Source organism: Vicia villosa, unplaced genomic scaffold, assembly GCF_029867415.1.
Source record: "Vicia villosa cultivar HV-30 ecotype Madison, WI unplaced genomic scaffold, Vvil1.0 ctg.001812F_1_1, whole genome shotgun sequence".
Classification (NCBI taxonomy): Eukaryota; Viridiplantae; Streptophyta; class Magnoliopsida; order Fabales; family Fabaceae; genus Vicia; species Vicia villosa.
The window spans coordinates 139,969-212,057 of NW_026705738.1; the positions used below are offsets into that span (position 1 = coordinate 139,969).

General features: G+C 35.1%; 4 protein-coding genes across 6 annotated transcripts; 2 read left to right on the plus strand and 2 right to left on the minus strand.

The window, feature by feature from the left end:
- Positions 1 to 23,022: 23,022 nt before the first annotated feature.
- LOC131636710 (uncharacterized) lies at positions 23,023 to 23,445 on the plus strand. Its single transcript, XM_058907319.1, has one exon. It carries the CDS (start codon positions 23,023 to 23,025, stop codon positions 23,443 to 23,445), a length of 423 nt encoding a protein of 140 aa, XP_058763302.1.
- A 3,511-nt stretch (positions 23,446 to 26,956) lies between these two features.
- Positions 26,957 to 28,806, minus strand: LOC131636717 (uncharacterized). Its single transcript, XM_058907325.1, has one exon. The coding sequence runs from the start codon at positions 28,782 to 28,784 to the stop codon at positions 27,459 to 27,461; it is 1,326 nt and encodes a 441-aa protein (XP_058763308.1). The 5' UTR covers positions 28,785 to 28,806; the 3' UTR covers positions 26,957 to 27,458.
- Positions 28,807 to 35,487: 6,681 nt separating this feature from the next.
- On the plus strand, positions 35,488 to 38,913 carry LOC131636720 (putative receptor-like protein kinase At3g47110). Its single transcript, XM_058907330.1, has 2 exons — positions 35,488 to 38,258; positions 38,386 to 38,913. The coding sequence occupies exons 1-2, from the start codon at positions 35,645 to 35,647 to the stop codon at positions 38,802 to 38,804; spliced, it is 3,033 nt and encodes a 1,010-aa protein (XP_058763313.1). The 5' UTR covers positions 35,488 to 35,644; the 3' UTR covers positions 38,805 to 38,913.
- Positions 38,914 to 42,021: 3,108 nt separating this feature from the next.
- Positions 42,022 to 51,644, minus strand: LOC131636718 (RNA polymerase II C-terminal domain phosphatase-like 2). Of its 3 annotated transcripts, none has more exons than XR_009294146.1 (16): positions 51,103 to 51,644; positions 50,534 to 51,001; positions 48,862 to 49,072; positions 48,477 to 48,634; positions 48,311 to 48,381; positions 48,127 to 48,232; positions 47,906 to 47,992; positions 47,355 to 47,496; positions 46,913 to 47,259; positions 46,761 to 46,818; positions 45,962 to 46,092; positions 45,826 to 45,879; positions 45,191 to 45,287; positions 43,543 to 43,923; positions 42,940 to 43,016; positions 42,022 to 42,495 (listed from the first exon to the last, which is right to left on the minus strand). XR_009294146.1 is itself a non-coding variant. In XM_058907327.1 (16 exons), the coding sequence occupies exons 1-16, from the start codon at positions 51,373 to 51,375 to the stop codon at positions 42,456 to 42,458; spliced, it is 2,481 nt and encodes an 826-aa protein (XP_058763310.1). In that variant the 5' UTR covers positions 51,376 to 51,644; the 3' UTR covers positions 42,022 to 42,455. The 3 variants fall into 3 exon arrangements, 2 of the variants coding, with proteins under 2 accessions (XP_058763310.1, XP_058763309.1); XM_058907327.1 differs by having other exon boundaries at positions 43,763 to 43,923; XM_058907326.1 differs by having other exon boundaries at positions 42,022 to 42,507; positions 43,763 to 43,923.
- Between the last annotated feature and the right edge of the window lie 20,445 nt (positions 51,645 to 72,089).

Consider the following 72,089-nt stretch of genomic DNA (forward strand, 5'->3'; position numbering starts at 1 on the left):
AGAGTCGCCAGTTGTAGCAACCTGCTTAAAAATTTACGTTTAAATTAGCCGTCACCCACTTTGTTTGGGCAAGTGAGAAACCCTTAAAAAAAAAGAGATTTGGGTAAGTAGGTTAATTAGGCAAAGGGAAGGTGTTAGGCACCTTTGCCTCCCTTGTACTCAAGGGACCCATTTAACCTTTAGGTTTTAGGTTTTTATAATTGTTGATTAATAAACTTTAAAAAAAAGTTAGCCTTTGCCCAAAAGGGTAAATCTCAGTTTGATAAAGCCATTGTCCGATCGAGACAACAATAGCCGAATACCAAAAGACATATAAACAAAATTGTAATAAAAATAATAGGCTCAAAGCATCATCATTGGCCAAAACAAGGTTTTTTAAAAAGGAGCCTCATAGAAATCATTGGCCAAAATAAACATTTTAAAAAGAAGTAGGCCTCATAGAAATCATTAGCTAAAACATTAAACGAAGAAAACAATATTTTTAAGAAATCATTAGCTAAAACATGTATTAAACGAAGAAAACAACATTTTTTTTAAAAAGGGAGGCCTCAGTTATCATCATTGGCCAAAAAGGTAAACCTAAGGGTTTTGACAGAGTCATTGTCAGATCGAGACAACAATGGTCATTGTCAGATCGAGACAACAATGACCAAAGGCCAAAAGCCATGATAGTGAAAATAAAAATAGGTCATTGTCAGATCGAGACAACAATGGCCAGAAACCCCTTTTTTATGGGAGGCCGGCCATGGCCAGAAACCCTTTTTTAGGGGAGCCGGCCATTGTCAGATCGAGACAACAATGGCCAGAAACCCTTTTTTTTTGGGAGGTCTCATAGGTAATCATCGGCCGAAAATGTTTGAGTTTGTGATTGAGTTTGAATGATTTGAAATCGCGTTTGAGTGGTTTGAAAATTGCGTTTGAAAGGGGGAAAGGGTTTGTCGGCCGTTGTCAATTAATCGACAACAGCGGATTAGGGATGTTCAAGACAAACCCTCAAAGGGAGAAGAGAAAAAGCGTAGAAAACGTAGTTGTGTGAAAAGCGTAATTTTTGGGTGTGTGAATTTTGTGAAAAAAAGTACATGAAATTGAAAGAAGGTCCCCAAATAGGATTGCCAATGGTCCTATTTATAGCGTTAGAAAATTAGGTTAAAACCCACAAAAGAAAAAAGTCCAAACTTTGTCATTTTAGAAATTAGTAATAATAAAATAATAATAATAATTAGTGTAATAATAATAATATTAGTTAAATAATAATAGTAATTAGATAATAATATTGAATTAGTAAAATAATATTGAATAATAATAATTAGAATAATATTTAAGTTAATAAATGATAAATTAGACTAAGTTAGTTTAATTAAAAGAAAGAATTAATTAAATAATCAATTAAATTGATATATTAAACTAATAATTTATCAAGAAGAGTTTTAATTTAACAATTTATAATGAATCCAAATAAACCCCTATATTTTGAAAGAATATGTATATAAAATGCTAAAATACGAATTAATTTGTTAGTTGTATTTTACACAAAATAATAAAAATCTATTAAAAATAAAAAATAATGTGTGCATAAATGATAGAAATGATTTTAGTGGGCCAATATTAAATTGGGTCCACACAAATGTTCTACACCCCTCAATTTGAGAATAGACCCCGTGTAAAAATAAATTTGATAAGATGAAGACCGGGTAAATTTTGGGGTATGACACAGGCCAACTTAGATGTCCAAATTCAAAAGCCAAGCCCGTCCCGTTTACTTACAAGTTGGTGGGTTGGCGGACCGGCCCGTCAAGTTTTTTTTTATAATTTAATTTGCTACATAATTTACAAATGTTTTAATTATTACCAAAGAGGTTGATAAAATATATTTTTTAACAATGTACAATAGAAGTTCAACATGTCTTAAAGATCAATTACAACAAAAGAATGAAATAAACTCAAACACAATAAAAAAAGGTATCAAAATAAAGAAACAATACATATCATCCTAATATTATTTAAAAACTAATTACTAAAAGACCATAATTAAGAATTTTCACAAGACAAAAAATGATAACAATTACATTGCATAGTACATCACAATGAATAAAATAGTAGTGCATAAAATATCAACACATGATTTTCTCATTGTTTACATCATATAGACTCTTATATTAACCGATTTTTTAATAGTTAAATCTTAAATTTGTCACACGTTTACACTAATCAAATTCTTCATTTTCTTAAAATCAACATCTACTTCTTAAGAAAACATGTGAGCTAATGCCTTGAGAGCTTAATAATTATGCATGTCATACAATTGTTCTTTTATTTCAAGCTTTTCCAACCAACACGTGTATTAGAAAGTTATAGAAAGAACGTTACAATTATAATTAAATTTGTACGTATAATAATTTAGAATACAACTCAATCAAAATAATCTTAAGAGAAGAGTGTTGTATATACAATTATAGTTGTTTTAATTCTAAGTAAAAAATAAAAAGTTTTAACAAAAAACCCGCGGGCAAAACCCGCCCCGCCCCGCCTCGGCCCGTTTCTTTAAGCGGGTTAGGCGGGGCAGACCAACTTAAGGTACCGATCCGAAAACCTCAGCTCAGACCGCCCAAAATGGCGGGTCAAACAGGTCGGTATGACGAGTCTGACCCGTTTTATCACCCCTATATATGTGTATAACTGTAAGTAAACATATAAATTTTGATAATAAAAAAACATACAAATTAATACACTAAATAAAATTAAAAACAACGGTCGAAATGCGTAGGTCTCTATTTAGTAGAGAATTTTTTTAGCCCATCCCATACATCTCTCAGTCCCCATCAAATTGGCAAAAATGCCCTTTAGCTTCCGTAGATGCATTTTCGGAAGCACTTTTTTTTTAGTGTTGATTTGTTCCACAGATGCACATACGTAAGTTTCCGTAGATGCATTTACGGAACCATTTGATGTTATAATTCGCACCAGACCATTCCCCTCCCTCATTCTTCACATTTCAAACACTCAAACTCTCAAATTCTCTCAATCCCAAATATCAAACTTCCCCAATAGTACATTTCTTTCTCTCGAGTTCGACCGTAATTGTCAACATCAAGTATCAACATATTTCATCAAGTTCAAAACTCTATTAATCGGTAAGTTTTTGACTTTTCGAGTTGTTTTAGAGTATTTGTATAATCAAGTTAGAATTCGATATTTAGATGTAGAAATGATTCGATAGGCTTAGAAATATAGTTTAGAGACAATGTAGGTGCTGTTTGATGTTTAAAACGTATGATCAAGCCACAAAAATCAAGTTTTTGAGTGATTGAACAGTGGACTTCCACCATTGTTGAGTTTCAGAGCCTTCAGTAGATGCATCTACGGAAGAGATGAACGTTAGGAAATTCCGTAGAAACAAAGGTACAATTTTTTGAAACTAAGGTACTTCCGTAGATACATCTACAAAAGAGTAATTTTTTGTTTTTCTTTTCTTGTTTATTTATAAATACACAGTATCTAACTCGAGGTTATTTGTATCACAATGCAGACATTATGGCCCATGCTCCAGATAGGGATATACATGGGAGGACTACACAACACACATCCATGCGGCGTGAACGCATGCGTGTAGTATCTCAGGTCACTAATGGAGCTGCCGTTGCAGCAAATTCACCTAATACACCCGCTCAAGCCGGGCCTTCTCTATCTGATACACCTGCTCTAGTTGAGCCATCTCCATATGATACACTCTCTCCAATCGGGCCTTCTCCATCCGTTACACTCGCTCCAACCGAGCCTTCTCCATTTGTTCCACTTGACTTTCCTTCCCCATCTACTACTACACCAGAGGCCTCAGAATGATGTTGATGCTGAGAGTTCCTCACAGATGCCACTCCCGTAGATGTCGTTGGGGCAGTTCCTCTACTTCTACTTCTTTGCCACCTTTGGAGCTGCACGAGGATCAGTCGGTGCCGGAGCCGGTTTGGTACTTGGGGGCCTGTAGACGCATCCCTGTTGACTGGGCATGCAGATCATGCAGCCAAGCCTATTTGGGAGGGAGATGTAAGTTTTCTTCGGTAATTACTTATTAATTTATTTCTTTAGTTTCTGACTTTGCTTATTAATAACCGTTTTTATTTTCTAAAAATTTCAAGAGAGGGATCCCTAGAGCTTCTACAACCACGCCCAGAAGATTGCTAGTCTCGCGCAGTCATATAAGCTGTGGTTTCAGGATATACGATAAACTTCTGGCCTGAGGGACCTCGGTCAGGTCGGCTACGTGACGATACATAACGGGATGTTGATGGCATTTGTTGAGAGATGACATCCAGAGACTTCCTCATTTCATCTTTCTCACGGTGAGATTACCATCACACTTGATGATTTGGCATGCCTCATGAATTTACATATTAGGGGTATCCTCCTTGATCACGGTAGGATGATGAAGGAGGAAGCGATGGAGATGCTGATTGTGGAGCTGGGGGCTGATCCTGCTGACGCGCTTGATAAGGTGGAGAGGACTCGCAGGGTGCACATGAGGTTTTCCTTCCTGTAGCGGAGATATGATGAGGTGTTGAGTGCGGCACATGAGGCTTCTGGAGATAAGGTAGAGGCAGATATACACAGAGAGCAGACGCTGAAATGTTACTTCCTTTAGTTGATAGGCACTCAGCTCTTTGTGGACACGAGCTCGACGTATACAAACATCGTCTACCTCAGGTACTTATCAGATATAACACGTATCCGAGAGTACAAATGGGGAGCGGTTGTACTAGCGTACAACTACTACAGACTCGGAGAGGGTAACAATCTTATACCTTCTACTTATTATATATTTGTGATAGTACATTAAAATAATTGGTTATTTTCAGGCTTGGATACTACAACACTTCCCAGACATTATTGGCTGGGGAGAGGTGCCTACCTACACTGAGCACATGCCCCATGCCAGTGCATCCAGCCCCCTCAGAGGGAACCAGGTGCCAGATCCTTACAGGCGCGAACTTGACTGCATAGCTGTCGAGAACGTCTGATATGATTGTTATGCTAATCACCGTGAGACGGTTCCGTTTGATGAGATATCACTATACTCTGGATGGTTAGGCGCCAGCTCGACCATTATTGTATGTTTTCTTCTGGAGCGCGTCATGCGTCAGTTTGGCTACACATAGACGATACCTCGCGACCCTATTGTCTCTGCTCCTATCACCATGACCCGTCGACAGTTAGATGAGGTCTTTGCAGACTGGGAGAATCATATGGTTCTTGAGAAGGCTCGGGCCACGATAGCATATCACGACTGGAGTAGGGAAGGCAAAATTATCCATACCCGCGGATATCCGTAGATAAAATCCGTCACGGGTACGGGCGGATAGTTTAAAAAATATCTGCGGATAAAATAAATGGACATTTAAATACCTGTTTATTAATGAATATGGATACGGGTTTAATGTCATCCATACCCACAGATATCCATATCCGTTAACAAATTATAAAAATTATTTAAATATTATTATTTTTTTATACTTTATCTTTTCATCTTCTAAAAAACTAGTCTCTTTTATATTCTATACAAATTTTATTGGCCATTTCATATTTAAGATTCTTCTATACTCCATATCTCACTTCAACAATTTCATTGTCCAACTAATCAGTACCACTCTTTTCCCGTCCAACCAGTGCCATCCTTTCTACTTCTCCGTCGTCCGTTCTTCCACCATAACTCACAATCACAATATCATTGTTTTTTTTTGTTAAAAATAAAATTTATGGATATTATGCTTTGGTGGCGCTCTACAAAGTCATGACAGACTTCAGCCGTTTATTCAATCTAGATTGCTATGGATGATATTTCTTAAAAAAGTTATAAGGTTAATACCTATTTTCACCCCTGCCATATGAGGTTGGTTCGAAAAATCCCCCTGCCAAAAAAAAAGTTCCAAGAATTTCTCTAACATTTGAAGATTCTCTCGTTTTAAACCTTGTAAAAAATTTATTATTGAAACCAACCTTGCCATTTGAAAGACTCTATCATTTTGAACCCTGTAAATTATTATTTTTAATAAAACCAACCTTGCCCGTCATATTCTAGAGAGTTTAAAATGACATAATCTACAAGATTATAGGGTTCAAAATGACCGAATCTTCAAATGGCAAGGTTAGTTTTAAAAACAAATATTTTACAAGGTTTAAAATGAGAGAATCTTCAAATGTTAGGGGAATTCTTACAACTTTTTTTTGACAGGGGAATTTTCAAACCAACCCCATATGGCAGAGGTGAAAATAGGTATTAACTCAAAATTATATAATGGGTTAATACCTATTTTCACCCCTGCCATATGGGGTTGGTTCGAAAAATCCCCCTGTAAAAAAAGTTGCAAGAATTCTCCTAACATTTGAGGATCCTCTCATTTTAAACCTTGTAAAATTTTTATTTTTGAAACCAACCTTGCCACTTAAAGGATTATATCATTTTGAACCTTGTAAGTTATTTTTTTTTAGTAAAACCAACCTTGCCCGTCATATTCCAGAGGGTTTAAAATGACATAATCTACAAGATTATAGGGTTTAAAATGAACGAATCTTCAAATGGCAAGGTTGGTTTTAAAAACAAAAATTTTACAAGGTTTAAATCGAGAGAATCTTCAAATGTTAAGGGAATTCTTGCAACTTTTTTTTTGGTAGGGGATTTTTCAAACCAACCCCATATGGCAGGGGTGAAAATGGGTATTAACACTTATATAATTATCTACAATTCATAGTGTTATTTTAGTTTGTGATTTGTCGATGTATATATTTTTAAATAATAGTAACACCTATTTATTTTCTTTTGTCGTTTAACATATACTTTCTCTTATATTTATGATTTATAGACTTATTTTTATTTGTTATGTATTCTTGCAATATTCTTGGCTCATCAATATATACTTGGGTAATTAGCTTTTTCGCCCCCTGCCATATGGGCGAGATTTGAAAACCCCCCGTAAAATAAAAAATTGCATGGAATGCCTTAACTTTTTCAAATTTTTTTATTTTTAACCTTTAGCAGGACACATCATCAAAAATGCTTATGTGACTTAGTTTTTTATTATTTTTAATTCAAACAAAATGCCACATGTGTTTAATTTTTTTGAACAAACCAAAATACCCTCTTTATTAAGGATAAAGCACATCTCAGTACTCTCATTTCAGACCCTAACTATTTGGTTTCTACATTGTGCATGACATTTGTTGGTGCTCTGTCTGTCTTGTATTATTGTCTAATGTTTGCCTAAAACATATAATAGCAGCAAATGGTCAAAATATGAATCTTGCAAGTTTATAAAGAACAAAACAGGTATAAGCAAGATGTTAGATGGAATGTCATGACATCAACTCATGACATCGCGCCTGCAGAACTGGAAGGAAGATTCAGTTTGTATTTAACAGATACAGAATATTCTATGTGAATATTATGTAATCCTGTGTGGCGCATATTTAAAGGTCAAAAGAATAATTGAAGAATCAGATCAGAAGATTGAAGATTCAGGAAGAATCAGATCAGAAGATTGAAGATTCAGCAGTTTCTAATTTAGGAGATAAATTAGGAAACCCATGATTGAAAGACCTTATTTGTAGCAGAATATTTTCTGCATATTTGTAACAGCATAAGTGCTGCGATTTGTAAGCCCAAATCCAATTTGGGATCAAGTTATAAATAGGAAACTTTGTAACCTAGTTTGAGATAGAAAACCTGGTTTTAACGATGTAGTCATTAGGGTTTCTATAGGTCGACCACCTAGGTTGTGGGATGGCTGCCTTGTCCTTCTCGAAACCTGTAGGTTAGAGAAGTGATTGTCCTCACTCGAAACCTGTTGGTAAGAGTTGAGTATTGTAAGCTTGATTGAAGCTGTGAAGCAAGATCAAGTATGTGTTCATTGTTAATTGTGTAAATAGTTGTTGCAGGGTTGTAACAGTTAGGTATCACCAGGGAGTGAGCAGAGGTTTTCTTGTCTTGGATGGAGTTCTGAGATAAAGATTGCATTGGGTAGTGACTAGGTAAACCAGAGGTTGTTTATTTGTAAACCAGAGGTTGTTTATATAAAATAGTACTACTGATAGTGGAATATTCTTCCTGGCTTGGTAGCCCCCAGAGTAGGTAGTTAGACCGAACTAGGTTAACAATTAACTGTGTTATTTATCTTCTGCATTATTTGTTCAGTTTTGAATGTTATGACTTTGTTTATAACATCAGGTTCAGAAGTGTTAGCTGTTCCCGAACAGAACCATGAAAAAATATAAAGGTTAATGAACTTTTTGGTCCCTCTAAATATTGCGGATTTCATTTTTAGTCCCTCCAAAATTTTCCTTTAAGAAATCGTCCCTTTAATATTTTTCGTCTAAACTATTGGTCCCTAACGTCAAATTTGCTAGAGATTAGCTACGACTTTAGCCACCGATTAGCTACGAAATTTGACGTTAGGGACCAATAGTTCGGAAAAAAAAATTTGAAGGGACGATTTCTTGAAGGAAAATCTTGGAGGGACTAAAAACGAAATTTGAAATATTTAAAGGGACGAAAAAGTTCATTAACCCAAAACATAATCTGGTTATGTCTACTGAACATGTGTGATCCCAAATCTCATTGACTCTTTTCTAAGAGTAATTAAATAATGGGGGATCCTTCTATTCTGATTGTGCTACATTAATAACAGATCAAATGTCTTGACATCGTGATTGACATCTGAGTCTGTCATACAAGAATTTTCAATTGGTATCAGAGCAGGCATCCTGTCTGTTTCTGGATTAGATCCATAAGGGATAAATTCTGGTTGTGGTAAAATTAGTGTAGCAACCTGCTCTAAAAAATAAAGAATTTAGAGTCGCCACCTATTCTACCAGGGCGAATAGGAAACCCTACGCAGTTAATAGATTCGGGGTAAGTTATTATATTCGGGTCAAGGGAAGGTGTTAGGCACCCTTAACCCTTTCCTAAGGTTTTGAGTTTAAGGCAAAGGTTTATGGCTAAAAGTGTTAAGGTTTATAGCTAAGGAAATGAATAGGGTGAAAAGTGAGATTTTTGAAAAGGGGACTCGCCTTGTTGCCAAGTGCCTACGTACCTCCTTATGGAGGATCAGAGTCAACGTAGTTCGGGGCAGGGTTGTACGCCTTAGAATTAGTATGAAGTTGTTTGAAGGTATTTTGAATTACCTTATCGAAGTTTTGAAAATTCGTAGTTTGAAGATGAAAATGTGTTTTAAATGTAGCGTACAACCCTGATTTTAATATGTTATATTAATCGCGATGATTAATAGGTTTAATCACCATAATTAACCGATTTAATAAAAAAATTGCTAACTGTTCTAATCGGTAGATTCGATTATCACCATTAGCAAATTGAATGTTTTAATTAGATTATTAATTTATCGTTACTCCTCATAATTAATAGATTTGATCAAAAATAATAACGAATTGATAAAAATGCTAATCATCGTAACCAATAGAATGGTTAAAACCCTTTAGCAAAATACACCCTATTTGAATTTATTATTTAAATAATTAAATAATCGATTATTACCCATCGCGATCAATAAATTTAATCGAAGCGAATAATAAATAAAATTTTAATGTTTACTATATTTTTTAATTCAATTAAAAAAATCAAATTATAAATATAAATAATAATTAAACTTAATTATATAATTAAAAATAATTAAAACAAATAATAGAATTAATAGATTTTGATTCAGTGTTGTTGCGTTGATGGTCCATGGTATAGAGAACAGGTCTGGGGCGTAGGATTTAAGTGGGTGGGAATCTTATGGTCAGATCTTAGAGGTGCATGGTGTGCCATAGGGTTGTGTGCGCATGGGATCCAGAAGATAAACGTTTCAATAAAATAAAGCTGGAGGGAGGATTCGAACCCACGCCCTCCCTCTCACGTACACGCTCCTCTACCATTCCAACCAAACGTTTCAAGCGTTTATAACACGCATTCGTTATATAATATATAAACAAGAAAAACATGATAAGAAAACGCGCGCCAATTTGGAATGAACCAACCAGGTCACGACACACCATCGTCTTCCCCAAAAAAACCTTGAAAACTCTGTAAACTTAGCTATGGTTTTGCTACCACTGGCCCTCGTAGCAGATTCAACCAACAATCTAAAGATCACATATATGCAATAAAAATGGCACTGCGAGAGCGTGGGGTTCGAACCAGATAGTAAAAACTAGGCATTAATCCTAAACACAGTGAGAGCACTTTAGGATTAATTAGAACTTTTTTAGTTTTCAAACCGCGTTCCTTGATTTAAGTGGGCGAGCGAGAGCAATATCCTACAGTTGAAGAGCGTGACTTTATTCAAAACCACGAGAGTGTGAGGTTTAGTCTTTAAGCTAATATTTTCTACTAAATATGTTTTTAACATTTTTATAAGCCAACGAAATACAGAGTTCCCGAAGTGCGCAGAATCACATTCCGGTCTCTATTCTCTTATATTTATCTTAATCTTAGTTTTATTTCAGTTTTAGTTCTTAGGTTCCCCTTAATCAAACATTCATTAGCCTTAGATTTACAAAGCAACAATAGATTACAGTAGGTTGACATTGGTCTTTGTGGTTTGACAATCTTTTATATTACTTCGATATATCCGTGCACTTGCGGACGCATCACTTCCCTGCTTAGAAAGCATAATGGGCTTTTGATCAAAATCATATAACTTCAAGAGATTATTCTTCATGATAATTGAGAAACCTTTCTTAATGAGCTGACATACACTCATCAGATTGCTCTTCATGCCATGAACATACCAAACATCTTTGATCAGAACGGTTTTTCCATTCTTCAGTCTTAGTTTGACATTTCCCATACCTTCAACATTAAGGTATTTATCCTCAGCACATCTAATATTTTTCCTCTTTCTACAGTCAAAATTAATAAGTGATTTGAGTAGCCAGTGTCCATATACCACCATTCTACCAAATATCCATCATCATATTTAGAAGCCATCAATAGCACAAGTTCATCATCAGAATCTCCTCTAGCTATGTTTGCTTTTTCTGATTTCCTTTCCATGTTTGACCAACAATTCTTGGGAAAGTGATCAAACCTATTATAGTTGTAACACTGAACCTTTCTCTTGTGAAACTTCTCATTTCCCTTCTGATGTTTCTTCTCATCAGAGTTAGATGCTTCTGACTTCTAAACACCACCACCGCGTCTCTTTTTTACTTATACTTCAGTCTTTATGTAAGCAGTATGAGAATCTCAACAAGAAAAACAATGCTAGGGTACCTGATTACATCTCTTCAGTTATTGATCACAAATGAGATGAAGGATTGTGGAGAAACACTATCTAACATAGAGCTCTAGTTTGATTCACAGGGAGATACGAGTGTACGTGAGATATGTGTGATTGATTTCGTTTATTGAATTCACTTTGAATTGCGATCAAAATCGTTATAGAATTGCATTTCTTGATTTTGCGGGATCGGGAAACACAGGTGTTTGGTGAGATCTGAGTGAGTTTCTTTGCACAAGAACAAAGATGAACGGAAGCAATAGCTTGAATACAAATCTTCCAGTGTTTGATAGAGACAATTAGAATCGGTGGATAATTCATATGCGTGTGTTATTTGGTGTTTAAGATGTTCTTGATCTTATCACCGACAGTTACGTTCTAGTTGTCGTAGATGCGATTGAGGAACAGAGAAACGCGTAAATAGATATGAGAAAGAAAGATCAAAAGGCGTTGTTCTACATCCATCAGTGATTGTGAAGGTTGCGTGGGACATACTGGCATGGTGCTACGATGGCATTTCATTAGTGAAGAATGTGAAACTTCAGTCTTTATGTAAGCAATATGAGAATCTCAACATGAAGAACAATGAGGGGGTAACCTGATTACATCTCTTCAGTTATTGATCACAAATGAGATGAAGGATTGTGGAGAAATGCTATCTAAACAAGTTATTAATGAGAAGGTACTTAGACCTCTTATTCCTCAATTTGATTACATTATTGTAGCAATTGAACATTCTAAGTACCTCTGAACCATGAGAACTTAACCTGGACATTTCAAAGACAATCTAAAATCAGGACTCTTTTTTTTATAGCAACATCATTCTTTCACCCCATCATGAAATAACGACAGGGAAAAAAAGTAAAGTTATGATCAATTGCACGTGAGACGATAATTACCATTTCCGACGTGAAATTAGCCCTTTAGTACGTTTTTAGTTGGGTAATAATGTAATAATGGTAGTAATTAGTTTTTATAAATTGACAGTAGATTAACGTATGTGTTTTGTTGATTATGTGTTCCTAAGTTTTTTTCCATAGAGTGCATCTTAGAATATTATGGATGTGGAATGTCTCAATAAAATTTGTTGAATCTAATTATAAGAAAAATACATTAAGAATTTGTTTGTTTTAATTTTTTTAAAAGATTTTTACATATTTTTGCAAAAAAAAATTACAAATTTTTTTTAAAAAAATACTTCAAATAAAAATTAATTTAAATAAAATTTAATAAAATATTATTTTAAATATGTTATCATTTTATTTTATATAAAAACACTTATTTTTGTTATTTTGAATAACTTCATAAACATTATTTTTTTGAATTTTTTTAAAATATAATTTGCTTTTAACTATATTTTAATTTCCAATAATAAATATATATGTTATTGAGTGTCAATTTTTTTAATTAATAAAAGATAAATTTAAATAATTTCTATTATTTGAAAAATATCATAAAAATCCTTTTAAAAAAAACTTTTTTAACATTGATACAAAGAGGCCTTGAATCTATTTATTTTTGTTAGAAGTAATTCATATTCAGAAGCTATTTTTAGTTAGAATCCTTGTATTAGTCAGAAGGCGTGGAGACAATTTAGTCATAAGTTACATGCTTCAAAACCTTTCTCAACGTAGGTGAGAAGTTGCATGTTCAGTACCTTGTTCTAAGTTTTATTAGCATAGTTAGTTGTCCTTATGTGACATAGTTGTGCTTATATATGTTACATAGTTTGCTTACGTGGAATTCTTATTTTTGTGTATTTAAATAAGTTTGTTACGATGAAATCATAATTTAATTTCTCACCATTGCGAGTTTGTTACGTTTTCTCTCTTCTCTCTCTTCTTCCATCTTCATATGCATCTTCAACCTTGTGCACCAACATTTGGTATCTAGAGCTCCAGTTTGATTCACAGGGAGACACGAGTGTACGTGAGATATGTGTGATTGATTTCGTTTATTGAATTTGCTTTGAATCGCGATCAAAATCGTAATAGAATTGCATTTCTTGATTTTGCGGGATCGGGAAACACGAGTGTTTGGTGAGATTTGAGTGAGTTTATGTGCACAAGAATAAAGATGAACGGAAGAAATAGCTTGAATAGAAATATTCCAGTGTTTGATGGAGACAATTAGAATCGGTGGATAATTCATATGTGTGTGTTGTTTGGTGTTAAAGACGTTCTTGATCTTATCACCGACAATTACATTCTAGTTTTCGTAGATGCAACTGAGGAACAGAGAAACGCGTAAATAGATATGAGGAAGAAAGATTAAAAGGCGTTGTTCTACATCAATCAGTGACTGTGAAGGTTGCGTGGGACATACGAGCACGGTGCTACGATGGCGTTTCATTAGTGAAGAAGGTGAAACTTCAGTCTTTATGTAAGCAGTATGAGAATCTCAACAAGAAGAACAATGAGAGGGTACCTGATTACATCTCTTTAGTTATTGATCATAAATGAGATGAAGGATTGTGGAGAAACGCTATCTAAACAAGTTATTAATGAGAAGGTACTTAGACCTATTATTCCTCAATTTAATTACATTATTGTAGCAATTGAACATTCTAAGTACCTCTGAACCATGAGAATTGAAGAGTTGCATACTAGTCTAGAGGTACAATAGTTGCATCTGACTGAGAGAGAACCTCTGAAAGAGAGCTAGAGCAGGCTCTGAAGGCATCTTTTGGTAAGAAGAGTCAGAAGCAGTCTTGGTCATAAGTCAAGAAGAGACGCGGTGGTGGTGTTTAGAAGTCAGAAGCATCTAACTCTGATGAGAAGAAACATCCGAAGGGAAAGGATAAGCTTCACAAGAGAAAGGTTCAGTGTTACAACTGTAATAGGTTTGATCACTTTCCCAAGAATTGTTGGTCAAACAAAGAAAGGAAATCAGAAAAAGCAAACATAGCCAGAGGAGATTCTGATGATGAACTTGTGCTATTGATGGCTTCTAAATATGATGATGGATATTTGGTAGACTGGTGGTATATGGACACTGGCTACTCAAATCACTTATTGATTTTGACTGTAGAAAGAGGAAAAATATTAGATATGCTGAGGATAATTACCTTAATATTAAAGGTATGGGAAATGTCAAACTAAGACTGAAGAATGGAAAAACCGTTCTGATCAAAGATGTTTGGCATGTTCTGTTAGAACAAGATTTGTTCTGATCAATTATCTTAGTTTTGATGATAACAATAATATGAATTTTGCTTAAGATAATATGGTACTCTAATCCAATGCAATTTCCTTTTCAGGAAATATATAAAGAGTATGCATAATTCAGCGCTCAGAAGCTTTGTCTCAAAGGGTTCAGCATGCAACATCAGAACATGGTCTGGCAAGACATCAGAAGATGGTCGAAGCAGAATCAGAACATGGGTCTATGGAAGCATCAGAAGAACATGAGATCAGAAGCACTGAAGTTCTGATGGTATCACGCTCAGAAGCACTTCAAGGTCAGAAGATCAGAAGATGCTATGCACCAAGCTGTTTGACTCTGATGATATTCAAACATTGTATTCACAAACATCAGATCAGAAGGAAGTACAAGTGGCAGGCTACGCTGACTGACAAAAGGAACGTTAAAAGCTATTAAAGGCTACGTCAGTAGACACAGCGTGAACAAGGCTCGAGGTAGTTGACAAAAGCGTATAACATTAAATGCGATGCTGTACGGAACACGCAAAGCATTAAATGCACTCAACGGTCATCTTCTCCAACGCCTATAAATATGAAGTTCTGATGAGAAGCAAGGTTAACGATTCTGAAGAAAACAACTCATATTAACTTGCTGAAACTCTGTTCTACTCAAAGCTCAGAATCTTCATCTTCATCAAAGCTCACTACATTGCTGTTGTAATATATTAGTGAGATTAAGCTTAAACGTTAAGAGAAATATCACAGTTTGTGATTATAGCTTTTAAGAAGCAATTGTAATACTCTTAGAATTGATTACATTAAGTTGTAAGGAACTAGAGTGATCGTGTGGATCAGTATACTCTAGGAAGTCTTAGAGGTTATCTAAGCAGGTTGTAACTAGAGTGATCGTGTGGATCAGTATACTCTAGAAAAGTCTTAGAGGGTATCTAAGCAGTTGTTCCTGGAGTGATCAGTGTGTGATCAGTAGACTCTGGAAGACTTAGTTGCTGACTAAGTGGAGAACCATTGTAATCCGTGCGATTAGTGGATTAAATCCTCAGTTGAGGTAAATCATCTCTGCGGGGGTGGACTGGAGTAGTTTAGTTAACAACGAACCAGGATAAAAATAACTGTGCAATTTATTTTTATCTGTCAAGTTTTTAAAGCTACACTTATTCAACCCCCCCCCCCCTTTCTAAGTGTTTTTCTATCCTTCATGTTCCTGGCATGAAGAGCAATCTGATGAGTGTGTGTCTGCTCATTCAGAAAGGTTTCTCAATTATCATGAAGAATAATCTCTTGAAGTTATATGATTATGATCAGAAGCCCATTATGCATTCTGAGCAGGGAAGTGATGCGTCCGCAAGTGCACAGATATATCAAAGTAATATAAAAGATTGTCGAACCACAGAGACCAATGTCAACCTACTGTAATCTATTGTTGCTTTGTAAAGCAAAGGCTAATGAATGTTTGATTAAGGGGAACCTAAGAACTAAAACTAAAATAAAACTAAGATTAAGATAAATATAAGAAAATAGAGACCGGAATGTGATTCTGCGTACTTCGGGAACTATGTAATTCGTTGGCTTATAAAAATGTTAAAAACATATTTAGTAGAAAATATTAGCTTAAAGAATAAACCTCACACTCTCGTGGTTTTGAATAAAGTCACGCTCTTCAACCGTAGGATATTGCTCTCGCTCGCCCACATAAATCAAGGAACGCGGTTTGAAAACTAAACAAGTTCTAATTAATCCTAAAGCGCTCTCACTGTGTTTAGGATTAATGCCTAGTTTTTACTATCTGGTTCGAACCCCACGCTCTCGCAGTGCCGGTTCGAACCTTAATAGATCTCTCACTCTCGTGACGAAATCGTGGTAGGTAACCTTTCACTCTCGTGACAAGGTTACCTAAATTAATATTAAAAACATAAACCAAAATATAAATTAATAATAATAACTTAGCCAACACAATAATTACCCAGTCACGTCGGAGACGACGGTCCTCACACACCGGACTCAAAACAATTTAGCCGGACATGGAATTAAGCGTAAACAAATTAAACAGGCTGGTGGAAATTAAGAAGAACAAGGCAATTATATTAACGACGATAAATAAGAATAAATAAGAAAGCATAAAATAAAACCTATAAACTATGAAATAAAAGGTACTGGAATTAACTTCTGAAATAATCTTCGCGTAATGAAAGGAAACAGAACCTAAATCTAATGGTGTGGTAGTTCCTCGATGTGAGAAACTACCACGTTTACATGGTAGAAAAAATGCCTAAAAACTAAACAAAAAAAAGCTCTGTCGAAAAGAAAAGAAGAGTTCCCTTTTTCTGATTAATGTCGAGTATTTATAATGCTTTGAGTTCAGCTAGATTGAGAAAATATAGGAGGAAAAGTAGTAGCTTTCGTCTTGGACTTAGTTCACGGAGGAAAATAAGGAAAGTTGGAAAATAGGAGGAAGTTAGGGCGTGACGAGCAGAGTGTGAGTGTGTGAACACTAAATAAAAAAAGCATGCCGTTCAGCAGGAGGGGGAGGGCGCCGACCGGCGTGGCATGGTGTGTGCCCCTCGTCGTGGCATAAATGTGACTAACGTCACACATATATATAAATATATATATATATATATATATATAAATATATATTATATATCATTTTCTTCATTTCTTCCTTTTTGGTGGTTTTAAGCTCGATTCTTCTCCACTTTTGAGACTTTCTTCATACACGCCATGTAAATAGTAAAAACCTGAAAACATAGAAAATACCGGCATAATACGAATAAAGAGTAACATAATTAAAATAAAATAAAGACATAAGTTATGTTAATCAAGCCAAATATACGATACATTATCGCGTTATCAAATACCCCCACACTTAAACCTTTGCATGTCCTCAAGCAAATAATCAATATGACAATTTATAAAATATGAGTTAAATGCAATTACATGACACCATATCGAATTGTACGCGGTTGCAGTATATTTTCGTTAGAATGATAAAAGCTCAACTTTAACACTAAAGTCACGGTAAAGACACTAAACAACTCCGCTTATGAAAACCATTTCGAATCATGCTATCATAGCTCAACCTAGTTCTTTTCGCTAAATTTCACCCGTTTTCATTCGAGCGCAATCACATTAAGCCCTTTATCTTTACACGTACATAGTAGAGTAACCGGTTAGTGATTATGATCCTTATTAGCATGAGGTTCTGGCACTTATTTGTGGTAACCTCTTAACCAATTGCAAGTTGCGGGGGATCGAACCGTAGTTCGTCCTACCAAGTTCAGTACCAGATACTTCTGAACCAACTGACAATGGTTTTCTTTTTTATTATTCGTAAGATACGCATCCTTTGGATTAAATGACCGGGTGAGGGTCACCTAACTTAGTTGGTGCATTCTTTAAGCGTGACAGTAAAAAATTTAACTTTTTCAAATATTCGGGATCATTCACTTATATTCATCGGCTCTCTACGTAGTTTGTGTTTAAGACGGTGCCGACTGCTAAATAAACTACTTGAGGTTACTTTAAAACTAAAGGTTAAGGTTTCGGTATAGTAGGTATTCAAATCGGTCTTGTGTATTCGAGAGTTCTAAAGTGTCAAGACCGTAATGATTTTGTCTTAATTTCACTCTAATTTCTAACGTATCTTTAAAATGGGCGACCTATATACTTTCGAGTGTGTGTCATGCGTTGAAATGAAAATATTGTTGTCGGAGGTTAAATTTTTTTTTTTAAAATTTCGAGAAGATTGACAACTGAAAAATCACGTATTAAGACTCAACAACATACCTAGAGAACTATAAAGCGATAAATGAAAGCGGTAAAGTTCCTCCCCCACACTTAAACCAAACATTGTCCTCAATGTTTTGATAAAAGGTGGAAAAGGAAAAATAGAACCTGTGTGAATGCTAGATCCTCGGCGTGCCAAATCCTCTCTGATTTTGCTTTTGTTGTTCATATTGGCGACACCACCAGTAGCGACATTCGCATGAATGTCCGTGAGCACCTTGCTCATTTCCAAGATTGTCATCTAGAGATTCTTCGCCTAGAGGTAAATGAGACGTGACAAACGATCCATCTCTTTATTTTCTGCAACTTCACACATTAAAAGAAAAACATTAAATTAAAAACTCGTGGGTTTCCTCCCACACAGCGCTTTGTTTAACGTCGATAGCTCGACGGCTCAAGAGTGCAAACCTTCATGGTGGTTCTCTCGAGAATGACTCCTCGGTTGAACTTTAAGTAATTGTCGTTTTCCATGGCTACTTATCGCGCCATCTCACATATCCCTCACCTTTTATTTTCTTTCTTCTGTGGGGTGGTTCATTCTTTTGATCTTGTGGTGGTGGTTCTGGATTTATCCTAAATATCAGCTTTTCAAGTTTGAGCTAAGTGATTTCAGCCATCACCTTAAATGCTGACCTTCCCCTCTTAACAGTAATGACATCCCTAGTTTCATAGTCCTCGAAATTTCTCTTTTTATGCAAGACTTCAAACAAGGGTGCATTGGTGTGGGTATTTTCCAATACCTTCACTTACATCTTCGATTGTGAGTTTATCGTAGCTTCCATAAAACTTTGCAGAAAACGAATCGGTGAGGTATGGGGAGGAGGAATTACAATAAGTGCTTCCTTCTCAATCTCTTCTACATCCTCCCTTTTGGATGATGTTGGTGGATTTTCCTTAGTCATTACTCTTTTCTCACCGGAACTCTCCTCAATCTCAATATTACTTTCGTCAAACTCTTCATCACTCTCCTAAAACTCATCATAACTCTCCTTAGGATTTTCATTTTGTTGTTCACTACTGGTTGTTACAATATCCACATGCTCCCCAAGGAAAGGTCCTAGATGTTTTTGTTAAAGCAGGGAGATTTGACTTGCCACGGCCTCATTGTGAGTCGCTAGGGACTCAACCACAATTGTCAGTTGCCTAAGGGATTCATTAATTTGAAGACTTTGTTTTCTAAGATCTTCATTTTGGACAGTTTGTGTCTCTACAAAGTGCTCCATCACCGATTCTAACCTAGAGTGAGTTAGCGCCTCATCAGAATCCTCCATTGATGCTTCGAAGTTGAAATTATGTGATTCTTGCGGTTCTTCAAAGTGGGTTAGCATCGCATTTTTCGTTTCCACAAAGCACTTCGTCATCGTAGATTATAGCCTAGAAAGAGTTTGTGTTTCAATAAAATTCTCCATTAATATTTCAAGGTCGGAGTTATGGGATTCAGGTGACTCCTCAAAGTATTGATTGTGGTGATCGTAGAGGAAATTCGGTTGAGGATAAGTTAGTTTTGAATTGAAATCCTCGATGAATGTTTGAAATTGGAATTGTGGGATTCTTCAGACTCCTCGAAATGTTGGGATTGGTGGTTGAAGAGGTAGCTTGGGTGAGAATCAGGTAGTGACGTGTTGAAATTCTCCAATAATATTTCGTGGTCGGATTTATGGGGTTCTTGTGATTCCTCGAGATATTGGGAATGGGAATCAATAGGGAAATTTGGGTGCGGTTCCTCGAGATATTGGGAATGGGAGTTGTAGAAAACATTTGGGTGATACATCTACCTAGGATTATAAGATAAATATTTTTTATTTTTTATTTATTATTTTTTTAATGCCTTAGTCTATACGGTGTAACAACGGAGTTACAAAATTGACTAAATTGGTCCCCGGCAACGGCGCCAAAAACTTGATGCGTCCGCAAGTGCACGAATATATCGAAGTAATATAAAAGATTGTCGAACTACAGAGACCAATGTCAACCTACTGTAATCTATTGTTGCTTTTTAAAGCTAAGGCTAATGAATGTTTGATTAAGGGGAACCTAAGAACTAAAACTGAAATAAAACTAAGATTAAGATAAATATAAGAGAATAGAGACCGGAATGTGATTCTGCGTACTTCAGGAACTCTGTAATTCGTTGGCTTATAAAAATTTTAAAAACATATTTAGTAGAAAATATTAGCTTAAAGACTAAACCTCACACTCTCGTGGTTTTGAATAAAGTCACGCTCTTCAACCGTAGGATATTGCTCTCGCTCGCCCACTTAAATGAAGGAACGCGGTTTGAAAACTAAACAATTTATAATTAATCCTAAAGCCCTCTCACTGTGTTTAGGATTAATGCCTAGTTTTTACTATCTGGTTCGAACCCCACGCTCTCGCAGTGCCGGTTTGAACCTTAATAGATCTCTCACTCTCGTGACGAAATCGTGGAAGGTAACCTTTCACTCTCATGACAAGGTTACCTAAATTAATATTAAAAACATAAACCAAAATATAAATTAATAATAATAACTAAGCCAACACAATAATTACCGAGTCTCGTCGGAGACGACGGTCCTCACACACCAGACTCAAAACAATTTAGCCGGACATGGAATTAAGCATAAACAAATTAAACAGGCGGATGGAAATTATGAAAAACATGGCAATTAAATTAACGAAGGTAAATAATAATAAATAAGAAAGCATAAAATAAAACCTGTAAATGATGAAATAAAAGGTACTGGAATTAACTTCTGAAATAATCTTCGCGTAATGAAAGGAAACAGAACCTAAATCTAATGGTGTGGTAGTTCCTCGATGTGAGAAACTATCACTTTTACATGGTAGAAAAACTACCTAAAAACTAAACAAGAAAAAGCTCTGCCGAAAAGGAAAGAAGAGTTCCCTTTTTCTGATTAATTCCGAGTATTTATAATACTTTAAGTTCAGCTAGGTTGAGAAAATATAGGAGGAAACGTAGTAGCTTCCGTCTTGGACTTAGTTCACGGAGAGAAATAAGGAAAGCTGGAAAATAGGAGGAAGTTAGGGTGTGACGAGCGCGTCTGAGTGTGAGTGTGTGAACACTAAATAAAAGAAGCATGCCGTTCGGCAGGAGGGGGAGGGCGCCGACCGACGTGGTATGGTGTGTGTCCCTCGTCGTGGCATAAATGTGACTAACGTCACACATATGTATATGTATGTATATATATATATATATATATATATATATATATATATATATATATATATATATATATATATATATATATATATATATATATATATATGTATGTATATATATATATATATATATATACATACATATATATATATATATATATACATACATATATATATATATATATATATATATATATATATATATATATATATATATATATAAACATGGGGCCCACCACGTTTATTTATATATATATATATATATATATATATATATATATATATATATATATATATATATATATATATATATATATATATATATATATATATATATATATATAAACATGGGGCCCACCACGTTTATTTATATATATATATATATATATATATATATATATATATATATATATATATATATATATATATATATATATATATATATATATATATATTATATCATTTTCTTCATTTCTTCCTTTTTGTTGGTTTTAAGCTCGATTCTTCTCCATTTTTGAGACTTTCTTCATACACGCCATGTAAATAGTAGAAACCTGAAAACATAGAAAATATCGGCATAATACGAATAAAGAGTAACATAATTAAAATAAAATAGAGACATAAGTTATGTTAGTCAAGCCAAATATACGATACATTATCGCGTTATCAGGAAGCAACAGAACATTCAAGGTGAATGTGAAAATAACTGAAACTAAATGCCTTAGTGCAGATGGTGCTGAAGGTGGCAGTGAGCTATGGCATAAGAGATTGGGGCATCTGAACTTCAAAAGCTTAGGACATTTGAGTTCTAATAAGTTGATACATGGTATTCCTAAGATTGTGAAGCCTGAGAAATCATGTGATATATGCATGAAAGGCAAGCAACCCATATTGCCATTTGCATTAGAAGTGGCTCCAAGAGCAAAGCATGCTCTGGGAGAAGTGCATTCTGATGTATGTCGACCATTTGAAGTACCTTCACTTGGAAGAAACAAGTACTTTATGTCTTTTGTGGATGAGTTCACGAGGATGAAATGGGTAACACTTATCAAGTTTAATCATGAAGTGTTAGTCGAGTTTCAGAAGTTCAAGATGAGGCCGAAAAACATAGTGGTAAGAAGTTGAAAGTTCTCAAAACTGATGTTGGAGGTGAGTAAAACTCTACATATTTCAAGAGGTTCTGTGAGAAGAATGGAATTGAGCATGAGGTGAATGCTCCATACACTCTTCAGTAGAATGGTCTTGATTGAAGAAGAAATAGAACTTTGCTTGATATGACAATGAGCATGCTAAAAGAGAATAAGCTCCCTCACACCTTGTGGGGAGAAGTTGTTACCACTGCAGCATATGCACTGAACAAGTATCCAACCAAGAAGCTGAAGAAAAATGTTCCTTTTGAGAAATGGTTTGGAAATAAGCAAAGTGTGAGTCATTTTAAGATATTTGCTTCAGTTTGTTACAAACATGTTCCAGGTGTAACTAAAAACAAGTTTGATGATAGAAGCAAAGTAATATTGCTTATTGGGTACCATAGTACAAGTGCTTATAAGCTTTATTGTCCAGTCACTAATAAGGTTAAACTCAGCAGATATGTCATTATGAAAGAATCATAAGCATGGGGTTGGACCAAGTCTCAATCCAAATTTGGTGTAATGTCAACACCTGAGTTAATTTTTGAAGATAATTCTGAATCTGAAGGGAATTCTACCTCTGAAGATAAGTCAGAGTCAGAAGATGACTCTGAAGCTGAAGTTGAGTCTGATTTTAAGGGAGACTCTAATGATGAGTCAAAAGCTGAAGGTGATTCTGAAGGTGGGTCATACTCTAAAGGTGAATCTGATGATGATCCAGATTCTGATGATGATCCAGACTCTAGTGATCAAGCCTCTGAAGGGGGTCAAGCGTCTGAAGATGGAACTTCTGAAGGTATAACTTTTGAAGGTGGTCCAACTTCTGAAGGTTTAACTTTTGAAGGTGGTCCAAATTCTAAAGGTGGTCCAACTTCTGAAGGTGGTCCAACATCTTATACTCTTCCTAAACTTGAAAAAGATTTTGAACAAGTTCAGAGGCCATAAAGAATTAGAAAAATACATAGAAGATTTGCAGAGTTTGACATGTTGCAAGATACTGAGATAGAATTTGAAGGAGAAGTCATTCAATGTGCTATGTTAGTATACTCTTAACCAGTTAGTAGTAAAGAAGCTCTCAAGAAGAAAGTGTGGCTGAAGGCAATGAAAGAAGAACTTGAGGCTATAGAAAGAAACAAGACTTCGGAGTTGACTGAGCTTCCAAAAGAGAAGAAATTCATCATTGTTATATGGGTTTTCAAGATAAAGCTAAAACCATATGGATCAATTGGAAAACATAAAGCAAGGTTAGTTTCTAGAGGATTTCTACAGAAATCTGGTTTAGACTACTTTGAAGTGTTTGCTCCTGTAGCTAGACATGAAATAATCATTTTGGTGATTGCTATAACTGCAGATAGGAATGGGCTTCTGATGTATTTAGATGTGAAATTTGCATTTCTGAATGGTCCTTTCAAAGAGGAAGTTTATATGTCACAACCTCCTGAATTTGTGAAAAAGAATCAGGAAGGGATAGTGTACAGGTTACATAAAGCGTTGTATGGACTCAAACAAGCTCCTAAAGCTTGGAATCTGAAAATTGTTTCATTTTTTAAGCTTCAAGGATTCATAAAATGTGAGATGAAATATGGGGTTTATGTTCAGTATACTTCTAAAGGCAATATGATTCTGGTGTGTCTCTATGTTGATAACATATTGCTAACAAGGAGTTGTTCATATGAGATAGTCAAGCTCAAAAAGGTGTTGATGAATGAGTTTGAGATGACTGATCTGGGAAATATGGTATATTTACTAGGGAAGGAGATTATGTACTCTGAGAAGGATATAATTTTGCATCAGTTGAAGTATAAACTTGAACTTCTGAAGAGATTTGAGCTAACGAATTGCAAGACTGCAATCACACCTGCTGAGACGAATCACAAGTTGGATTCTGATGTTGAGAGGGATGATGTAGATGCTACAACTTTTAAAAAGTTGGTTGGCTAATTGAGATATCTTTGTAACACCAGACTTGACATTTGCTATGCAGTTGGAATGGTGAGTAGGTTTATGAATAAACCAAAGTGGTCACATTACCAAGATACTGTGAGGATACTGAGGTATATGAAGGGGACTCTGAGGTATGGGGTTTTATTCTCTTCTGGTGTTAAATTTGACTCATAACTTATATGTTATTCAGACTCTAATTGGTGTGGAGACAGAGTTGACAGAAAAGTACTTCTGGATATTTCTCCAAGTATCTGGGAAGTCTCATTTCTTGGTGCTCCAAGAAGCAACCTATGGTTGCCTTGTCAACTTGTAAAGCTGAGCACATTGCAGGTGCTTTGTCTATGTGTCAAGTTGTTTGGCTTATGAACTTATTGCAAGATTTGAAGATTAAGGTGAGCAAGCCTATGAGGTTGATGGTTGACAACAAATAAGCTATAATTGTTGCCAAGAATTCAGTGTTGCATGGAAGGAGCAAACACATTGACACGAAGTATCATTTTTTTAGGAATCAAGTTCAGAATTGAGTGCTAGAAGTTGTGCACTATAGCACTCAGAAGCAACTTGCAGATGTGTTGACTAAAGTTGTCAAGACTAAATACTTTATCCATTTGAGGGACGAAATTGGTGTTGTATATTTAGTTAGCTGAACATTAATTAAGAGATGGTGTTAGAAGTCAGGGTCGTCTTTAAGGGTGTGCAAGGTGGGCTACCGCACATGGCCTCAAAATTTTTACGGTTAAACTGTAACTAAATAGGGCCTCATAAACCTTTGCCACTATTAAAATTGGGTTAAATAGGGCCTATAATTATTTTTTCATGGTTGAACCATGACTTACCTACAGAGGGCCTCCAAAAAATTGAGACGGCCCTGTTAGAAGTAATTCATATTCATAAGTTGTTTTTAGTCAGAAGCTATGCATTAGTCAAAAGGTCTAGAGACTGTTTAGTCAGAAGCTACATGCTTCATAACCTTTCTCATCGTAGCTAAGAAGTTGCATGTTCATTACCTAGTTCTGAGTTTTATTAACATAGTTAGTTGTGCTTACGTGGCATAATTTATTTACGTGGCATTTTCATTTTTGTGTATTTAAACAAGTTTGTTACGGTGAAATCACGACTGAATTTTTCACCAGTGAGAGTTTATTTCGTTTTCTCTCTTCTCTATTTTTTCCATCTTCATCTTCATGTTCAACCTTGTGCACAAAGAATTTTCTATTTTTTATTTATTCCCGGCACTGTTTATTTTCCATTTGGTTTTTCTAGCCGAATAAAATTGTTTACAGTAAAAATAAATTATAAAAATATGATTAATTTATAATGTATTCATTAACTAACTAAATTATTTTATATGCATCATAAATATATTTAAACTGATTTCACGCGAGCGACTCTAATAAGTCTAGTTATTAAAAAAAAATTAAATAACAGAAATATAATACATTTAATTAGAATCAAAGATTCAATACAAATGCAATACAAAGAGGAATATGATAAAATAAAAAAAAAAATTTATCATCGGATAATTCATGAAGAATGGAATTGTCTCTTTTTTCTTTATAAGACAATGTTTGGGAATTTTGATCACTTAAATAGAATCAAAATCTTGTCTTAATCAATGTTAATAATTACAAAAAAAAATCAAATTCAGCCGGCTTCATATAATTCTTTACAAATGGCAATGCCGTTTCTTGTTTTGTCCAATGTCCATTTGTGTTACTTCTTCTCCATACATAAAATCAAAAGAATTGCATGATGGAAATTTATTTAGATCATACAAAGTATTGGAAACCTTAGAGACAAACATGTCGCATGAAATTACCGAGGAGACAGAAGAAGAAGAGTCTCAATGGTTTATCAACACAAAATATCAAAAGGAAAAGATCATGAAGATTATACAAAACCAAAAATCTCTATATTCATCAACAACATCATCATCATCATCATCATCATCATCATCATCATCTTTATCATCTAAATCTAGTAGTTTGTTGGAGTTGATGAAAAGTGGAAGCACTTCTATGAGGAGATTATTTGACATGGAGCATACAAGTTTGTCAAATCATTTTGATTATTATAGTGGCTCACCTATTATTAAGCCTATTTCTTTGTGGGATAGTGATTCGGATAGAGAATTTCAAGACCCTTGGGCTTTGGTCAAGAAGGTTGGATTCACAAATGGTTTTGGTATTGATAGAGAAAGTGAGTTAGCTTCAAAGGGTACTCACATGGATGAAGATTTTGGATCTCATACTAGAAATGATAAAAAGGGAAAGCATAAATTGACTAGGAAAAAATCTTTTAGGAGATTACCAAGATTTGGTTTGTGGAGATGTGGAAGATTCAAATTTTCTTTGAGGTTAAGACAATTTAAATTTCGGATGTGGGGTAGAAAATTCAAGTAGAGTCTTTTAATTGATGTTAAATTTTGATTTCGAATATGAATGAAATCAAGGTTTATAAAAAGAAAAGGTCGCAATCTGAATTACAACATCAAGATTTTTTATGCCTTTGCAATAGCAACAAGACTACAATTAAGACATCATTTGTTGCTTTTGGTCACAATTGTTTGCAATATCAAAGAACATGATGCAATCTTTGGCCGGTTGACGAAGATTTGAAATCGGAGAGTATGTTCTTCTCAAAATTTCAGGTTAGAATTCTGCCAAATACTAACAAAACCTGTATTGGGCCAATTCATACATGTCTTTGACTTTAAATAGATTTTGTTAGTGGACGGTGAAATTGATTCTCTCAGATTAATCAGTCATATGATCAAATATTAAATTTTAAAAAAACACAAATAACATTGGCGATTAAGGCTGCATTTAATAGCTATTGTCCACAATATCAAATATTTTGATGCGACTACAATTTAAAACCATCATGGAAATCATTGCAACCATCAAGTCAAGAAAAGTGTCTTAAAAGAGGATTCCTTCAAAAAAACTTGCAAAGCTAGCCTTTACATGACACAAGTGTTCCTATACATTAGAGAAAAAACTATTACAAATGAGTCAATGATTTGATACAAGTCTTGCTATGACACTTCCTTCTTCAATAACCAAACCACTACTTTGTTTATTCCATAGATGAACACCATAAGTTTCACTACCAAGTTGATTTAATTTGGCTTCAACCCATTTTTCTTCAACTCTACTATTACCCTTCCTAAAGAAACCATCTATCTTAATCCAATCAACCGGATAAAAGGCCATGGGTGGCAAAATGGTAAAATCCAAACCATGTCTCTTTCCAAGCTTTTCAACAACTCTAGAAACAAGGTAAGGACCATTATGCCCCCATTTGTTTCCATCAAAAGTCAAAGCAAATTCATCAATGAACCTTAGAAGAAGTGGATGATTCTTGTCAAAAATAAGAACAGCATTGTTCAATCTTGTCCAATGTTTAAACCCTAAATCCATGCTTTGTGCTCCAATACAATTCCTCAAACCATTTAAAGGCTTCAATAGTATAAAATCCATGTCTAAATAGACACCACCATATTTGTACAAAATAGCTAGTCTTATCAAGTTAGATAGATTTTGAAACAAAGGAATCTCACCAGGATCTCTTTTTCCTTTCCTTAACTCATGAAACCAAGATTCAGCTAGAGTGCTTTTGAACAAAAATGGCAAGTTTGGTGTTATTGCTTGGACTTTGAAGCCTTTATCAATGAATGGTTTGAGAATTTTGTAGCCATGAATTGAGTCCAAACTTCTTGATAGAATTGTTAAGCAAGCTTGAGGTTGGACTTTGAAGAGACTTTCTATAGACAAAAACTCTCTTTCTCCAAATGAAGTTGAAGGTGAAATCCATGTCATGAAGAATTGTGTGTCACATGAATTCTTTTTGAGAAATTGTTGGATTCTAGCATGGAATTGTTTTGCCAATTTATTTGACTTTAGAATCTTGAACTCTTGTAGATTCTCTTTAAACCATGCAATTCTTTGTTCTTTGTTGAGGTTTAATGGAGCAACTAGCACTTTTGGATTTGCATAATCAACTTCATTTAGTTTCTTCTCTTGCATGGAAATGAATTGTAATAAAGGTTTGTGATTGTGATTATGATTATCAAGAGTACTAAGAGTTGACCTTTGAGCTTGTAACATGACAAGAGGTTCTTTATTTGTAGCATGGAGTTTGAGGGATTCATGGTAGATAAAATGATCACTTTGTATGAGAAAAAATATGGTAGATAGTGTGATTAGAGAAAAGACACAAAAAATCTTGGCATGTTGTTTGAACATTCTAGTAGAGTTAGAAGTTGTTCTATTTGTGATGAGAGATTTGATGGGAAAGAAATTGTGTATAGTAGAAATAGGATTAGGTTTGACTTTCATGTTTGGTGATGTTTTGAGGAAATTCTTGTATGTTGTCTTTGTTTGAAGCATTCAAAATTGAATGAATGTTAAATTTCTACCATAGCCGCCAATGACATGCACTCACATGTCATAATAAAACATACTACTTTATTATATACACTCAATAATTATTATAAGCAAAAAAATTGTTTTTAGATTTATAGAATAAGAATGTATTTGTTTTGAAATATGATCAAATATATTAATTATTTAAAAAATTTAAAAATAAATTTTATTTTTAGTATTGACTGAAATAGTATTATTAGTTATTGTTATTATTTTATTTAAGATTTAATGAACTTATTAATGCATTTGATTATTTTAAAATTGTAAAACTAAATTATGTTATGCTTTTATTATATAAAAAAAATGAATTTTAAATTTACTAAATAATTGTAATATTTGATATTTAGGTTAGCTACATTATTTATTTAAAATTAGTAGCTACCAATCTGTGGAGGCTCCATTAAAATATGAAGCAAAATTTTATATAAAATTATTTAACAGAATGATTGGTATCTAATATGAGATATTGAGATAAATACACTCTCAACATGTATCACTAATCGGTAGAAGTTGGAGTATTAATTTGAGTATTGTGAGTTTATTTATATATTTATAATTTTTATTTAATAATGTTAAATTTGCATTGTTGTGATTGTACTCTTTCCATTTGAATTTTATTTTTACTTTAATAAAAAACAAAAACAAGAGTGGTCTATGTTTTTTATTCAGCTTTTAGTAAAAACTGTTAAGAAGAGTAGTTAGACCTAACTCAACCTTATAAAACTGGTTTGTAGGGTGAAGATTGCCCCCATTAATAAGGACATGTTCAGGCCATATATTATGTGATTATATTATTTAATGTGAGACTCTTAACAAAAATTAACTACAGTAAAAAAAAAAAATCAAATAGACTTGTCAATTCTATAGGTTATCACCTTATTTCGATGTATATTTCATTATTTAAAAAACTTGGACTAACTTGTTCAAATTCAATAATATTTTCCATTTAATATAACATCTTTCAAATATATAAATTTTTTTTTTTGCTATTTGCACCGGTGTCGACCCACCACAGGTGGGCCACTAATCCGGCTCGTGTGGAGAGGCATGCACACTGGCCAAGCAAGATTGTTCCGCCTGGGAATCGAACTCGGATCTTTCAAATATATAAATTAATGATATATTGATGATGGCAAGTTGATTTCGAAATTTTTATAATTTCTTTTCTTGGTCATGGGGAATTTTTATCATCAAATCATACTTATAAGGCAAGTTGCATGATACGCATACAACGTGCAAGAGGTGGAATTGTTTTTTAATCACAATTATTATCATTCATTTGGAATATTATATTTTGTTAGATGAGTTTTCATAGTAATTTAGATTAGTTAGTATTTTAACCATGCTATTTTATTATTCAACTAATTCCACTTCCTTTCCATTCTATTGTTTCACCTTCCATTCTAGTGTTTGACCAATTTATTTGAGACAGCTTTGAGGGTTGTTTCTTCTACGGTAAAACATTGATTTTTCAATCCCACAAGTGAGAAAATCCTAGGCAATTACATGCGTGCATGTTTTCCTCCTACCCATTTATACACTAGAACATCAGCTGGCTTAAGTGTTAACTTTCTATTTTGTGGGTTAGTCAAAAAATTTATAGGCATCTTTTTCTTCACAAATACACATGGTCTCTAAAATAATCTCAAACAAATTCAAGTCGATATTTGAATCATGAAAGTTCCCTACAATAAATACCCTTAAGATAAGTGTTTGGTTTCCTTATATTAGACTCATTTAGATGAATTTATCTAAATTTGTGTGAATCATGTGAATTCCTCTTACTTATGTTATTTTAAAACCATCACAATTATGCATACTAAGAGGATTATCATTCCACTCTTCGGATCCTCCCGAGCATGGTGAAACTTATGGACAGCATGACATTGTCTCCCAAGAAAACAATAGTGATGAAGTAAAACTAAACCGATTTCATTTAGAGACAAAGTTCTAGATAAATTAGTTGTAGCCACAAAAGAATGTATTGATACATTAGCACAGAATTTGGCTAAATTGAAATTGATCAAAGAAAATAGGCTTTTAACTATGTTTTATGTACATTTAAAGACCATGAAAGAATTATCTACACCATGAAAATATGTTGCGCCTCATTCATACCCTTGATAATGGACTTCAACAATATTTGGGTCTGGACGAGCGTTTACCGCATGGTGTTCAACTTGGTCTTTAGATCCACAATGGATCTATTAGACTGGATGTAGGCATCGAACAATAGAGGCTCCAGCATGAGCCCTTTAGCATATGAGTCTCTATTAAATTGGACATCTTTCCAGACTCCAATGGAGTTGCCATTTTATGATCGTTAGGGAATTCAAATGAAACGTTAAAGTTCTCTCGCACATGACTCTTGGCAACAAAGTCCCCATTACACAGGGATTTCGCTGCCTTGCTCCCCAAGGGAGTTGAGGAAGTGGTTTCCTTTGTGGGATTTCCAACAAGGTCCGCAGTTTTCTGGACGTACAAGTTTATAATTTAGTCGAGCTGGAAATCTTTATGTTTTTTACCCTAAAATGGAGATGAAGTCCCCTCAACCAAACCGTACTTTATAGTCGTCAAAGACCTAAGAAAAAGAAAAGTCGCCCCTTCAGCCAGTCTCCTTTTTCCCTTGCCCGACAAGCCGCCAGAGTGACTTTTGGGGTCATTAAACCACTTCTCGTCCTACTCATATTTATTCATATCATGAAGATCTTTCCTCTCGGCAATGGACATTAGAGTCATCCTCTCTACAAGCAATGAAAAAAATAGTCAAAATAAATAGTTCAATTACAACTCATAGATGAACATCAAACTGACACAAATAATCTGCAATCTTGTTCTCATGGTCATCGCTTTGAAGACATGTCATGTGTAACACCCCTTTTCTAACCCCAAATTATAACAATTATTCATAGAGTATTCATATGCATACAATAAAAAGGGCGTCACATGTTATTTTAATCGCAGTGAAACCCAAAACAAAATACAAAACATGCATTGATCATTTCATAACACAATTTGACACTTCATGCTTTCATATATAATGCATATCACACGCGGAAGAATAAATACAATTCAAACAATTTCAATGAATATATCCCATACTATATTCATCTACCAATTCAAAATAACATAATCACTATGCTATATGAAATCCAAGATCTAGGCAACATAGCCTTTAACAACATATCCAAAGTTTCGGTCAAATACAAACAAGATGGCAATATCCAAACATAAGCATAAGTTCAAATGAAATTCCCCCCAAGTGTTACATGATCAGAGCATATGACTCGCTACCTAATCAAACAACAAACTCAGAAGCTCCTCGGCTAAACCCTCGGACAAGCTCACTACTCGTCGGAACCTGCACGATGTCACGATGAACATCATTCAAACAGAAGGGTGAGAATTCAAATTATTATAGATAAACATAATAATGGGAAATGCAAAACACAACAAGAATACATTTCACAAATCCATCACTCTTCTCAAAACATACATTCATATACTATGTATCAAGTTTCACGCAAACCAAATCACATTGATTCAAAACAATCACATAGCAAACAATGTGACTCGAATGTAATAAATGTTATTCAATGCATGTGGTACTATATGTGAACCCAAAGTTTCACCGCTTTCTGATTCAATATCTAGAATCCAAGCCACGCTTCCGATCCGGACAAGACCAAAGCCACAATTGTGAACCCAAAGTTTCATCGCATTTGTTTCAAAGCCACCATTGTGAACCCAAAGTTTCACCGCCTATGTTTCAAAGCCAACCATGCATGCATGTACAATTATCACCAAACATATGCAATTAATATTATTATACAATCTTAACATACCGCATACCATAATAATTCACACAATGAATTACCCACCAATTGTACACAACACACATGTCAAATAACAAACACAACAATTTACAACAGCTAGCATATATTCAATCACACTCATCATTAATATCATACCACATATCACGCCAACCATTGCCATTCACCATTTACCGATTCGTAGCATTCATAAAGATAAGTACATGGTATTCACACAACAACACCATACTTAATTCACCAAGTGTTAATCAATCCTATCATATAGAATATCAAGTTAGCTTCCTAATGGTTTGAACGGCACATAAAACGGAGCTACGGATCAAAAGTTATGAACATTTGAAATTTTTCAAAAACATGAAATATTCGCCCGGCGCACACATTGGCTCGCCCGGCGCTCTGTGGCAGAAACTTGCCACCCTCTCGCCCGCTACGCTCGCTCGGCGAAGGCATGTAAGCGCTCGCTCGCCCGACGAAGTAATCCGTTCGTCCGGCGCTCCGCACCAGAAACAAAAAAATGCTGATGTGTTTTTAGCTTTCCAATTCCAAACCAAATCCGATTTTATCTCAACAAAACTCAATCCAACAGCAAATTATCACATATTATAGGTTCCTATTCATGTTTCTAGTTATGGGTCATCCATACAACACATTGAACATGAACAAATCACAAAATCTCATTGATTTAACATAAACCCTAACATTTTTCAAATCTATGAAATTGAGAAAATAAGAGATTATACACAAAGCATACACACAACATTACCCAATCATATAAACCTATCATAATTTGGATTCTAACCCTTATCTCAAGTTAATCTCCTTCTATCTTCAAGAATCTCACAATCCTCTTCTCTTCTATTCTTCTTACCAAAGTTATGAAAATGAAAAAAATGACCTAACTCTTTCCTACTATCTCTTTTCTCTAATTTGGGCTTAACCCATAATTCCACTTATTGTCTTATTTCTACCACTTAGGCCCAATAACATATTATCTCATAATATTTACTAATAGTTCAATTAATCCAATTAACACAAAACCCCAATTAAATAAATATGACACCAATTAATTAAATAAACTAAATAATTAATAAAAACACCAAATTAACTAATTAATAAAATAGCTAATAAAATTGGGATGTTACATCATGCCACATTACAGGAGGAAAAATTGTCATGTCATAAATTCAAGGGGGAAACTGATCTTCCTATGAAGGAGGGAGGACTGAATCTCCCTATCCCCCACCTTTCATCCAAACAGTTAGGGTTGGAACCAATTATTCACCCTCCTAAAACTCTCTTGCTCTATCCTTCACAAGTAGGATTCATATCATGATTGTCGGGATCTTGCTCTAACTCTCAAAATCGTACGATCTTGTGCTCCAGCAACCGACCACCAATTTCAGTGGCACAAAAATCATGAATTTGGCTGGACCGTTGAAATTTTAGAGAAAGATCTTTAAATTGTGGGATCGTGAGATCCCAACGATTTATTTTTTTTTTACCCGCTTCAGACTCGTTTTAATCCTGTCATTAAGCAATTAGATTCGGCCCATTATTTTAGGGTTTTGGAACTTGTAATAATTTAAATGATCTTTTAAAAGTTGCAAAATAAGAATTCTCCGCAAACAAAAGCTATTGGAACTATGATAATTTTGTATTGATTAATCATCCAATGTATTGGAACTCTGAGAATTTTGTATTGATGAATCATACAATGAATGATTAGGGATGGCAAGCAGGCCCGCACCTGCGGGACCCGCCCGCACACGAACCCGAGTCAACGGGTGAAAACCCGAGTTGATCGGGTTTGGGTTCGGGTTTGCGTGTCACCTGATATTTCGGGTGCGGGTTCGGGTAGTGTGAAACCCGCACCCGAAACTCGAAATCACACTCGTTTATATATATATATATATATATATATATATATATATATATATATATATATATATATATATATATATATATATATATATATATATATATATATATATATATATATATATATATATATATATATATCGTGAAAAGTTGTAGGAAAATTGTAGAAAAAATATATTTTATGTATTTTGTTGCGGGTTTGGGTGAAAAACCCCGAATCCAACGGGTATGGGCGTGGGTGTTATTTTGCCACCCGAACATCATTTGGGTTTGGGTTCAAGTTCGGGTGTCGATTTCAGGTGCGGGTTTGGGTAGTGTGAAACCCGCACCCAACCCGACTCGTTGCCATCCGTATGAATGACTTCTTTTCCTTCATCTATCTTTTCTATAAATTCAAATCAAATCCTTCTTTTTTTTTTTGGATAAAATATTTGCTATTGATGATTAAATTAATAAAAAAATTATGTTAAGGTTATTTTTCCTAGTTACTTTTATAATTTTATCTACGTGTTGGGATCTTACAATTCATGCTACGACCCTAGAATGCTTTTTATATACTCTAACAATCTTTATCGAGATCCCGATTTTGACAATATCATTGCGTTTATCGCGAGTACACTACTAATTTTTATTGACACAATTTGAATGTTTCAAACAGTTATGTATACTTAAACTGCAAAAGATACAAGTGTTGTTATTTGTGAAAACTACCTTCTATTACAAAATGTGAAATGAATTCATTTTTATTCAAAAATTAAGAAAAGTAATTCCAAAACTAAGAAAATAAGCAAAGTAGATTCCACGTGTTTGTATTGAGACCTTATATTTAACTAATATAATATAATAAATACTTTCTTCATTTGGCTGTTGTTGATTGAGATTTGAGATGGACATTCTAAGATCATGGTGGACTTAATTGGCACAACTACTAATATGCCTAACTTCTGCTTTCATATGTAAATCAATACTATGCCTTTGAACTGTGTGTCTGCCCCCCACCTTTGACTTACTGAAATTGGCATTAAATACACCATTTCTGAATCCTGAAATAACAAAAACAAAATGAACATCAACGCTTCATGTGTAATCTCCAAGAAAATAGCATTCAAATTCATCTTTTGTTTTCTGCTATGCATTACCAAATATCATTCCACTTCAACTGCATCAACCTTGCAAGGAAATGAAACTGATCTACAAGCTTTACTTGACTTCAAGAGTAGAATAACTCAAGATCCATTTCACACACTGAGTTCATGGAATGATTCCATCCACCACTGCAGCTGGTTAGGAATCACTTGTAACATCTCCAATGGAAGAGTCATATATATGATCCTACCAGACATGGCCCTAACAGGAACTCTTTCACCATCAATAGGAAATCTTACATACCTCACAAAACTCAACCTTAGAAACAGTAGCTTCCATGGAAAGTTTCCTCAACAAGTTGGAAACTTACTATATCTTCAACATCTGAATATCAGTTATAACTCTTTTGGTGGTTCCATTCCAAGTAATCTAAGTCACTGCATAGAGTTAAGTATATTAACTTGTGGCCATAACAATTTCACAGGAGAAATTCCAACATGGATAGGAAATTTTTCTTCTTTATCTTTACTCAACCTTGCTGTGAACAATTTCCATGGAACCATACCAAATGAGGTAGGAAAGTTATCAGGCCTAACACTTTTTGCGATAAATGGAAATTACTTGTACGGTAAGATTCCTACTTCAATTTTCAATATTTCTTCCTTGTACTTTCTCACCTTCTCTGAGAATAATCTGCATGGTAATTTACCTTCTGATATTGGTTTTACTCTTCCTAATCTTGAAACGTTTGCCGGTGGAGTCAATCGTTTCACTGGAACAATACCTGAATCACTTTCAAATGCTACAAGATTGGAAATTCTTGATTTTGCTGAAAATAGTCTCGTTGGAACACTTCCTAAGAACATAGGAAGGTTGAAACTGTTGACAAGACTCAATTTTGATACCAATAGGCTTGGAAATGGGAAAGATGGTGATTTAGATTTCATTACTTCATTGATTAATTGTACTGTTCTTAAAGTTTTAGGCCTTGCTGAAAATAATTTTGGTGGAGAATTACCGGAGTCGATAGGTAATCTTTCAACACAGTTGAATGAGCTAGCATTAGGTACAAATGCTATATATGGAAGTGTCCCTATTGGAATAAGTAACCTTGTTAACTTGACTACTTTGGGATTGGAAAATAATTTCCTAAGTGGTTTTGTTCCTTACACAATAGGCATGCTTCAAAATTTGGTTGATTTAGAATTGTATAACAATAGTTTTTCTGGTGTGATCCCTTCCTCTATAGGAAACTTGAATAGATTAACAGTGCTACTAATAGGGGATAACAATTTCGAGGGAAGTATACCAGAAAGTATTGGAAATTGTCGAAACTTTTTGCGGCTAAATTTGAGCCATAACAAGCTCAATGGTACTATACCAAGACAAGTATTTTCCTTGTCTTCTCTTTCAATATACTTGGATTTGTCTCATAATGCTCTCATAGGGTCCTTGCCTTTTGAAGTAGGTAAGCTAGTTAATCTAGAAGAGTTGGATCTATCGAACAACAAGTTGTCGGGCGTGATTCCGTCTTCGCTTGGAAGCTGTGCTAGTTTGGAAGGGCTACATCTGCAGGATAACTTTTTTGAAGGTAACATTCCTTCAAGTTTACAGAATTTGAGAGGTATACAAGATATTGATCTGTCTAGCAATAACTTATCTGGGAAGGTTCCTGAATTTCTCGGTGAGATCATAGGGCTAATGCGTCTCAATCTTTCTTACAACGATTTCGAGGGAGAATTACCGATGAACAGATTCTTCCAAAATGCAACATTGTTTTCAATTGATGGAAACATCAAGCTTTGTGGTGGTGTCTCAGAATTAAACCTACCTTCATGCACTATTAAAAAATTTCATAGCCCAAAAGTGATTATCCCTATAGTAAGTGCACTAGTGTTTGTACTCTTTCTATCTTGTTTTGTAGCAATCTTCATGAGAAAAAAATCAGGAAAGAAAACTTCAAGAGAAGAAGTTACTACAAAGGAATTTGAACTGAATATTTCCTACTCGGAAATCGTAAAGTGCACGGGTGGATTCTCTAAGGATAACTTGATTGGTACGGGAAGTTTTGGTTCTGTATACAAAGCAACTCTTTTAAGCGACGAAACAATCATTGCAATTAAAGTGTTGAATCTTGAACAGATAGGAGCTTCGAAAAGCTTCATTGATGAATGCAATGTTCTGAAAATTATAAGGCACCGCAACCTACTCAAGATCATAACTGCTATCTCAGGTATTGATCATAAAGGTAATGACTTCAAAGCACTTGTGTATGAATTCATGTCCAATGGAAGTCTAGAAGATTGGTTGCATCCTAAGAATCAAACAAAAACATTGTCTTTTGTCAAAAGACTGAACATAGCAATTGATGTTGCTTGTGCACTTGAATATCTTCACCATTCGTGCGAAACTCCTATTGTTCATTGTGACATAAAACCAAGCAATGTACTTCTTGACAAAAATATGGTAGCCCATGTTGGTGATTTCGGTTTAGCTACATTTCTGTTTGAAGAATCATGTGATTATGATTCTCCTAAACATTCAACTATGACAGCTAGCCTAAAGGGCTCTATCGGATACATCGCTCCAGGTATATCTTTTTCTTAACTACTATCTTACTAGTACTACTGTCACATACAGAGTCGTCTTAAGTTTTTGGAGCACTATGTTGATAAATTATAGTTCAACCGTGATTAAGTCGATTTCAAATTATGCAGAGTATGGAATGCGTGGACGAGCTTCTACACTTGGAGATGTTTACAGTTATGGGATACTATTGCTAGAGATTTTCACAGGAAAAAGGCCAACAGATGAGATGTTTGAAGGTGGCATGGGAATTCAACAATTTACGGCCTTGGCTTTACCGAATCATGTTATGGATATAATTGATCCTTCATTGTTGCTACATGATGAAGAACTCGAAGTATATAACGAAGATTACAGTGAAGAGATAGCATTAAGGTATGAGAATGAACCTGGAGACATGTCTAGTATGGAGAAATGTTTGGTTTGTGTGTTGCAGATTGGAGTGTCATGCTCTTCAACTTCACCAAGTGAAAGAATGCATATGGCTGAGGTTGTTAATAAATTGCAAGCAATCAAGAACTCATATTTAAGACTTAATGAGTTAATTTAGCATTGATGATGAATGGAAAAGAAAAAGAAAAAAAAAAGGAAAATGCTTTTGTAATTAAACTATATGTAAAATAATTTTTACCAATGAAAATGAATTTTTTTTTTATCTAATATGAAGCATTTTATTCTGGAATTTTATATGTAGTTATGTACATTTTTTAGCTTGAATGCTGCTGACATAGTGTGAACTTGTATATAACTAAATCTGCAAGTAAAACATGTGTGTTTGACTATAGGAGGTATTTATTTCAAAGTTGTAAAACTTATTTTCAAGAATATAAAAGATAATAAGAATAGATTCATAAATAGAATTAATTTTTAGATATAAAATAATTTTTAAAAATAAAGTAATAGATTAAAAAATAGATCTCATGAAGGTGTGAATAAATTTTAACTATTCATATAATCTATTTTTAGAAATATTTTTAAGAATATAATAAATATAATCAAATACATTCTATAAAAAATATTTGAGATTAAGATTCTCATTCTTAATTCCAAAAAAATTATTTTTTGAAAATGAGTTTTTGATTAATAGGTTTAAGTCTCTTGAGCAAAATTTAGCATTGAACACAACTAAAAATAATACGTATGCAATTCATAAAAAGAATAGCTCATACTCTGGTTAGTTGTCTTATGGGTCATGACTGATGTATCCACATTTATATGAACGAATCATGCGCTAGTTCGGATATATGCATGGTACTCCTAGAGCCTCTATCGTGCCTGCTCCTTCCATTGTAGCACACGGAGATATTGATGCTATATTTGAGAGAGAGAGAGAGAGAGAGAGAGAGAGAGAGAGAGAGAGAGAGAGGGAGAGGGAGAGGGAGAGGAGGGAGAGGGAGAGGGAGAGGAGGAGGGAGAGGGAGAGAGGGAGAGGGAGGGAGAGGGAGAGGGAGAGGAGGAGAGGAGAGAGAGAGAGAGAGAGAGAGAGAGAGAGAGAGAGAGAGAGAGAGAGAGAGAGAGAGAGAGAGAGAGAGAGAGAGAGAGAGAGAGAGAGAGAGAGAGAGAGAGAGAGAGAGAGAGAGAGAGAGAGATTTTCAAGAAGGCACTTCTGAAAAAGGCTATTATAAAGGCCATGATAGTCGAGCATATCTTGCAGCATAAGAGGTAGAGGAGAAACCAGAGGGTCGGATACACTCAGTAGTTGACTTTTTCTTTATATTTTAATCATAACATTTTGATTTTTTTATGATTTTTATTTTGTGAATAATGATGTTTGATTTTTTTTTTATAACAAATTATGTATGGTGGTAACATTCATACCACCATTTTGACTTAGGCTCTCTTTGGTAAAAATAGAAGTTCGGTGATAAGTTAGTTGATAGCTTATAGTTTATGAATGATAGCTGATGGCTGATGACTGATAGCTTATAGCTTATAGATGATGACTGATGACTTATATCTGATAAGCTAATTGAAATATTTGATAAAATTAGTGGTTCAATTAATTGATAAATTAAAATGACATAAAAGACATTTAATATATAATTGTTTTATTGTAAATTAAAACAATTATAAAGGGCAATAATGAATTTCAGTTAAAATAATAAGGATAAAAGTAGAAGAAAATATGATAAGCTATAAGCTATAAGTTAAAACGCTATTTGAAATAGCGTTTGAAAAATAAGCTATAAACTAGTCAAATAAGCTATAAATTCGTGATATAAAGATTGTTATCAAACAGATCTCTTATTGTCATATGAGCTTATAAACTATAAACTATAAGCTATAGGTTCAAAAAATTGTCTTGTCAAACATAGTCTTAATACATGGTATTTTAATTGTAAGACAAATATCGTGATTGAATTAAATAGTCTTATTTATACTTTGTCTATCATTCTTATAAAAAAACATGTCAAATTTTTAAAAAAAAAATTCGTATGGTGGTCACATTCTTACCATCATTTTGACTTAATACATGGTATTTTAAATGTACGACAAATATCGTGATTTAATTAGATAGTCTTATTTATACTTTGTATATCATTCTTATCAAAAAAAATGTCAAATTTTTATTAAAAACTTAACAAATAATTGACTGACTTTAGCCTTGGTTCAAAGATTGTTATTCAGAGTCACCCCTGAAATTATTATCCAGATTAATTTTGATTCCACTCTCCAAACGCACAAAGGAGAATTTTGAGTTTTATAAGAATGGCTGATAACCCCCAAAGTGAGAAAAGGAATGACCTAAACTAAATGCTGCGAGAGATTTATGTCTACAAGGGACCTCAGTCATCCAAGGTACACTTTATGGGTTCTCCACAAACTTTTCATCAATGACCAGTATTGCTAATGTAGCTCACTTAATTGAAGGATTGTTTTAATCAGAGTTGATATCTTTGGAGTAAGAATGCAATGACAACACCCCCTACCCGAGAGGTAAACGTAACATCAGTTAAAAAAGGTCTCACAAATGTCTCACAAAATGAAGATACCATAACTTCAATCATTTGACAAATGTCTCAAAATGAAATTCAATGGAGTCATGAAATGGTTGATAAATTTCCAGCTGAGTTTCAGTTGTTTTTGTGTGAATGAAACTTCCTGGAGAGAATATTGTAAATATGCTACGATGACATATCACTCAAGAGCACTTACACCTGATGTGCTACCATAATACCCATAATCAATAATGAGAATTCAACCTACATACCCACAATCAATAATGAGAATTCAACCTACATCTGTGAGATGAGTTAAATTCTTACCAAAAGCAAACTACTTTCGCCATGGAAAGCTATGACCCAGAAATGAACTGCAAACATATTTTCAACATGAAATTTCTTAAATTCTTGTTCTACTTTCTAATTCATGTTTTAACGATTTTCCTCTTCAAAACTTTTCAAAATCAACGTGAAATCTCTTGAATGCTCGTTCCACTTTCTAACTCGTGTTTCAACAATTCTACTTTTCAAAATGGGCACAAGGGGGTATACAAAGGTTTTAATAAGAGTATATACTTAATTTGATTATTAAAATTTCCAGATTGTATCAACCTATCTCCTACATTGATAGTAATATTTTAAATCTCATTTAAAATTAGAACATAATCAGAAGCTATTATAACATTAAGTTTGTAATATTAAGAATTCATTTAAAACTTAATGAATAATGTGATAATTGCATGCACTCTCTTGCCAATAATAATCCCATTGAAAATTATCCTAAGGTTGAGTATATTCCTAACGAACAATTGACTCAAAGGAAACTGATTAATAACATGTTGGCTTGGATGGTTTCACAGTGGATGACCTGTGACTGCAGAAGATACAATACAATATGGAGCTTCATCCGAGAAGCAAGACAAATTCAACCACCATCAGTAGTGGATAAACTACAAAGAAGAAAACTAACTCAATCGAACTGATACAACATTGAAAATGTGGCTAGCCAGACAACATTGAAAATGTGGCTAGCCTGACAACATGGAAAATGGTCGGGCAAAAAACAATGCCCTTCTCTATGATATAACATAAATCAGCAAGGGGGAAGTCCCCTCAGCATTTCTAAAACCACTAGGCTGGAGATTTTACATGAGCAAAGTACTTAGATCAAAACATTTTGCCCCCAAAATATCGTCTCACAAATATCATATTCTTCGGTTGCTGCAATGATGGCTGTTCTTGTTCAGCTAGCTACATTTTCATTCCTTCAATCGTTTGCTATGAACAGGCTGATGCGTTCTGAAATTAAAACTAAGAAAACTAAGCACAGACCCCTTGTATATGGAATACTCGCATTTACTCCTACAACTAAAGTTAGTGGTTTAACAAAAAGGGGAAAATTGAACAATGGTTTTCCTTTTGGATGGAGGCAAGGACTCAATCTGTTGTAGTAGCATTCTGTCTAACAAATCATAACAAACCATTGTAGAAAAAAAATATAAAGATATAGGAAATATAAAATTTTAAAGTCGTGCTACGTATGGCAAGAAGAAAATAACCATGTACATAGAGAGATAAAACATGAGGCCAGAAATATGCACAAAAAGTCAATCCTAGATAGATTAAAAAAAATAAGCTAAAAGCAAGTGTTTCTTCCCTTTATTCCCCTATGCAAGGAAAGAAAAATACCTACTCTTGTTTTCCCTACACAAAACAAGGTAAATAAGTGTTAGTTTATGTTACCTTGGGAAGCTAGCACGTTTTTCCAATTGCGGATTGATGGGATTGGGATTTAATGGCCGGATCTCAGCATCTTGAGCCTGAAAATCAGTGAATTGTCACAACGTAGATCAACCTTTTACCAAAGATAGAATATATAACAAGAATAATACTAGGAACACGCTCTCTAACACACATCTCAACACACTTTCTTCTATTTGTTGAAATTAATACAGATCCTACCAAATTATGTGGGTCCCATATGATTTTTAACTAATGGAAGTGAGTGTGTTGGAATGTGTGTTACGGAGTATGTCCCTGGTAGTCCTCTATACAGCAAACCACAATGAAATATTCCAAAATCGACCAATATAAATGAATCTTGCAGTACCAATTATTTGATTCTGTAAAAATTCCAAGACTAGTCCCCTCCCTCAAACCACTGTTACGAGAATAGTTAAACCCGGAGCATAAACTCAGTTAAAAAAAATTGGTTCCTTTTTGTATTCTCAAATGAATTGGAAAGCAACAATGATTAAGAAGTATGCAACAGCATTATGGGTAAAATGACTGCAAGGGAGTACTTGGATAACGGGTAAATTATCAGGACTGACACCAAGCCCATACCTTTAAAGTGGGAATTTAAGACGCCTGTCTAAGACAACAGTAGCAGACGTGAAGCGAGTTCACTCCTCATTCAGTGATTTAGTCTTCACATTGATGCTACACAATTCCATAAACGATCTGGAATATCTAGTCCACATTACCCCTTATCCAAGCATCACCTATTCCCTTAATCAAAACAGGTCACACAAATCAACTACCAAAAGCATAAAAAAATCCCCACCTTAGAAGCACTCTCTCTTGGTAATCCATCTTCTGTCTGCAGTTCACTGGACTCCGCATCGACCACATCCCACAAGAAACCATTTTCATGTTCAAGAGAGAGCTTATCAAATTCTTTATCAACAGCTTTACATTGAGGCTCCATATGTGTTACATACTTCTCTGTAGTTTCATACACCGAAAAATGCATTTAGCAGTTTAATATGGTTCAGTAAAGAACTAGCTAAAAAGAAAATTAATGTAGCACGATAAATTAAATTAGAACAAACTAATTGCATCAAGCAAGCAACATGCACATATCCACTAGTCATCACCCAAACCCACACACCAAATTACAAAAGCAATATATGAAGCCCGGACTCGGACACGGTCACGGGACACGACGACACCGTTAATTTAAAAAACATAGAACACGGACACGGCTATATATATATTTTATATAATAATAAAATAATGCAATTTATGAGCACAATTTATAGAGTCTAAAATGAGAACCAAAATTTACCTATATTTAAACTTAGTACTCTTAATCAACCAAAAAAAGACTTAAATTGAGTACTTTCAATTAAGAAAGAAAAAGAATGAGATGAAGAGACAGAGTGGAATACTGACGGTGGCAACAGCGGAATACTAGCATGCCGCGAAGTGACATGCGACAAAGATGTAAGCAAATAAAGAAGATGAAAACAAACAGAGAAGATGAAAAAACAAGGAATACGAGTTGTTTTTATAGTGGGAAAGTTGAAAATGAAAGGTAAAAAACATTTTTATTTTTTAAGTTATGAGAACTTAAGAGGTTGATGTGTCCGTTATTTGAAATAGTGTGTCGTATCCGTGTCCATTGCATTTAATTTTAATTTTCTGTTGGAGACTTCAAAAATGTGTCTGATACGTGTCGTACGTGTGTCGGTGTCCGATACGTGTCGGGTGCGCGGAAACGCCTTCTGATTGGCGTGTCGGAGCTTCATATGTACCTCCTAAAAATGTTTACTAATAATTCCAAACTTCGCATACACAATAACATTGGATTTACTCACAGAGAAAGATTTAGTGCACAAATAAATAGAAAACTGGAATACAGTTAACCACAGCTATTCATATGCTTCAATAGGTATAACTTCATAGATTCCCGACACAGAAACTAGGGAACTAATCTACATGCATACAAAGTGCTGCAAGGGCATATTCAGATGCTTGTCACCCATGGAAATGCTATCTCACACCAAAAATGAAAAAGAAAACTCTATGCATGAACAAATTATAAATAAGAAGGCATAATGTACCGCCACCAAATGCAGCAACAGTTAATAAATACATAACAGTTTGACAGAATTATAAATATAACCCTAAGTTCCATTAATTTTATCTTCATTACTACAAAAGAATATCACAAACACAATTTTAGGATAGCTTAAAAAAATTGTCATACCTGCTAAGCTGCGAAGAGCATTCTCGGCAGCTTGTTGTTGAGCATCTTTCCTTGTCCTACCCATACCAAAGCCTATTTTCTCACCAGTGAATAGTACCTAAAACAAGGCATCAGACAATTTACAGCACAGGTTGAGTATACAACAGAAGATTAGACCAAAAGCTAAGTGTATTTCAGACTCGAGTAAAATGTGACAGCATCTTTGCCCATAAAGGTTAAACACAGAAACATGCAAATATGAAGAGCAATGGCAACCAAAAGTGGCAGCGCAAACTATTAGGCCACAATAACATCCTTACAGGAAGTTGAGTGCAAAGCCAATGCATTTAAGATGATGATAGAAGAACTGGGAAATTACATTGAATAATAAATAGTCAAGCAGTTCATGATAAGTTTCTTTAAGTACAAAACTAAGAAAGCGTCTAAAATTAAATTATGTGAGATAAAGCCAGATAGAAAACAGACATTGGTATCATTCATCTACAAATTACAACATAAAAATTTCTTACAGTTTAAAAAATCACCAATCAGCTAATGCATCTTATATAACACAACACATACTACATAATCCAAGAAAGTTAACAATGACATGTAAAAACTCGTATAAAATTTTTAAAAGAACAACTTTCACTTACCTCAACTGAAAACTGCAAATCTTTGCTGGTGCTTACAATTGACTTAAATTCCACCTAATAAAAGTAAAACATAAAAATGCACTTCAGTAAAAAGAGAGGAAATAAATGCTCTCTTGAGAGTAGAAATCATTAATACCTTAGAGCAACACCGCCTCCCAATTTCTTGCAGCACTCCAATAGACAAAGATGGTACAAAGTTCAATTTTCCAACTTCATTTGGAAAATCTTTGCTATTAGAAGCAGCATGATTCAGAGAAATTGTACTCTCTGCAGATTTTAGTCAATAACAAAACACAGAATATCAATGATTCTAGACAGTAGATGAAAATAAAATGCTAATGAGAATTTTAAAAAGAAGCTTGTACAAAACTATCTACACTTCCCCAGCTCTTCAAACCAGATAGAGAAATGATTTGAAAATTCAGTAAGACAATTTTAAAATTCTAAAATTACATGAAAATAAGAATGGGAGCAGGGGGAAATCTCATATAAATGAACAAAATCCATGTCTCCTCAGTTATTTATGTTCTGTTGTCCTATTCTAACCCGGTTAGCAAATGGTGCCTTTAAGGTCTCAACCTCGTTAAAAAAATGTGCATACAAGTCAGGTGACTGCATAAAATATAGTCAAAACAAAGCAAACAAAAAGTAAAGGGTGTTGCTCCTGCGTCATTTACATCACAAAAGACAAATTAAGAAGAGGGGAAAGATCAAAAGGTGAATAGAGCAAAAGACCATAAAAATATTAAACTAATTGCTGCCTCAGATTTAGCACTTGATCTTTTAAAAAAATACATCTTAACTTCAATAATTCCTAGGCCAAACCCATTAAATAATCATGTAAAATCTATGTTAAAGCCAAAGTAAACCATTCATGACCCATTACTTTATTAATATTCACTTAGTTTGTTACGAAAATAAGTATTAAGCTATACCTGATAGATGAGACTTAGTTGGAATATTCTGCCTCCGAAAATCAGATACCGAAGTTGCCTGCATATCAACAACATTTTCAGAACGGGAAAGTTCAGGACTCAAAACAACACTTTCATTGTCAAAAATGGGAAGCCATGCATCATTCATCTACCACATTAGAAACCTCTTCAGCCTTAAGTTGTGGTGTTTGTGAGAGTGGCACATTGGAAACTGGAACTTCTGTTTTAAGTGAAAATTGTTTTGGTTGAGTCTGGTGCTTTTCAGACTTTACAACATTAGATTCCTTAGGAGATGCAAAAGGCCAATTATTTGTCTGAGTTCTGTTGCTTATATCATCTTCTACCAACCAGCTTCCGTATGCAGGAACAGGTGGCCTCGGTATCAGAGGGGGTTCAGCTGAACTTTGACCTCTCATATTTAATAGTCCTTTTTTCATGTCAAAATCACGATCAATAAAACTTCCATCGTGTTTGACTGGAGGTCCCAGCAGACCTGGTTCTGAAACAAGGTTGGGAAAGCTAGCATTAAAAGATAGCATAAACTTTCAAAACTGCAATATGGAAACCCAAACAACATAAAAAATTGTCCAATACTCTGAGAAGGAATCAAAGGCCTTGATGATCCAGGACCAGTGACATTAGGAACTATGCCAGCAGTTGACTGAGAGGTTTCATGTCTGAACTCAACACTATTTGCCATGGGCCGACTGACTAATTCAGCAGAAAGCTTATCATCCTGAAAAGAATAACATATAAAAAATGCTAGGAATATTTTACTATCTACTAATGTTCCACTCATCACATACACACAATATAAGAAATACCCCCACCAAGATTTACTAGAAAGTTTCAGAAAATGTTGCTATAATAGAGATTGTAAGTAACAACTTCAAAAAACATGGAAGATGCCATGGCGTGATTTATGTTTGGGTACTTTTTAAAAACATATTTTATTAAAAAAAGAAATTTGTTTGGACGATGCTAATTAACAAGCCTGTTACTTCCATGTCAACCAAACTTTAGAGCCAACCCTAGTTTGGCTAAAAGAAACAATAAACCAAACAAAAAGTCAAATTCCATTTTGCATGGAAACATAATTTGCTCATAAATGTCCAATGTCAACGTTGAATCAGACGTGCACTTACAGGTTGGTTTAACCTACGCTCAACCTCTGAGCCACTCATTCCTTCACTGATGGGGGCATTAGCTTGTCCATTACCATTTGGCACCTCCTGTCATCCAGTAGATAAGCCAATATTAAACCAGCAGATAAACAAGCATCTACAGTGTCAAATGGTAACACATAACCACAGATGAATTAATAATCATCAATGAATTCAGAATCACATATATTGCAATCCAATACCTCAGACATCAAGTAACTGCTCACATCCGGAGGGTGAGGTAAACTTCCAACCTCGTCTTCAAAGAAGACTTCAGCAATTCTTTGTAAAAAGTTCTCATCAAATTCTCTGAGAACAGGGACAATAAATTAAAGGCATAAATGGAAGAATATTTGAGCTAATAAAATACTTGATTGCGTAACTTACTTGAAAAAACAACCCCTGACATTGCATGCAACATTTCTCGCTACACATAGGACTGGGACAGCATTGGCTGTCTAATAGAAGAAAAAAAACAAATGATACTGAATTATCAATCAATAATAGTTACAGAAGATATACTTTTTTGCAAATAATATATGTAAACCAGTACCTCTGCTTGAGGAGCATAGTAAGGAGTAAAGGCAGGAACCACATGAACCCTTGGCTGGTCCTTGTCCTCCCAAACCTTTGAACGGTCATCAATCACCATTGCCATTTTTGGATGGCACATACCATCGTGAAAAACATTTAGTAAAGATTTTCGGGAACCTGCAAATTACTCTATAAGGACACGAACAACACAACAGCAAGAATAAACTAAACCATTATAAGAATAACAACATTACATAATAAAACATGGTAGCTAGACCAACAAACTTATAAAACTTGTATTTGTTACAAAAACCAACAATACCCTATAGAAAAAATTAGTTCAAGTCGGAATCATCTAAAATACATCAATGTTACAAACACTGAGGAAATAATACGAGTCGTACCTGATTTAACGCAAATAACCCGATCAAAGACTTGCTTTGAACCTATAAGATGTGCCCCTGGGTCAAGAAGCCTCCACATTTCCAAGGCATAATCCCTTTCAGCCATAGTACAAACATATACTTCAAAACGCTTGCGTCCTCTTGCAGTTAAATAGCATCGTAAATCCTCCCAAGCAGGCCGTAACCTCACTAGTACACTAGTATCACGAATCTATGTGAAGAAACAATAATTGGGAATCAATCATAGGCATATCAGAATTATACCAAACACAATTTCACCAATTAAATGCAAACTACATTTCATATAAACAAACTCATAGAAATTTGTCAGTTTTACCATTTTATTCTATTAACTCTCAAGAGATGGGAGAGGGAGGTGAAGAACTATGCTAAGCAACTGGAAAAATAAATAAAATGAATATGATTTGAAAAATGGCCACCCAAATAAAATTGTTAGCATATACATTTATTTAGACTTAATGCCATAGATCCCACCCACAACATTAATACTAATATACTGACATTTATCATTCCAAAAAAATACTAACATTAGCCTTTTTATCATTCAGTAATGGCATTAATAATTTTGAACACATATGAAGCAGTATTATCAAATTGCCCCGCCATGGCCGCTATGGCGGATATACATGGCGGTTTTTGGGCTTTCCGCAATGATAAATATCGGCCGCTATTGTGGGTTTTTCCGCCATAAGCCGCAATAACGACGCCGCAAGGTGGCCGGTATGGCGGGATTTTGGCTCTCCGCCATGGACCGCCATCGACAACAGCGATATGAAGCTACTACTGGTCAAAGGTCGTACAAGCAAATATTACAATAGTAAATAAACAAAAAATGAAAGCTCTTAAATGACCAATTATCCTACATACAAGATGCCGAAAAGAGGACTATATTCATATTGATCTTATTAATATTGTTAAATAGCCGCCATAGCGTCGCAGAGTTTGGACAAACCGCTATTGTTCCGCGATATGATATTTAGTACTAAATATTATAAATAGCCGCAATAGTGGCGCTATAACACTATTGCATAGTGAAATTTTAACAATCTGCTATCGCAATTGACAACATTGGGCCTTAGACATAAGATGCTGCCCCATGTGACCCTAAAACAAGTGCAAGAGGAGCCTTAAAAGAATAGGGTTTTTCTTCTTGTATTTGGGGGTGGGGGAAGAGAGACTCAGTTTCATGTTTGAAATCTGGCTATTTGGGCAAAATATAACCAACTGTAAGTATGAATTAACATGAAAGAAAGGGGTTATTTGCGAAAATAATTTACTATAGATAATTTAACTCAATTACCTAGTTCTACTTTCATTTCTTGTCATTAAACATTACCTATATAGTACTCATACTTACTTCGGATCAAAGACGTGTCAAGTGTCAAAAACCAATACAATAGCGACACGTGTGGTTACGTTAAATTACTTGCATGATAGTGTTGATGTGTTAGTGTCAATATCCTAAGTCTTAACAATCTATCAGACGAACCGATGCTAAGTTTTAACAATTTATCTAATCTTAAATCATTAACAAGCAATCTCCAATTACCACCACTCGCACTCCATCCATCAATCAAAACCGTTAACCACAAATTATATTAAACAAAAACTCACACACACAATTTTCTTTTGAGAGACTAGAAATATTAACCTCGGGATTGATTCGAGTAAGGACAATATTCCTATCTTGCAACCTAACAACAGGGCGGAGAACTTTCTGTTCATTCAAAGAAGGCACTTCCTCCATCTGAACCTGATACAGCTTTCCATTACTATCAACTACAGAATTAGTCTCAATAAACTGCTTCAACAGCAACCTATCCTCCAAGTAACGCTTGAGCTCGGCAGACATACCCTGCACCCTCGACGGATCACTCTCCCTCGAAAGCCAACTACGCAACGCATCAATCCTATCTTCAAAGGACTTCATCGTGTTCGCAACAATCAAAGTCTCATCCAAATCAAACACAATCGCAAGACACCTCAAATTCAACATCCCCATGCACGCATCGTAAAGTCTCACCGGAACAGCATAACACCAAAAACACGGAAACTTCTTCCTCTTACTCGGCATCGCCACTAGATGAAGCTCTTCGTCCCCAACCACCGCCACCGCAGTCTAAAACAAATTTTCAAAATCAGAACAATTCAGCTAAAAATAATGATAATAATAATAATAATCAATAATCAGATTTTTCATTTTTCAGCTTATTTCTTCACCTTCATTTCATGGAAACACGAAGCGTGAAGGTTGATTAACGCCGGTTGTTCAACGGGAAACGATGAATCGAGTTTACATCGAACATTGAACGCGGAAACCGCTTGAAGAATCGAGAGCGGAGGACAACGCTCGCTTCTGAAGCTTCTATGGTGGATGCGAATCTCGTTGTTCGGGAATCGGAAATTCTGAAAAGCCGTTACCGGAGTAACGTCGAGTTCGCCTAAACGCACGTCGCCTTCGAACACTTCGATTTTGAACCCTAACCGATTCATGTCGTACACGGTAGTTTACAAATGAAAACGACGTAAGAAAGGGGGAACAAGAAAAAAACGCGGCGATGAGAATTATTTTGAAACTGTTGAAACTGTGTAAGCCATTTTTTTCGAGTTTTGTTTTCGGTTTTCAAGTTTCGATCAACGACACTGAGTCACAGTGAGTCACTGACACAGTCTCACTCGGTATTTAATTGAAGTCTCTTGTTGCTCTCTCTTTCTCTCTATTGCAGTTTCTCGGGAATTTCTCTGCGGTTTTTAAAATTGCTACAGAGATTTGGTATTTATAGGTGAAATGTGGTTAGATTGAACAGCCAACGTGGATGATAAGTGAGATTACTTTTCTGCCCTGAGTGTGTTGACATGGGAGATGTTAAAGTTACTTGTTGGTGAGATGAAATGTGAAATTTTTGGACACGTTACAGAAGAATCTACCGTTTGTCTTCTGCTTGTGTGGTTTCGATAATTTGAGTGTATGATAAAAGTAGGACTTTGAGGGAATGCCGATCATTCAAGCAATAGAAGGTAGAGTCCTAAAAAGAGTAAATGAAACAAATTAAATGGACATTTTTATGAATACAAAATTCAAAAATATCATAAAATGTGCATTTTTAGAGCTTATTTGGGAAGTCTTTAAATACAAGGCATTCAAATTATTTTGAAATGTTTTATCTTTCTCGCGTGCGTACGCGCGTCAAATGTTATTAATTTGGACACGTCATCTTAAATTTAAAAGTTAGTTAATATTTATCTTGCATGTTATGTTTTTGTGCGTCAAGTGTGTCTAATTTAGACACATCATCTTAAATTTAAAAGTCAATTAATATTTATGTTTCTCGCGCGTCATATTTCTCGCGCGTCGAGCATTGCTAATTTAGATATGTCTTCTTAAATTTAAAATTTTCAAATTGAAAAATTAAAATAAAGATAATCTCAAAAAAATTGTAATTCTCATTAATCATGTTAATGAAATAATTTAAGTCATTTCCTCTTTAAGATGAGATATGTATTTTCATTTTATTTGTTTAATCAATGTTGTGGTCTTTTGTCAAATTTTATTTTTATTTAATTCGAACTATAATTTATATATTAATTTGTTGAATTAGAGAAAGAATTTCATTTCAAAAATTAGAGTGTGATTTATTTCTTTTATTTTTTATCTTAGGCATGAAGCTTACTTATCTGAGGATATAGCCACATCTTTACAGGAATTTTCTCCTCTCTATATTCCCATTTTCTTGAATTAAAACTAATTTTATTATATCTTCATTTTAGAGTATCCTATTTTCTTTCAAAACTAAATGTTGAAACAATAATAAAAAACATTACTAAGGAAGGGGTTTAAGATTGATACATTTGAGGATGCAAAGTCAGAACAATGTATCTTCATCGGCTATGGGTAAGATGAGTTTGGTTACAGGTTTATGATCCTGTGGAGAAGTTTATCTGAAGTCGCGATGTAGTATTCATTGAAGACCAAACTATTGAAGATATTGATAAGGTAGAGAAGAGCACACCCAAGAAAGATATCAGTTTGTCTAATATTGATCCTTCTTGTGTTTCTCGCATCTTCAGTTGTATCCTTCTTCCTTATCCATAGTATCGGAAAATATTCTCCCTGAAGCTCACACAATAAATATAACAAGGTGCCTGCTCTGATGTCAATTGAAATTTTGGAACTTGTAATACAAATGTCAAGACTGATGTCCCAATACCAACACAATGTCAAGACAGATGTTATGACATCATCGGTTGACAGAAAACACTTGGTAAAACAAGAGATTGTGCAGAAAGTAAATTGCAGAAAAAGTAACAACACAATCAATTGTTAACCCAGTTCGGTGTAACGTCGCATACTCTGAGGGCTACCAAGCCAAGAAGGAAATCCACTATAATAATATTAGCTTAAAGCCTAAACAATCTCAGTTTACAACTTATCACCTAACCACTACCATATGCAATTTCTACCTAGGAACCTCCTAGATATGAGAACCCTCTCTCACTTCCCACAATCACCTTAGTGATAAAAACCAGTCACAAACCAGTGACTGTATCAAAACAACCAAATAGAAAATTACACTTCCAATAAACAATGCTTAATTTTGCTTAAAAGTTTCAACTAAGAACAATACTCAACTCTTTGCTTAAAAGCTCATGAGTGAGAATAATAATTTGATAAACAATCAAGTAACAATCAATTTACCTCAATGTATCAAAAGATACATGAGTGACACACACTGAAAACACAAAAACCTTAAAAGTCTCCCAAAACCCTTGAAATTCTGGCACTTATAACAGATGTCAAGATAAATGTCCCAACCACACACAATGTCAAGACAGATGTTATAACATCTCCTGACTTACAACAGGCTTATCAAAACTGAAAATAAATGAAAGAATGATAAATAAGACAGAGAATTGTTAACCCAGTTCAGTGTAAACGACACCTAATCTATGGGCTACCAAGCTAGGAAGGAAGTCCACTATCAGCAGTATTAGTTCAAAGTTAAACATCTTCGTTTACAACTTCTCGCCTAATCACTACCCAGCGCTACTTCTGCCTAGAAGTTGACATCTAGACTTGAGAAATCGTCATCCCACTTCCAATCACCATAGTGATATAACAGTCACACACCCCATGACCAAGGGAACCCAAGTAGAAAGATTACACTTTTCAATAAACAAAATACTTAGTTAAGCACCCTAACTAAGAACAATACTTGATATTGCTTAAAAGCTTTGATCGAGAATAGCACTCAACTCTCTTGCTTAAAAGCTTCAAGAGTGAGAACACACGTCCACCTCAATGTATCAGAAGATACATGAGTGACACAAATGAACATAAAACACGAAGAGCTTGAAAAACTCCCAAAACAACAACACTTATTGCTCCCACGGTTTTCCTTACAAGAACGCTTGGAAAATTAGGTTATCCAAGTTCCTTTTTATAGATACTTGCATAATAGACTTGGACTTTAATTTGAATCCAATCTCTTCTTTTCTGAAAACAGCTGCAAGATCTTTTCACAAATTAGAAACAAATAAAATCAAATCAAAACCTAGTTTTCCAAAAGAAATCTCAAAGATTCTTTTTCTAAAAAGAGAGACTAATCTGCATTTGTCATAATCATCCCTTGATTTCCTGCGCCTATAATGATTATCTGAATATTTCAGATTCTCATATTTTTCAATCAAATCTATCAAGGTTTATAAACAAGTCTGAACTGTCAAGATGTTCTGGTGTAGAATGTCATAATATCTAGCAAAACATTTGTCAAAACACATAACAATAAAATCTGTTATGACAGCAAAATGGGATGTTACAACATCTTGTTCAACATCAGTTAAGAACCGTGTTTTAGCAAAATTATACCAATACAAAAATCATGGAACTAACAACCCTAGACCCTTATTTTGCACCCACGGGTTCCTTGTTGTGAATGCTTGCTATTTTAGGTTTAGCAAACCCTTATTTATAGTGATGGAAATAAAGGAAATAATTAAGTAGTCATCTATTATTAGTAAATAAATATAATATAGTGATGGTTAAAAATGTAAATAAAATATATACATATTAAGTAACTTTGACCCGTCGAAAAATGTATACTTTAGTAGAAAAATAAAGAAAATGATTAAGAAATTATTTGCACGGTTCGTACAATGTCGTTATAAATAGTAAATTAATAAAATATAGTGATGGTTAAAAATGTATATAAAATACAAAAAGAATAACAAAATTTTGTTTTTATAAGAAATTATGTATTCATCAATCATAATTGTTTCCTGTTAAATGTAATTTTATAAGTAATTTCGGCCCGTCGAAAAATGTATGTTTTTCATAAGAAATTTATGTATTTATCAATCATAATTATATCATTTTTTATAAAAAAAAAAACAAATATTAGTAGCAATTTTTTTAGTATAAATGTTAACATTTTATCATAAAAAATTACTAACATTTTTTTATGAAATTTTTAATATCCTTTATTATACTTTAATTATAATTAATATATTACATGTATTTTTAAAAACAACATAAAAAATAATTAATATTTATAGATAAAACTATATCAAGTACAAATATTATATTAAAATTGTCTTTTAATTATGTCAGTGTTAATAATAATGACTATATATATATATATATATATATATATATATATATATATATATATATATATATATATATATATATATATATATATATATATATAATAAAATCTCATAATGAATATATAATGAAGATAAAATGAAGATTATAAGTTCTAAAAATATTCATAAAGGAATGTAATAATTTTGTATTTTCTATAAAAATTATTATTATTATTAATTAGGTCCATCATATATAGCGTAATTAAAATATATACTTTCTTATATATTTAAAAAAAATAAAATTTAACTTTTTAAATATATGAAACATTTTAAAACATTTTCTTCTAAAAAATAATTAAAAATTCAATCGTCTTGATAATTTTTTTTATATAATCAATAATTATTTCAAATATTTGTGGATCAATGTATTACATTTATATAGAAATGGTCTAAATTAAATATAATATTAATTTACCCTATTGAAATTCTTTACATTTAAGACCACTCTAAATACAACAAATACACCATTTCTATATATAAAAGTGATTAATACCAATTATTTTGAAAAAAAGCATGACGTTAAACCCTCTGCTAGGGTTTGTCAACCATTCTGATGCTACGACTGAGATTCCAGCACCGGCGAATAGGGAGAAAAGTACAGCGGAACTGGATCTGCAGGAGAGGAGCACCAAAAAAGTCAAGGAGGGGACGACATCTTTTGTGGAGAAAGGTCTTTCTTTTAGAGACATAATAGCTGGAAGGAGTGGTGATGTGATGGAGGAGGATCATGACATTAGTCAGGGTGGTGTTAGAGAAAATGAAGGTGACTTTGGGGAAATCATAATTGAGGAGGAGATGGTTGGTGGTTATGAGTGCCCTAACTTCGTCTTTTCGGAGAAGGAGGAGAAGCGTATTCAACGGCCATGGAAGAGAGGAGTTATAGTCAAACTGTTGGGAAAGAGAATTGGATACAAAGCTTTGGAGAACAGATTAAATCAAATGTGGGTTCGCAAAGGAATAATCAGTATCATTGATCTTAGCAATGATTACTTCCTTGTGGCCTTTTCCCATGAAGATGACAAGAGAGCGACGATGATGAATGGCCCTTGGTTCATCTATGACCACTATCTGACCGTGAAGGACTGGAGACCAAATTTTCAACCGGAAACTGATACTATTAATGAAGTCGCAGTGTGGGTGAGAATTTCAGGCCTTCCAATTGAATACTATGATGCTAGAGCTCTCTCTTTCTTTGGGGATCGAATTGGACGTACAGTGAAGGTGGACAAAACTACTAGCAAACAAGATCGGGGTAAGTATGCTAGGATCTGTGTTACTGTGAATCTATCTAAACCACTTCTTTCCATGTTGAGAATCCAAGGAAGTAGTTACAAGATATAGTACGAAGGTTTGCACTTGTTGTGCCTTGTGTGTGGTCGATATGGGCACTACAAGGAAAACTGCCCTATCACTATCAAAGGTAAACAGGCCTTGGGAGATATTGATCAAAGTGGTGGTACAAGCTCGAATCCAGAAAGTAACGCTTACAGTGGTAAGCAAGGAGGTAGCGTGGTTGAAGAAGGGCCGTGGAAGATAGTCCAAAAACAGAAGAGGGTGAAGAAAACGGTTGACGGCCGGAGAAACAACCCTCAGGGGAACAATAATGGCGGTGTTATTACGGAAGGATCACGTTTCCTTATTTTAGGAAACAAGGATCAATCTGATAATGAGACTCTTAATGCTAATAATGAGGAGAATATTCGAAATCTGGAAATTGAAAAAGCTAAGTCAATGCTTTTAGAAAAAGCATCCACTAACGGTCCCAGGTTAGATGGAGACTTAAATAATAGTACAGGTGGCAAAGATCCAATTTTAAATGATGTTGAGATGGATTCAAGTAATTAGGATGATATTTTGTCCTCCCTCACGAGTTTGGGTATCAGTGGTGGGACCAGGGACATTACAGCTTCTACACAGAGTCAAAGGTTTGGTACTAAAAAACAGAAATTAAATGCTAAAAGTAAGAAATCAACACTGACAACACGTGGAGGCATACAATTGAAAGAGAAAAATAGTGGAGCAAGCAAATCGGGAATTGAAGATATTCTGGGTGAATTTCAAGTTGGTGGCACTAGTGACACAAATAAGTATGATTTTTTTAATATAAAGAGGAGAGAGAAAATCGACGTGAATGCTAACATGAGAGGAGTAACTGGAAAGCAAAAAAAGACAGATGTTACTCATGCTATGGTTAAATCCCATGCAGAGGCCAAGGACGTGTTTGTCATTGAAGAACCGTCTGACTTAAATAATGAGCCTCGTAACTCCTTCTCCATTCCTATTGTAATCTCTCAGCCTATTGATGATAATAGGGTGATTAGAGCAGAGAAGAGTGAAGCTGCAGTAGGAGGTGAAGATATCGTGGATATCACTAAGGAGACTCATTGACTGATTTTGGCCCTATTTTTCCCCTCCTTTTTATGATGAGTACAAATATAAAAATTATGTGTTGGAACTGTCGTGGGGCTGCTAACAAAGCCTTTTACAGGTATTGCAAACAGTATTTGGATTATACTAATCCTAGTGTTTTAGTTATCATGGAGACTAGATGTAATCCTCAGAAGATTAAAAACGTTCTAGTAAAGCTTGGCTTTGATTTGATGGAGTATACAGAGAATATGGGGTATGCTGGTGGTATTATAATAGCTTGGAAGTCTACAAATCTTAATGTCCAGGTGGTCAAGCATAAAAACCAGTTCATTCACACCAAAATTAGCATGGAGAATGAGGGGGAATGGTGGTTTACGGCAGTTTATGCTAGCCCGAATGATAGTGGTAAAAAGCTTCTTTGGGAGGAATTGAAAGATATAGCAAGGTCCTTGGTAGGTAGTTGGATGGTTGCTGGGTATTTTAATGATATTGAGTCTATCCATGACAAAAAAGGTGGGCTGCCAGCTTCAATACTTCGATGTCAGAAGATGAGAGATAGAATGGATGTTTGTCAACTCAATAACTTAGAGGCTCGTGGTCCTAAATTCACATGGCGTGGCCCGATTTACCACGGAGGACAGCGAATCTATGAGAAGTTAGATAGAGCATTGAGCAATGATGAATGGAAGATTCAGTTTCCAGATGCCTTCGTTCAAGTCCTTGTTCGTGTTGAATTTTCTGATCATCACCCTATCCTTATCAATCTGCATGATAATCAAAAAGTGTTTCAAAAGCGATCTTTTCGGTTCGAGAGTGCATGTCTCATGAACGATTCCTACCAACAAATGCTGCATGAAGTTTGGCATAGTGAGCAGCCTCTTATGCGTAACCTCAGTAATGTTGTGCAGGGCATTGATAAGTGGAGATTTGAGTCGTTTGATTAAATTAAAGTTATCAAGTAGAGACTTATGAGACGGCTTGAGGGTGTTCAAACCAAACTTCAGGTTAGAGACAACTACGGTGACATGCGTAATCTTGAGAGAAATCTCCAGAAAGAATTGAGTGAGATTTTGAACAAAGAGGAGATTATGTGGTTTCAACGGTCGCGTACCATATGGTTGTCGGATGGAGACCGTAACACTAAATATTACCACATGAAAACTCTAGCTAGAAGACGAAGGAACAAAATTGTTATGCTCAAGGATGATAATGGGTCTTGGATTACTGAACATGAGGATCTTAAACTTCATGTTAACAACTTCTACAAAAGGCTTTTCTCTTGTCCCCCTAACTGGTGTAATTGGAGTCAATCTCCTGTTTCCTTTCCTAAACTCCAAGAGGTCTCCTTGAAGGCTCTCAATGAGGACATTAGTGAAGTGGAAGTGAAGCATGCTCTTTTCTCAATGAAACCTTGGACTACTCCCGGACCTGATGGCTTCCCCCCTGGGTTCTACCAAAAGTCCTGGAAGACGGTAGGCTTAGACTTGTGTCGTTTTGTCAAAGATGTGTGGAAGAACCCCAGTATTATGGCAGAATTCAATAAAACTGACATATGTCTTATACCCAAAGTTGATCAACCTAGTTTTGTATCTCAATTCCGTCCCATCTCATTGTGTAATACTAATTACAAAGTCATCAGCAAGGTTCTTGTCGCTAGACTTAAGCCTCTCATGCCTCAGCTAGTGTCTCCTCTCCAAACCGGTTTTGTTCCCGGTAGATCTATTCACGAGAACATTATTATAGCTAAGGAAATCATGCACTCCATGCAAAAGAAGAAAGGTAGTAAAGGATATTTTGCTATTAAAATCGATCTTTTGAAAGCGTATGATAAGCTGAATTGGGAATTCATATGGAGAATTCTCGAGGAGATAGAGTTGCCCAAAGAGCTTGTGAATGTCATTATGCACAGAGTTACAAGTGTCGAGACGAATATCAATTGGAATGGGAATAAAAACGATTATTTTCGTCCTCATCGTGGAATCAGACAAGGGGATCCTATCTCCCCTTATCTCTTTGTCCTCTGTATGGATAAGTTGACTCACTTAATTGATCATTCGATACAGATGAAAGCTTGGAAGCCATTTCGGATTGGTAAAAATGGTATTGCCATTTCACATCTCATGTTTGCTTATGATTTACTCATATTTGGAGAAGCTAGCGAAGCTCAGATACATTGTGTAAAAGAAACTCTTTATCAGTTTTGCAACATGTCAGGCCAAGAAATCAGTAAGGAGAAGTCTAATATCCTTTTCTCTGGCAATGTTTCTCGCAGTGTGAGGAATAAGCTCGTCCACCTCTCCGGCTTTCGCGAGACTCATAACTTTGGTAAATACTTAGGGATTCCCTTGAAAGGTAAAGCCAATAATAAGCATGATTTCCAGTATGTTATTGACCAAGTGGCGGATAGGCTTTCGGGATGGAAAGCGAGAAATTTGTCTCTGGCTGGTAGGGTGACATTGGCTAAGAGTGTCATAGAAGCTATCCCTGTGTATCCTACGATGACCAATTCTCTACCCAAAGCCTGTATTCAAGAAATTCATAAAATTTTGAGAGGTTTTATATGGGGGGATTCTGATGCTAAGCGAAAGTACCACGCCGTTAGATGGGATCAAGTGACTAAAACCAAGAGGGAGGGGGGCCTTGGATTAAGAGATCTTAGCATGATGAATCAAGCTTGCATCATGAAGCTTGGCAGCAAGATTTTAAATGGAGCAGGAGACTTGTGGTGTCAAGTCATGCGCAGCAAGTACCAGGTGACTACGAATACAAACTGTATCCAAGCTAAGAATTCAGATTCTCATCTTTGGAAGAGTATTGCCAAATCTTCCAAACAATTATTAGACATGACTGTTTGGAGAGTGGGAGATGGTATGTCTATTAATCCTTGGAACCATTGCTGGATTGAGAAAGGCTTTTCTATTGCTGGTTCGGATCTTCGAATTCCAAATGATATGGTGAATGCTAAGATCATTGATTTGATTGATGATTCGGGCAGTTGGAATTGGAAGATTTTGGAGTGACTCCCTAGTAACGTGAGGCTGAAAATGGCTGCTATCCTTCCTCCAATGATAGAGAATGGTTGTGACAAAATGATGGTTGCCACTGACGAAGAAGGCAACGTCTCTGTGAGGAACATGTACATGGCCTTAGCCGATAGTGGTGATGAGACGGGCTGCAAGAAGTGGGCTTGTATCTGGAAGCTCAAGGTCCCTGAAAGAGTCAGATTGTTTGTTTGGATTCTCCATCATGACCGGCTTCTCACCAATCATTGCATGCATGCCACTGGCTTTGGAAGTGATGGTTGTACGTTATGTGAAGCTGCGTGCGATACGTCCATGCATGTTATGCGTGACTGCAGCATTGTGAAAGGTTTTTGGGATAGCATTATCCCCGATACTCTAACGTTTGACTCTTTTCATGCATATTGGCAAGAATGGCTGCATCTTAATATTTCTAGCGACATTGCTGACTACCCGGACTGGTGTAATGTATGGGCTATTAGCTGCCATACTCTTTGGACATGGAGGAACAAAGAGGTTCATGATAGTAATTATGTTAGACCTTCTATGGCGAAAGAGGTGATTGAAGAACGTGTTTCCCAATACAATCAAGCCATTCTGTTAAAGTGTACGGTCATGGATAGAGACTTGAGTCATCAGTTTGTTAGATGGTGTGCTCCAGATCATCCCTTTGTGAAACTCAATGTTGATGGGGCTCATGACAACAATGGTATTTCTGGATGTGGAGGGATCCTTCGTGACCAACATGGTGGCTGGTTAAGGGGTTTTACTAAGAACATTGGGATTTGCAGTGTCTTCTTGGCTGAAGCTTGGGGTCTTTACATTGGTGTTAAGCTTGCTATTGACATTGGTTTTAACAAAGTTGTTATTGAAACAGACTCGCGGAGAGTGGTTGATGCCATTAGAAATTGTAACAATTCTCAAACTGTGGGGAGTTTGATTAACAAAACCAGGCTGCTTCTGGAAAAGTTTGAAGAAGTTGTTATTCGGCACATCTTTGGAGGCTAATAGCTGTGCTAATCTCCTGGCCCTTGAGGGTAAGAAGCTGCAAGGAGATATTATTTTCTATAGGGAAGCTCCTCTCTGGATTCAGCATCTCTTAAGGAAGGATAGTAGTGATAGTTTCAGCTCTAGATTTGTTCAGTTGTAGTTTTTTTGTGTTTTTGGGCTTAGGCCCTCCTTTTTACCAAAATATATATATATATATATATATATATATATATATATATATATATATATATATATATATATATATATATATATATATATATATATATATATAAGTGATTAAATATTCTGGTACTGAATCAATTAATTGCTTTTTTTTTTCAAATATTCCTTAATGATTTATTATTCTTGGAGAATTTGAATAAATAGAAGTTAAATAATACTACTAAATAGACACTTTCTAAACTTACAATATAATTTTTTTAATTGTATAATTATCTATATATAATAAAATCGTTAGTTATATATTGTGAAAATATATATTTAATAATTTAATGCTCTAACAAAATTACGAATTTCTTTTTTTATAAAAAAGTTTTATTAAAATATATATTTAATTAATAATTTAATATTATAACAAAATTGTAAATCTCTCTTTTTTTCTATCCATTCCTCTAACTCTCTAGTTTTATTGTAAATTAAAATATTAATATGATAAAAAAAAATTAAATTGGTTATAAATCAATAACTTATAACTCTTTCATTTACATGTAAATTTCTCCAAATTAATAATTTTTTTATAATATTTAAATTTTTTTATAACATTTAATATGTAAATGATGTGCAATGATAAAAGAGAGACTTTACGTTTATTGGAAACTGTGATGTTTTGTATAAAAACAATATTTCAACACAAATGAAACAAAATATTGGGTAAATCAATACTCTAAAATAAGAATTAAATCTCCAAATTTATATTAAAAGATTAGTATATTGCTGCAAATTTATATTAAAGGATTAATATATCGATGGTTAATTTATAAAACAAAATTTCGTTTTATTATATGAATGTTTTGGTAGAATAGTGAGTATTAAATGTCCTTAAAATTAAGGTTATAATTATTTTCTTCTCTTTATGAGGTGGTTTATATTGTATAAGACAAAAAATTCAAATTATTAAAATTTAAAGATAATGTTAAAAAGACACTTAAGTCATATTATAAGATTTTTTTTTTTTTGTTTTTAACACTGTTATTAAGCCAACTCAATAGTAAAAAGTTAGTTAGTTAGAAAATTATTTGAACTTAATTAGTCTTCTCTGACAACAACTAAAATGAATATTTTTCTTTATAACAAAGATACTTTTATTTGATGTTAATAATAATAATAATATAAAGTGCCATTAATCATACAACTCTTAACCATTTATCATAAAATCTCCATAAATAATTCAATTCATACAATAATTCAAAATACAACAAAGAAAAATTTTAGCATGCCTGAAACACTAACGAAAGTTATTTACCAAATCATCAACGTCTATGTCATATCTATAGTATATGAAAATTTGTTGTTCTGGATTTCTCAATAATACCATTTTGCTATCTTAGTCTAAATTAATATTTTTGGGGTAAAAAATGTTTTTTTTTAATTTATTCAAAAGCATATGGGTATTGGGAACAAACCAATAAAATAACTGTTGTAAATGATGTTAGAACAAGATTTGTTCTGATCAATATTCTTAGTTTTGATGATAACAAGCATATGAATTTTGTATGAGATAATGTGGTACTCTAATACTATGAAATTTCCATTTCAGGAATTATATAAAGAGTATGCACAAAATCAGCGCAAGAAGCACTGACTCAGAAGGTTCAGCATGCAACATCAGAACATGGTCTGGCAAGACATCAGAAGATGGTCAAGCAGAATCAGAACATGGGTCTATGGAAGCATCAGAAGAACTTGAGATCAGAAGCAGAAGCACTGAAGTTCTCATGGTATCACGCTCAGAAGCACTTCAAGGTCAGAAGACAAGAAGATGCTCTGCACCAAGCTGTTTGACTCTGATGATATTCAAATGTTGTTTACACAAACATCATATCAGAAGCAAGTACTAGACTGGCAGGCTACTCTGATTGATAAAAGGAACGTTAGAAGCTATTAAAGGCAACGTCAGTAGACACAGCGAAAACAAGGCTCGAGGTAGTTGACAAAAGAGTGAAACATTAAATGCAATGATGTATACGCAAAGCATTAAATGCTCTCAACGGTCATCTTCTCAAGTGCCTATAAATATGAAGTTCTGATGAGAAGCTTTTTTTTAACAACTTACGAATTACAAACTCTGAACCAAATTGCAAAAACGCTGTCAAATTCAAAAGCTCTCAAACTTCATCATCAAACTCACTACATTGCTGTTGTAATATCTTAGTGAGATTTAAGCTTAAACTTAAGAGAAAATCACAGTTGTGATAATAGCTTTATAAGAAGCATTGTAACTCTTAAAAGAATTTGTTTACATTAAGTTGTAAGTTCTAAAGTGATCAGGTTGTTGATCAGTATACTCTAGCAAGTCTTAGAAGTTGTCTAAGCAGATTGTTCCTAGAGTGATCAGGTTGTGATCAGTATACTCTAGAAGACTTAGCAGTTGGCTAAGTGGAAACCCATTGTAATCTCGTGTGATTAGTAGATTAAATCCTCAGGTGAGGTAAATCACTCCAAGGGGGTGGACTGGAGTAGTTTAGTTAACAACGAACCAGGATAAAAATCATTGTGCAAATTGTTTTTATCTTACAAGTTTTAAAGCTACACTTATTCAAACCCCCCCCCCCCCCTTTCTAAGTGTTTTTCTATTCTTCAATTGGCATCAGAGCGCCGGTTCTAAGGTGCAAGCACTTAACCTTGTTTAGAAAAGATTCAGAAAGAGAAAAACACTAAGTCAAGATGGTTGAGACTCCAACACCTACATCTACATCTGGCTCAGCCGAGCAATACAATGGAAATGGTAACAATGGTTACACTAGACCGCCAGTATTTGATGGTGAAAACTTTGAATACTGGAAAGATAAACTTGAAAGTTACTTCCTTGGTCTAGATTGTGACTTATGGGATCTTCTGGTGGATGGTTACAAACATCCAGTGAACGCTACTGGCATAAGGCTTACAAGACAAGAAATGAATGATGATCAAAAGAAGCTTTTCAAAAATCATCATAAATGTAGGACTGTTTTGCTGAATGTTATCTCTCATGCTGAGTATGAGAAGCTATCTAACAGGGAAACTGCCTATGATATATATGAGTCATTAAAAATGACCCATGAAGGAAATGCTCAAGTCAAGGAGACCAAAGCTCTTGCTCTAATCCAGAAATATGAAGCCTTCAAGATGGAGGACGATGAAGATATTGAGAAGATGTTCTCAAGATTTCAAACGCTAACTGCTGGATTAAGAGTTATGGACAAAGGCTACACCAAGGCTGATCATGTAAAGAAGATCATCAGAAGCTTACCCAGAAGATGGGGTCCAATGGTGACTGCATTCAAGATTGCAAAGAATCTGAATGAGGTTTCTTTGGAAGAGCTAATTAGTGTTGTAACACCCGTATAATTTTGATTTTAATTTAATTTGAATATTAGATTAATAATTATTATTATTATGGATTTTATGAAAATAATGGAAAAATTGATGGTTAATGGCAATTGGGCCATGTGTGAGATTAGTAAGAAGAGGGGGTGTGGTGTAGTAAAGCCCTTACTAATTTAATATTATTTTTCATAAAATAATTAGAATTGGGAAAGAAGGAACAGAACGTGAAAAGAGAGAAGTTGGAACACGAAGAACATAGAAGAGGAACAAAGAGGAAGAGACCAAAGAGCAAGAATTTGGCTAAGGTAAGGGGGGACTCTTCCAATTATCATCTCTTATCGTGATTATAGATGAATAATGTATGAATAGTTGTGTTGTTGAGTCAATTTTGTTGGTATGTCAGAGTTAGGTTTTGGGGTTCTAAGAATTTGGTTAGATTTCGGGATTTGGATGTGTTTGATTGATATATGATGATATATTAGTTTGTATGAATGAATCCTGTGAATGAAAACGTGAAATTGGACTGTTTTAGACTCAAAATCGTGGACTGGTATGAGTAGAAATGAGTGGATTTTGGACTGTTACGAAATTGCAGGTTCTGGACATTTTCTGGTGTTTCGCGTATGGAACAGTGTCATACGCGTATGGGATGAAGTCATACGCGTATGAGGGACACTCCCAAGGGGCTATACGCGTATGATACGCATGTGCCCTGTCCCAAATACCCTGTGCTGATGATTTGCGTATGAGGATGCTCATACGCGTATGGAAATTTTGAAAGGGGAAAACTGGTCCTGGTGATACGCGTATGGCAAGGCTGATGATACGCGTATGGCAAGGCTGATACGCGTATGGGTTGGTTTTAGGCCATTCTGGATTCTGATGAAATGCGTATGATACGCGTATGAGGCATGGTGATACGCGTATGGATGCGTATAGGCTATATGATACGCGTATGGTCATTGCATGTGTAAAATTCTGTTTTGTGAATTTTCTGGAAAGTTCAATGATGTGTAACTTTCGATCTGTAGACCTGTTTTGTGTGCTGTTTGAGACTGTGTAAACCTTGTGATGTGATTCTGTGGTTTACTGATGATTGATTGTATTGAATGATGTTAATGTATATATGAACATGCTTAGTAATGATGATGATGATGATGATGAAATGAGTATAGATGATGCTACTCATAGAGTGGAGATGATGAAAGTATGTTATATATATGTTGCATGCATTCATAAGCATTGAAGAGGGCTGAATCCTAGATGATGAGAGGATTCAGTGAATGGCAGAATTCCCATTGTGTGGAATTTGTGCTGGCAGGACCGTATCTGGATGATGATAGATCGGTCGGTGGGTGATTCCCATTGATGATGATTGGTACCACATGCATAGAGTCAGTTGCATTCATTTTCCTGGATTTGATAACATGACTAAATGTATACTCTTATGTTATTGTGATGATATGTGTATGTATGTTGATGGACGATCTGGATATAGATGAGTTGGGTGAATAATATAACTGTTAATGTACTGTTATTTATAATGCAATAATATTTGTTAATTGCGAATGAGACTCACCCTTACACTATATTTTTCAGATTGAGGATAGCGGCTTCGACTCGGTGAGGATTAGCTCATGAGTCAATGTGTCGGTTAGCGTCGGGTCATGCTCTGATAGGTGTAACACTGGGGAACGTTGTTTTTAAGTTTATGACATTAACTCTGTTTTGTTTAATTTATTTTGAGGATTGGAAGCATTGATAATGTGATGCTAGTTGATGATTATTCCGCTGTGTAAACATGAGTTATTTGATTTATGAGTTATGTTAGGACGTTTTCCTTCAGTGAATGCATGACCATGACAGATGTTGCTTTATTTTATTTATTAATTGTGACGCCCTTGTGCATGTAACTCTGATTTAATTTGATTAATTGCCGCGGGGTTTAGAAGGGTGTTACAATAGTGGTATCAGAGCATAGTCGGTCGTTGTGACCAGAGTCTTAGCGTCAGTCTTTCTGTGTATGCGACTAATACGAGTTATTTGTCGATACTTTTGTTTCTGACTGGATTGTTTGTGATTAAGCAGAGAAATGGATGGAAGAGGTGGAAGAAATGATGATGCTATTGCTGAAGCTCTGGGCATGATTGCTGGTGTGCTTGGAGGGGGAGCTGTAGGAGCAGGGATTAGTGCTGATAGGCAATTGGTGAATTTTCAGAGGAACAATCCTCCATTGTTCAAGGGCACGCATGATCCTGAGGGTGCTCAGAAATGGCTCAAAGAGATCGAGAGGATTTCAGAGTCATTGATTGTGCTGAGAACCTCAAGGTGAGGTATGGCACTCACATGTTATCTGAAGAGGCTGATGACTGGTGGTTAGCAACCAGAGCTGAACTGGATGCTGATGGTGTAGAAGTTACTTGGGCTATATTCAAGAGGGAATTTCTGAGGAGGTATTTTCCTGAGGATGTCAGGGGCAGAAAAGAGGTTGAATTTCTGGAGCTGGTCCAAGGTAACATGACGGTACCAGAGTATGCTGCAAAGTTTGTGGAGCTGGCAAAGTATTATGTACACTACAACAATGATGAAGCCAGTGAGTTCTCAAAATGTGTCAAATTTGAGAATGGTCTTCGTGATGAGATCAAGCAGGGTATTAGGTACCAGAGGATTCGGAGGTTTGTTGACTTAGTGGATTGTAGCAGGATTTTTGAGGAGGATAATATCAAGCTGAAGTCATCTCACTCTCGCGAGTTAGTTGACAGAAAAGGGAAGAAGCCTATGGATAGAGGTAAACCTTATGGTAGAGGTAAGTCTGCTGATTGGAAGAAACCTAGTGGGGGGAGATTCTAGTGCTCGTATCAGATGTTACAATTGTGGTGAGGTGGGACATCGTCGGAACGAGTGTAAGAATGATCAGAAGAAATGTTACAAGTGTGACCAGGTGGGTCATATTGCTGCTGATTGTAAGAGGAAGAGTGTGACTTGTTACAACTGTGGTGAAGAGGGTCACATTAGTCCGAATTGTACCAAGCCAAAGAAGAACCAATTGGGAGGAAAGGTTTTTGCTTTGACCGGGTCAGAGACTACTCCAGAAGACAGACTGATTAAAGGTACGTGTTTCATTCATGGCACACCTTTAGTTGCAATTATTGATACTGGAGCAACTCATTCTTTTATTTCTTTGGATTGTGCTATGAGGTTGAATCTTGAGATATCTGATATAAATGGAAGTATGGTTATTGACACTCCTGCGTCGGGTTCAGTAACTACTTCGTCTGCATGCTTGAATTGTCCGGTTGACATTTTTGGCAGAGAATTCGGGATGGACTTAGTGTGCCTTCCGTTGAAACAACTCGATGTAATCCTGGGAATGAACTGGTTGGAGTTCAACCGTGTTCATATCAACTGTTTTGCGAAGACGGTAATTTTTCCCGAAGAGGTTAGTACTGATAATCTGGAAATGACAGCTAGACAGGTGAATGAGGCTATCGGGGATGGTGCAACAGTGTTTATGTTGTTCGCATTGATGAATGTGAAAGAAAAAGTGGCGAGTAGCGAATTACCTGTGGTGTGTGAATTTCCAGAAGTTTTTCCAGAAGATGTGAATGAATTACCACCAAAAAGAGAAGTGGAGTTTTCTATTGATTTAATTCCGGGAACTAGTCCAGTGTCGATGGCACCGTATCGTATGTCGCCGTCTGAGTTGGCCGAACTGAAGAAGCAGTTAGAAGAATTGCTGGAGAAGAAATTCATTCGTCCTAGTGTTTCTCCGTGGGTTGCGCCTGTGTTACTAGTGAAGAAGAAAGAGGGTTCGATGAGGCTGTGTGTAGATTACAGACAATTGAACAAGGTTACTATCAAGAATCGGTATCCTTTGCCGAGGATTGATGATTTGATGGATCAGTTGGTTGGAGCGCGTGTGTTTAGCAAAATTGATCTGAGGTCTGGGTATCATCAGATACGTGTGAAAGATGACGATATTCAGAAGACTGCTTTTAGAACAAGGTATGGACATTATGAGTATTCTGTAATGCCGTTTGGAGTTACTAATGCACCTGGTGTTTTTATGGAGTATATGAACAGGATCTTTCATCCTTATCTCGATAAGTTCGTGGTGGTGTTTATAGATGACATCCTAATATACTCTAAGGATGAGGAAGAACATGCTGAACATCTCAGAACGGTATTGGAACTGTTAAAAGAGAAGCAACTTTTTGCCAAGCTGTCGAAGTGTGAATTCTGGTTAGGGGAAGTCAGTTTTCTTGGACATGTGATTTCTAAGAATGGTATTGCTGTTGATCCTACAAAGATAGAAGCTGTGTCTCAGTGGGAAGCTCCGAAGACAGTGTCAGAGATTCGTAGCCTTCTTGGTCTTGCAGGTTACTACAGAAAGTTTATTGAAGGATTTTCAAAGTTAGCGTTGCCGTTAACTAAACTAACCAGGAAGGGACAATCTTTTATTTGGGATGCAAAGTGTGAAGAAGGATTCCAAGAGCTGAAAAGGAGGTTGACTAGTGCTCCTATCTTGATTTTGCCGAATCCGACAGAATCATTTGTGGTTTATTGTGATGCATCACTGATGAGTTTAGGTGGCGTATTGATGCAAAATCAACAAGTAGTCGCTTATGCGTCGAGACAACTCAAAGTACATGAAAGGAATTATCCGACTCAGGATTTGGAGTTGGCAGCTGTAGTTTTTGTTTTGAAGTTATGACGGCACTATTTGTATGGTTCGAGATTTGAAGTATTCAGTGATCATAAGAGCCTGAAGTATCTCTTTGATCAGAAAGAGTTGAATATGAGACAGAGAAGGTGGTTAGAATTTCTGAAAGATTATGATTTTGGTTTGAATTACCATCCTGGTAAGGCAAACGTCGTGGCTGATGCATTGAGTAGGAAGGCTTTGCATATGTCTATGCTAATGGTGAAGGAATTAGATTTGATTGAACAATTCAGAGACTTGAGTTTAGTGTGTGAAGGTACTCCTACTAGTGTTAAATTGGGTATGCTGAAGCTGACTAGTGGTATTCTTGAAGAGATCAGAGAGGGTCAGAAAGCTGATGTTGAATTTATCGATAAGTTGACTTTGATTAATCAAGGCAAGAGTGGCGAATTCAGAATTGACGAGAATGGTATACTGAGGTTTGGTGATCGAGTTTGTGTTCCTGATGTTGCTGAACTACGAAAACGTATTTTGGAAGAAGGACACCGTAGTGGGTTGAGCATTCATCCTGGTGCTACCAAGATGTATCATGATTTGAAAAAGTTGTTTTGGTGGCCTGGAATGAAGAAGGAAATTGTCGAGTTTGTGTACTCTTGTTTGACGTGCTAGAAGTCAAAAATTGAGCATCAGAAGCCATCTGGGTTTATGCAACCGATGTTTATTCCTGAGTGGAAGTGGGATAGCATATCGATGGATTTTGTTTCGGGTTTGCCGAGAACTGTCAGAAATTGTGAAGCTATCTGGGTCGTGGTGGACAGGTTGACGAAGTCTGCACATTTTATACCGGTAAGAATGGATTATCCGATGGAGAAGCTAGCTTAGTTGTATATTGAGAAGATAGTTAGTCTACATGGTATTCCTTCAAGTATCGTGTCAGACAGAGATCCGAGGTTTACGTCTAAGTTCTGGGAAGGTTTGCAGAAAGCTTTGGGTACTAAGCTGAGACTAAGTTCTGCTTATCATCCGCAGACTGATGGACAGACTGAGAGGACGATTCAGTCGTTAGAGGATTTGTTGCGTGCTTGTGTGTTAGAAAAAGGAGGTACTTGGGATAGTTATCTGCCTTTGATTGAGTTTACCTACAACAACAGTTATCATTCGAGTATCGGTATGGCTCCGTTTGAGGCTTTGTATGGTAGGAGGTGTAGGACGCCGTTGTGTTGGTACGAATCTGGTGAGAGTGCTGTGATTGGTCCAGAAATTGTACAAGAGACCACAGAGAAGATTAAGATGATTCAAGAGAAGATGAAAGCTTCTCAGAGTCGTCAGAAGAGTTATCATGACAAGAGGAGGAAAACACTTGAGTTTCAAGAGGGAGACCATGTGTTTATGAGAGTTACTCCTATGACAGGTATTGGTCGGGCATTGAAGTCAAAGAAGTTGACTCCACGTTTTATTGGACCATTCCAAATTTCTGAAAGAGTGGGAGAAGTGGCATATCGTGTCTCTTTACCGCCGATGCTTGCAAACTTGCATGATGTGTTTCATGTGTCTCAGTTGAGGAAATACATTTCAAATCCGTCCCATGTGATCCAAGTAGATGATGTACAGGTAAAAGACAACTTAACGGTTGAGGCATTGCCTGTGAGGATTGAGGATCGAAGGCTGAAGCAATTGCGTGGTAAGGAAATAGCTTTAGTCAGAGTAGCTTGGGGAGGACCGACTGAAGGAAATGTTACCTGGGAGCTAGAGAGCCAGATGAAGGATTCTTATCCAGAGCACTTTACCTAAGGTATGTTTTCGAGGACGAAAACTCTTTTAGTGGGGGAGAGTTGTAACACCCGTATAATTTTAATTTTAATTTAATTTGAATATTAGATTAATAATTATTATTATTATGGATTTTATGAAAATAATGGAAAAATTGATGGTTAATGGCAATTGGGCCATGTGTGAGATTAGTAAGAAGAGAG

Bases quoted from the DNA above. Each gene is read 5' to 3' on its own strand.
- LOC131636717 (XM_058907325.1), bottom strand. From the start codon at position 28,784: ATGAAAGTCAAACCTAATCCTATTTCTACTATACACAATTTCTTTCCC.
- LOC131636718 (XM_058907326.1), bottom strand. From the start codon at position 51,375: ATGAATCGGTTAGGGTTCAAAATCGAAGTGTTCGAAGGCGACGTGCGT. The intron at 51,002-51,102 runs GTGAAGAAATAA...AATTTGTTTTAG, and splicing joins CGTGTTTCCATGAAATGAAG to ACTGCGGTGGCGGTGGTTGG. The intron at 47,260-47,354 runs GTATTGGACAAT...ACCTTGTTTCAG, and splicing joins GCCTTTGATTCCTTCTCAGA to AACCAGGTCTGCTGGGACCT.
- LOC131636720 (XM_058907330.1), top strand. From the start codon at position 35,645: ATGAACATCAACGCTTCATGTGTAATCTCCAAGAAAATAGCATTCAAA. The intron at 38,259-38,385 runs GTATATCTTTTT...CAAATTATGCAG, and splicing joins TATCGGATACATCGCTCCAG to AGTATGGAATGCGTGGACGA.
- LOC131636710 (XM_058907319.1), top strand. From the start codon at position 23,023: ATGTCAACACCTGAGTTAATTTTTGAAGATAATTCTGAATCTGAAGGG.